Source organism: Hoplias malabaricus, chromosome Y, assembly GCF_029633855.1.
Source record: "Hoplias malabaricus isolate fHopMal1 chromosome Y, fHopMal1.hap1, whole genome shotgun sequence".
Lineage (NCBI taxonomy): Eukaryota > Metazoa > Chordata > Actinopteri > Characiformes > Erythrinidae > Hoplias > Hoplias malabaricus.
In genome coordinates this window covers 22,380,230-22,452,318 of record NC_089820.1, presented here as the reverse complement: position 1 = coordinate 22,452,318, position 72,089 = coordinate 22,380,230, and the positions used below count along the sequence as shown (strand labels likewise).

General features: G+C 38.6%; 1 protein-coding gene across 1 annotated transcript; it reads right to left on the bottom strand.

The window, feature by feature from the left end:
* Window positions 1–25,346: 25,346 nt before the first annotated feature.
* LOC136678732 (neuropeptide FF receptor 2-like) lies at window positions 25,347–52,832 on the bottom strand. Its single transcript, XM_066656849.1, has 4 exons — window positions 52,785–52,832; window positions 50,771–51,107; window positions 40,745–40,844; window positions 25,347–26,843 (listed from the first exon to the last, which is right to left on the bottom strand). Exons 2-4 carry the CDS (start codon window positions 51,099–51,101, stop codon window positions 26,000–26,002), a joined length of 1,275 nt encoding a protein of 424 aa, XP_066512946.1. The 5' UTR covers window positions 51,102–51,107; window positions 52,785–52,832; the 3' UTR covers window positions 25,347–25,999.
* Between the last annotated feature and the right edge of the window lie 19,257 nt (window positions 52,833–72,089).

Here is a 72,089-nt window from a genome sequence, read left to right as displayed (position 1 = left end):
GCTGTTATGTAAGGATTATTCATACTGTGCATGCTCAGTTGAATATAAGATGTCATTTTCATTAGTTACAACGTAATTTAGCTGTAAACAAAAATAATTGGGGGTTTCCTATTACATTTTTGGACATGTATTTTTAAAATTTACACTACAATTACATGTACAGTAAAAGCTTGTAGCTCAATTGTTCGTATATAAAATTTAATTTCTCCATTAAAATGAATTGAAATGTTATTGACCTGTTCCTGCCCCAAGAACCACACCACTTTTTTGTTTTTAAATGAGAAAAATGTCATTTATAAATAACAAGTAATGTATAAATGAGGATGTAAAGAAATAAACTGGTTCTATTAATCTCTACACACATAACGCTACTATACTACAAAAAAAAAAAAAACAGCGATACGACAGAGATGACAGGTGGCATAAGCTCGCTCACTCGTAACTCTCAGCTCACATCTTAAAACAAAAATCAACTGAACGACAGCTCATAGCTCAGAACATTTTTAAGTGGAAGTTAAGGTTTCATTGTATTTTTAATTATTTTTTTTTTTGACTTGTATTGCAGACCAAAACAGGTGCATCTGCCACTACATGAGTCCAGAAAGCATTTATCACACACTAAATTTGTGATAAATGCTAAGACTGTTTCACTGATTGGGTCAAATACACTGTTGTACAACCAGCGCCAGTGTTTCATAATATCAGTGCATTACAACTCCCAAAACCATTGTTTTTTTTTTAGATGCTTGTAAATTAATGCTTTGGAGTGAGGGGAGAGTTTGCCAAAAACCCACAATTAGCTCAGTGCATACTGGGATTACTGTAAATTCCAAAAGAAATTACTGTGATTACTATGATTTCCAAAAGAAAAAACAAATCATATTAAAATCAGTGTCAAACTAACACCATGGGATACTGAGGATGTGTTCTCTTCAGAAAGACCACCATAGCAGCATTTATTAACAAGAGGAAAGATCAGTATGTGATGAACTGAACTGCATTTAGAGAATATAAAGTATTTATTTACTTTTAATAATTTTTGAAAAAAAAACATTGTTAAAATTTCAAGTCAGTATAAATGAATGTCAAAAATCAGAACATTTGTGTTACACTATTCTGAAGCATTATGCTATAAAGAGAAGAATATAAAAGCTATAAAAGAAGCCTTAACCAAAGGCTTTTCATCACTTTATCAACTTCATGAGAGAATTTTAAAACAGTTGGATAAGTTGAAAAAAATCATCAGTGCAAAATTACAAACATTTTAGGGCTTTTACTTTCAACTTAATAATGACATGAAAGTTTTGGGGATTCAGGGGAAATCTCAGTGCCTAAAGGCACCGCAGCCAAATGTGCAGGACCACTGATCCTGTGGGGGGTGGTGTTGGAGAAAATTGTCACTGAACATAGTCTGCCGCTGCAATAAGAAACGCAACATGAAACAGTTTTGTGCAATGAGGAGGTCATATTCATTTTTCACAGAAAAGCTGACAAATTCTCTGGGCTTGAAGTCTGACTGAAAGACAGTGGAAATATATTCTGTGGTCAGACAAGACCGTGTTAAAGCTTTTTTTGTTATTTTGAAAATGGATTCTACTTGCTAAAAATAGAAAACAACATCCACAGCATCCAAACTGTTGCCAAAAAATGTCTGTCATAGGGGTGCATCTGTGCCCACGACAGGAGATCTGGGGATATGTGAAGGTATCATTTGATGCAGAGGCTAGTATTGATGTAACTGCATGAGGTAAAAATGTGGTTTAGTAGTCATAGAGTGCACGTGCTTGACTGCTCTCTCTGCAGCCCAGATCTTTCTACTGTTGAAGAATTATGGCACATCATGCAGAGGTGTCTCAGAGAACAGCACCACAGACTTTTGAGCAGCTTGTTGTCTTGTATACCTCAAGAATGGGCAATAGTTCTACTTTCAAAACTCTGACAACTGGTATCTTCAACTGATAAAATAAAAGGTGATATGACCCAGTTGTAAAAATGTCTTTGTCCCAATTTATAAAAATAAAAAAACCTTATTCCATTTTTTCAGGGGAAGCTAGGATCACACTCACTGAGCAGACCAGATTAACTTGTGAGACATATATTTAGATTAAGTAAATTCTTACAGATGCACACGTTTTCTTAAAGCCTCTGGCTATTCCCTATATTAAATGCATGCTGGCTGTTGTGCATTTGTTTTCACCATGGAAACTGTTGTGGAGTAATGCATAAATAATTAGCAGCAGAGTATTTTAAACAACACATTAAAAAGATTTTCTTAGACTAACAGTGCCATTGTTGGCCCTGTGTCAGAGTTCGTAATAAAGCGTTTAATGCCATTGTCATCTCTGTAAAAACATTTTAAAGTGCACTTCAGATTTGTATTATTTTTTTAAATGAATCTTTTCATATCAGTAGATCTGAGCCAAAATTAATTTAATGTGTTTTTTGTTTTCTTCATATCAAGAAACCACAGGGGTTTATTCTGATTATGATTATTAATATTATACTTTTTACAGTTAGTATAATTATTGCTAAAATAACTTCCTCACCCCAGTGGGAATGCGTCAAGTAAATGAGCATCACCAAACCCACCCACACTGGATTTATGATGAGCAGGAATGTCATGGATTGACATATTCCCTGCTAGCTGCCATGCTCTTTTTTATCAAACTTAGACATTCAAATATCAGTTATGATGTTTAAATAAATTAATTTGTTTTTTAATATTTAAGTTTAAAGGCTTAAAAAAGGATACATTTCCACAAATGCAGTTGACTTCAAAATCACTAAACCTAGAATCTTAAAATATGTTTCTCACAGTGCATCCAGGTATTGCAGCTGTTTTTCTGGAGCCCAAGTGGTTAGTGTTATTCTTTTATTGGAATGAAGTCTGGTCAGATTGCATCATGTGTTGTCACTAGCTTTCCTCAGTGCCCTCACAGAAAACTGTCTTTTCCAAATTTGTCGCCTCAGGGGCTCTCCAGTGGAACAGCTCTCTGTGTGCTGACCCTATCACTGGGAGTTCAGTCCTCAGGGGTTCATAATGCATCCGTGTACTGAAGACCAAGTTTTGTCTTTTGAGAGTTTTGAGAATTTGAGGGTGTCCTACTTTGAGCATGTTGAGCTGTACAGATGTATAAGGAAACTGCATTAGTGGACGCTTAAAGACATGTGGAACTTCATAATTTCAAAGGATGAATAAATATCTCACAGTTTTCAGTTTGCAAATATAAAATATGTGAGGAAAAATATATTTTAACTATTTGTCTTACCAGCATTGAGAGTTAAGGAATGTGTGTGGAGGCATAAGACCACAGAGGTTGAATACACAAAGAGGTGGATTTATTGGACAAAGACGAGCAAACACAAACAGTTTGACACAAACAAACCTAAAATCCAATTTGACTAGAGACAAGAATTTAAAAAATACTATTTGAATAAGTAATGTCTGCCAAAAAACAAAGAAAAAGAACACACCTGACGTGAATAACAGTGTTGTGACTAATCAGAAGGAAACGTTCCACAAGGCCAAAGGATTACAAGAACTCAAAAAAAACACATGGCTAATATAAACGTACCAAACATGGAAAAGTAACAAACTGATACTCAGTACAGTATAAAGTACCTAAACAAGACACAACCAGACACAGGAGCAGGACCCTTCTTAACACTGAACTGCATCAAGTGTAGAGCACCATATTTTATCCATCTTTCTGATCACAGTTGTTCCAAATACATTTAGGGTTTCTTCTAGAAATCAAGCCCTCAAACCTGAGAAGAGAAACTACCTGTGAAACCCTGATTGTGTTGGGAGGGTTGGAAACAGTGTATTCAGTTGGTTTAGTCAGAGAGCTGTCATCAAATCTTGCTAGGACAAAGACGAACAACCTGAAGCAGCTTCCACTCTGGGATGTAATCAAGGGAGTCACAGCTGGCTCCTGTGAAATTGAAAGTTTGGGACTCATCCATCACCTCATACATCACATCCTGAGCTCTGATATCTGTCTCCAGCATCTTGCTGCTTTTCTTTATTGACTTCCGTGTGTTGGACTGTGGGTAGAAGCTGCAGCTTGATAACTTAGCAGGCTTTAGGTTTAAAAAAACAAAAACAGCCTCATTTCCTAAAAAAATTGTTTGGTATATGTATTCTGTATATATCTACTTTGAATGTTTCTGAATGTGGCACGGTGGCGCAGCAGGTAGTGTCGCAGTCACACAGCTCCAGGGACCTGGAGGTTGTGGGTTCGATTCCAGCTCCGGGTGACTGTCTGTGAGGAGTTGGTGTGTTCTCCCCGTGTCCGCGTGGGTTTCCTCCGGGTGCTCCGGTTTCCTCCCACAGTCCAAAAACACACGTTGCAGGTGGATTGGCGACTCGAAAGTGTCCGTAGGTGTGAGTGAATGTGTGTGTGTCTGTGTTGCCCTGTGAAGGACTGGCGTCCCCTCCAGGGTGTATTCCCGCCTTGCGCCCGATGATTCCAGGTAGGCTCTGGACCCCCCGCGACCCTAAAATTGGATAAGCGGTTACAGATAATGGATGGATGGATGGATGTTTCTGAATGTCATTCCTCTGTATGTTAGATGGTGTTCAGGGCATTAGTCTAGTATTGATGCTGAGTGACAAACGCCACTCCAACTCACCCCAGATGTGTTGGATGAGGCCACATGTCTGCTGATGCACAGCCCAGTGGTTGGGGGCTTTGCATACCACTAGCTGACATTTGGCATTGAGCATCACAACCTCAAGCTTAACTGAACAGAACACCCAATCCATGTCTTGCTGAATTTAAATTGTCATAAGAGTTATCAGTTCGAACATATAATGTACTACAAGGGTCTTTTTCCTACGAGTGTTTAGTCACGCATTTCCGTTTGAGAGATGACATTTTCTAAATCCTAATAAAAATGGAGATGGAGGTAATGTTTCACCATTCATTTCAGACATTTGCTCACTACCAAAGAGCTTTTTAGTGTTTAAAAGATGTAAGAGTGCTTCAAAAGGAGACATGCATGAATTTGAAATAGGAACTGCAGGTAAACACGCTATGAAAAATGTGGTTCTGGAGGTCTGTGAAGCTGCTTTGTGACATTGTCAGAAAAATGTCGTGCAAATAAGACTGCATTCGTCTGAATGGGCTGAGAGAGAATCATCAGGTTTTTTGCCAGAGTGAATTAGAAAATGTGCTGAAGACTCAATTTGTGAAGGACAGGCATTAAAGCAGGAGTAATTTGGGACTGCCACTGCAGGATACGCTGGAGAGCAGAGACTCACGGTAATGCCATGAGCACCATTAGCATCACTATATCTGTTCACAGAAACCTGTTCATATACATCAGCCAGACAGAGCCTTGATACGGCTCTCTGCAGACGATTAAATGCAATGCATCATGGAGTCCTTATTATCGGATTTGCATGAAATGCAGGAGGTAAAAATATAAAATCAGCCTCATACAGTGATGGGAAACAGATGCCCTAATGTGCCTGGCCTGTGAGGCCTACTGTAAAAACTAAAATTCAATCAGCACTTTCCGGTAACAGCCTGAGCACTGCAAATACACCATGAAATGTGTGAAGTACCACTATGTAATGGCTTTTACATAAATCTGCAAAAAGTGCACATTCTATCTGCCTCATTTATTTAGATATCTATTTCTCCAGCTACCATCTAAATTGTAAGCTTGTTGCCCAGTGTGTGATCTAACCACAAATCTTCATCTCCTGGATTTCCCTTCTCCAGGGGAATCAGGGATGGAGCACATGGTATGGGGCATATTCGTGGCAATGGAACGCTTCCTTTATATATCAGAGAATGGAAGCTTAATCAAGATGAGGATATTTATGAAGTATGTTTTCAGAGTAACAAATGCAGCCTCTTAGACAACATTTGGGACGTCCATCCTAAGCCATCTGTCAGTCAACGTCATTTTAATGTTTGCTAATTTTCTTTTTTGAACAGCAGTATAAAGGTATCCACAAGATGATAAATGTTGCAGACATTTACCTATGTTTCCTTTGAAGAAATTTCAGTTGATTAGAATTCTGAATGTTATCTGATCATATGTTGGTTATAAAAGGACATTGCAAGACAAGTTGCCCCTTGAACAGTTTCTAGGATCCTACAAAATAATGCCTCAGTGACTGTTAAATATGTTTTAAGGTATCTGTTGCAAAATGTGGGTTTACAAAAAGGCAAAGCTTTATTAACAGTATTATTAAAAGCTTTATACAGATTTATAAACATGGATTGTTAACAGTTACTGTACGTGTCCACTGCATGGAAATTTGTCATCCAAAATTTCGTGCCTATTCATTTTCAATGGGTGGCAGTGGAAAAATGCATGAGGGATTGTGGGTGGCGTGACCATACCAAGTGCCATGGTGAACAACGATGAGAAACAATTTTTTTTTTTATTGTAAAGTTGAGTGGTAATGCATATCATTGAATGCAATTGTAAAAAGAACAAAGATAAGCATTATAAATAAAAATTAGCATTTTAACTAAGCTTATACAATAATATTTAAATCAAAAAGGACTTTTAGAACCAAGTTTGAGAGAAATCTATTCTAAGGTAATTGTCACGCCCTTGTCCTGTCGTGTCTGTTTCCCTGCCATGTGCTCTCTTAGCACATAGCTCTGTTTGTAATTGTCCATGTCTCCACCTATGTTCCGCCTTTGTTCCTCCTCCTCGTCTGTGTCTCATTTGTAGTCCTGCACTCTCGTTATCAGTCTCAGATGTCCTTGTGTGTATATAAGTCCCTTTGTCTCTGTATATTTGTTGGTCATTCATTTCATTTCCCAGGTCATGTTGTTTAGCCTTCTAGTCTGTTTGTCCTGTTTTCTTTGGCTCTCCATGTGTAGGATTAGTCTGTCTGTCTCTGCTGTTTCTTGTTTCATGTTGTTGTTTCACTTCCATTGTTGCCATGTCATGTTGCTCAGTCCAGTCTGTCTGTCTGTCTCTGTCGTTTTGTTTCCAAGTCTAGTCTGTCTCAGCTGTTCCTTATTCTGTTTCTCCATCATCGTTTCCTGTTGTTGTTCCTCGTTTAGTTTCCTCTGTCTCTGTTTTCTCTGTTATCTTATTGTTTGGCTCTCTAGTCTGTTTGTACCATTTTCTTTAGCTCTGTGTGTTTAGGTTTTGTCTGTCCAGCTCTCTGTATTTAAGTCATCTGCTTAGCTCCCTTTGTCTGTCTGTTAGCTCCCTGTGTGTAGACTTTCTGTTGAAGTCTCTCTGTTTTGTTATCTTTTGTTTAAATAAATGTTTTTGTGTTAGCAAGTCCGTCCGCCTCGCTCTGTCCACTCTGCGATTCCTGACAATAATTCATTTGATATTTATTTAAAATCCACATGAGATTTTCCTTGAGTCCTGTGTTGTAGACATGGCTTTCGCAATACTGCGCTCGCAAAGGCAGCAGCCAGAGTTTGCTTTATGGCTTTTGCCATTTATTTGTGTGGCTACATAATCCCAGATCCCCGTACATGGGTCCTGTTCAAACTAAATTTCATTCTTGGATGAGGACAAATGGGAGCCTGTGTTAATATAATACAGTTTCTGTCTGATTCTGGTCTGGTGTCATATATTCATGAATCAGAGAATGTCCATGTGTTTGATCCTCTGGCAAACAGGCTGCTTACTGATGGCACTTCTGAATAAAGCCCTGAATAAAAGTGTGACTACGCATTTCCAGATGAAATGTCCTTCAATACAAGGACAGGGAAGATGAACACAGCTTCAAGGTGCTGCAAATATGTTTTATTAATCCAAATTAATTTCCTGCCAGGTTTACTTTAGAGTATCAGAGAAACTCTATTATATTTCAAAGTGTGTAGGCTTTTTATTTTGCGTCTTCTGACCAGCTGGGCCCAGAGTGAACGCAAGTCCCTTGTGAAGTCTGTTCAAGCTCAGAATCATTTAGGAACTTTTATTTTTAAAGAGTCTATTATGATGTTGTTGTCTGTTCGTGCAGAAGTGAAGATGAACTTGCTCATGTTCTCATGAGTTTGGGCACAATGATTTTCCTCAAATCTCCAGAGCTGAGCAGCTGTCACTTGAAGAATTGAAAAAATGACTTACATGTCTTTAATATTCTCTATTTTAAAGGACCTTTTGAGAATCAGGTTTTACCAACAAGCTTTGTTCATTAAAAAGCTGCTGCAGTATGAGGAGTCACCCTGCAAGCTGCACTGATTCCTGGCAGGTCTTAAAACAAAGAGAAATGGCTACAAAGCAGACTTTGACAGCATACAAGGTTTGAGGGCCAGGGGCCGGTTGCACAAAACACCTTTCTCCTTTTAGTATGACACTTAAGACTTAATTTCTCCTTAGCTGAGGGATTTGCATAAAGGTGCTGCTCAGTATCCCTTAAAAGATTTTTTTTTACATAAGGAAATGTGTTAAGGGATTTACTGCACTCACAGATTTTTTAAGGGAGTAAAATTCTATAGTTTCCATGGAAACCATTGTTTGCATGCACTCACGGTGCTACCTGTTATCGCCTCTATTGTACCAGCTCACAAACTTTTCAGAAAAAATGGAAGGAGAGGAAAAAAGAAAACCAAATTGGTCAGGGGAGAAAAATATAATACTTCTGGAGGAATACAGTGAAAGCAGATGGGAGGGCATTTGAAACTCGGTGAATGATGCAGCACACTGTTACCCTGTGGACATGAAATACCTCGCAAATTACTGACTGGAAGGATCCCGTAGCTTAAAATCGGATTGCAATCATTAACTGCTTCGCAGCAGGAAGAGCACAGCTGTGGAAAGTAGCGTGATCCAATTCAAGACGATTAAACAAACCATGGATTGACTGCTGATCAAATCAATAGTTTAAAATCAACAGCTCAGCATTAAGTGTATCCAGTGGGTTTCCCCTGGGCACGGAACACTCTACTTGGGATACCTTCATTTATCAGCATATACTCGGCCATGTTGTGGTTAAGACAGTGTCAGAGGTACCTTCAGTTGTTTTCCTTAGTTTGGTTGCTAAGGTTTAAGGGGTTTCTCAAGGGATGAGACAAACATAAGGAAAAAACATTAAATACACAAGTGAACATTTTAAGGAAACCTTAAGGAAAAGAGTTAGAGTGTTTTGTGGAACCAATTTTTTAAAGAAACCTTAACTTGGACTTTAAGGAAAATCTTAACTGAAGGTGTTTTGTGCAATCAGCCCCGGGTTTAAATTATGGGACCTGATCCTGTCAATTAATACCCCCCACTCTGCCCTGCACATTAACAGCTTTCCCTTCTCTGAACACACCTGATTCAAATAATGTGCTGAATAGCATTATATATGGACATACAGATATTTTTATATTTAAAAATGCATATTTCTAAGGCTCAATTGTGATGGTGGAAGCAGTAGCTTCAAAATGCAAAAGGGTAGAACTCATAAATACAGCAGGTATAACATTAGCATAGTGGGGTGGCATATCTGCCATCGGCTGTCTACGGTTTAATTTAAGAAACACTGAGAATTCTCATTGTTTACTTGCATTGTTTGTTCCCTTGGTGTCATTTTTATCATTTCGCCGCAGTGGTTCTTAGTGTCAGAATGTGAGACAGAGGCTTTGTGGGATAGCTGTTGTGATGCATAGTTATCAAGGGGGCAGCTGTATCAGATTCAGCCCCCCCCCCCCCCCCCCCTCCTCACTGTTCACTCTTCTCTAATGATTTAAAGCTACGGGTAGCTGTCTCAGTCTGTATCAAGGCAGCCATGCAATGTAAATGACTTGCTTATCTGCAAAATGTGTCAAAGGCCCCTCGATCTATATGACCACAGCTCAGATGGTATTGATGAATCTCTAAAGAGAAATGCCCATCGCTTGCCTGGAGATACAACACAGCCAAGCAAATATAACATCATCTCATGTGGGTTTTTAATTCGTCATTTGAGATCCAGGTTCTTAAGGTGTTTGGTAGCACCCAATTGAGTGCCAGTTATGTTAGCATGGTAGGAATACCAGTCAACAATTCTAGTTCAGCAGCTTCAGTATTGGGGTGAGAGACCTCCTAAAGAAACATTGGTGGCTGCTGGATGCAGTGTTTGTGGGACCGATAGGGGACACTGTCCCTTTATTCTGTGTCAATCCCAATGCCTAAGTGCAGTGACTGGGACACTATGGAATAAACTGCTGTCCTATTTAGTGGCTGTGATCCAGAACTAAACATGCAACATCAGTATCTGACTTCACTTAGCTCTCATAGCTGAATGTAATCAGATCCTCACTTCAGTACTTCAACATCTAATGAAAAGATTTTTCAGATACGTAGGTGTCTACAAATACTTAGACATGTTCTGTGTTCAGCCTCAAACACTAGTGTACATTGGAGCCCATGGCTTTTGACTTCCTTTAATCACAATGATGTCCCCAGAACGATGTTTCATCTGTATCTCTGTGAAAAAAAGAGAGATGACTGCAAACATATTGGTCAGTATCTTGAATTATGTATTACATTTTACATTACATTTCTTTTACTTCTCCCCAAGAGGCTGATGTTCCCAGGCGAGAGGGATGATATTGACCTGTGTGTCAGCCAGCAGGGTGGGAGGACTCCAAGAGAGATGCTATGGGATATAATACAGACTAGCCTTCTCTAGGGCTCTGGGCCAGATCTCAGAGTTCTCTGACCTGACAGCTCTCCTGACAGATTATCTGGTGTTTCACAGGCCTAGAACTTCACGTGTATGAGCATGACTACACCTTTGAACTTCTGAAATTTAGAGGCAACGTTGACTGTACAATAAAAAAAAACCCAAACAAAGGTAACCAGCCATTGTTGATGCAATACTGTGCACGGAAATGTCACCTATCACTCTCTATGTATCACAAAAGAAAGAGCAGAGGGCGAGCAACGAGGTAATAATAAACCTGGTGAACTCAACATGCATTATATAAAACACAAAAGCATTATAAAGTGGTATCAAACACGTTTATTTACAAGAAAATTGTGGCAATTATTCACTGATTAATTTGTTCATTCATCATCTGTAACTACTTCATTCTAGTCAGGGTAATGGTGGGTTTGCAGCCTGCATAGAGTCATTGAGTGAAAGGAAGGGTGTATCTGCTTCATTCTGTTTTATTTTCCTGGTTTGTTTGTGTTCTCCTTACCCATTTGCTTGTGATGTCCTTCGTCTCGGGTTCCTCTGGCCCCTTATTTCTCATTTATTTCTCATTCACATTTCTCTCTCATTCACTCAGACTGGTATCAAACAAACTCTGGAGTGGTTTGTTCTGGCGGGAAACTGATCCGACTTCGATCCAAACTAACTACAGCAGATCTGAGCTAAACAGCCCAAGTAGCCAGGTGTGTTATGCTAATTGGATGCAGCAGAGCAGGTAAACAGACAACTGGTTAAAGTTCAGCTGCCGATTCGAGAAACAGAACAGGAACCTGCATTAGATCAGAACACAGGACCTCCTTCCTTTAGATTTATATTCTTGTTCCTGACTCAGTCAGGTCTGGCCAATGAGAGGTGAGTACATTCTCACGTGGTTGTGTTTGGATTAATCCCTTTGTGTAAATAAACCAAACCGAAGGGGGAAAATGCTCCAAGTTTGTGAAAACATCTTAGTGTTTTTTGTTCATTTGTGGTTCTCCTGTTTCTGATCCTGTCTCTGCGCTCAGCACTTCTGTTATTAATTCCTCCATGAGTTTCTTTGTTTCTTTCCCTAGCTCTTTCTGTTTGTAGTTTCTCATTCCTTCCTGTGTCTCTATTGTCAGCCTCTGTTTCTCGGTTTGCTCTCTGTGTCTGTCTCAGCCTTAGGTCCTTGGTGAGTGTCTTGTTTAATTAGCTTCTTTGTTTAGGTCCTGGGTGGCTTTAGTTTTATTTGTCCCCTGTCTCCATCTATGTACGCACACTTAGTCACTCCTAAACTTTTTTTTTGTCCTTGTTTTTGTTACTTTCTCTGTTTAATTAGTCGTTTGGTGGTGTTTGTTTCATATTGACATTTTGATTCTTCTCTTGGCTTTTTTATCTGTTGTATATTTGTTTAAATAAATCTTCACAATTAATTCCTCTCCTTGTCTCCTTTAAGCACGACTTACACCCAGTGACTTAAATATATCTGTGGAAAATTGCCGTGAGGATTTGACTACACAGTATTTTTGTTTTTCACATTGGTCACTGTCAGATTAGAAAATAATACTCTCACAATTTCATGTTGTATTTTGGTCAGGAGACAGGAAACATTACAGGTTTGATGCAGATGTATCATTGTTTTCATTTTGAGAATTCAACCTGTATTCCCGCCTTGCGCCCAATGATTCCAGGTAGGCTCTGGACCCACGGCGACCCTGAATTGGATAAGGGTTACAGATAATGAATGAATGAATGAATGAATGTTCACCCTGGAGGTGACACAAGATGCTTTCCGTCTACAGAAGCACCGTGTGGAGATTTTGTGCTCTGAACAGAAAAAGAAGAATCGATTGTGGGCCTGCACGGTAACACAGAACTGTTTGGGAATTTACCTGAAGGCCCATTTGTCCCAGATATTACACAGACATTATCCTGCTAGCCCCCTAGTAAAGACTCGGGCTAATGTCCAAGCCAGCGCATGTGTGAAAGGAGACACTAATGATCAGGAGTTTCTCCTGCACACGTGGCACATGCGCCAATACAAGCCTCAAGTACGCTGGATATTTCCTGCTTTAAGAGCACTTCTGACAAATCTCCCACTGTGCGCTGCATGTGTTAAAGGATCACTCCAGAGTATAAGGTCCAGATATGTCCCAGAGTTTCTCTAAAAATTCTCTAGAGGTCATGTGTGAAAGAGGCTACTGAGAGGATTGTATGGACAGTCTATACTTCAATGAGAATTTGAGGTAATGTGTGAACATGTCACGTGCGCCAGAGTGGCTTGGTTATGCAAATGTGTGTGAGAGTGACTGGGTGAGCATGTGCAGCCCTGTGATGGACTGGTGCTCTCTCCAGGGTGTGTTCCTGCCTTGTGCCCAGTGATTCACCCAGCAGTGTTCCTTACCCTGAGAAGATGAATGAATTAGCATTACACTTATAGAGCACCTTTCTAGATATCCAAGGACACAGTACACCCAACACTACAGAGAACACCATTCCATTCAACATTCAGTCCACACACACACACTGGCAAGAAGCTGCTGCTAAACATGCACAGTGACCAGGAACGACAGTCCATCTGAAGGACTGCTCTAGGGCTTCACCCAGGATGGAACCAATCCATATCTGGGCACACACACATTAATTCCCACACATAGAGACACTCATTCACATACACGCTCATTCACTCAAACCAGGACAGTTATTAGAGAAGCCAATTCACGTAACCTCCATGTTTTTGGACTGTGGGAAGAAACCCATGCAGACACGGGGGTAATGGAACTTTCACCCAGAAGGGATGGATATAGGGTGGACATGGGAGGATTAATACATGCAGACAAGTCCACCATATATGTGGCGTCATTCCAAATGGCATGATACTTATTTATATAAGAACCACTATTTTATATTATTTCAAGTTCCACCAAAGCTCTTCAATATCTTCACGAAATATATCTCTAATTTGATTCCAAAAGAGTCACCTCTTTATATTATCCTCTTTCATCCCTGGATCCTGAGAGATAACTGACATACACTGAGCTAGAATCAGATTCAGTCTTCATTCCCGGGAATACTCCATTTGATTGTGGTGAGTGGATATTAGAATGAAACAAGGGAGCACTACAAAAGAGCACTTAATGGCGATTAACGTCATGTTGACGAATGCGCACTTCTCATGTCAAATGCAAGGAGAGTTTCTATGGTGCAGCTTTGCTCAAGGGTACAATAACTGTCACAGAATGTCATCAATTGGGATGACCTTGTGACGTTTTGGTGCGTAAACATATTCTGTGACCGCTGGGCTTTCACAAGCTCAGTCTAAGAGGACGATTGTGCCCAGGTTTTTAAACAGCCCCATGTCCTGTCTGTTGGATGTCAACAAAGATAAAATCTCATTATGAATTTACCACGTCAATGTCATCTCCTTATGTTCCTCTGGTGCGATATTTAAGCTGTCAGGGTGAATATAACGAGGACATTCAGTGTCTCACTGAACTGACTTGATCGCTTCCACAAAACACGTTTGTAGACACCCTTTATGGTCGTGGATACAGTTACTGAGCTGGACACACACAGCTTCCATCAGCACCATTGAAATGTGTTGTCAATAGAATTGGATGCTCTGGAGCAGCTTCACATGAGTCTAAGGTTCACTGTCAGATAGATCCCCAGAGCATTGGGCTATTCAGCAATGGCATATTGGAATAAAATTCAGTTTTAAAAATTAAAGTTATAAAATTAAAGTTCCTCTGTCAGGGATCACGGGGCGGACTGACTGAGGTGGACGCACATGCTAAAACACAGATAAACTTTATTAAAAAAAAGGAATAACGGACTGGGACTGGGAAACACACACAACAACACGACGACTTGACTTGGGGAATGAAACGAGTCAGAGAACAAGTACAAGAACATATGACCGACAAGAGGAAGTGAAGGAAGGGGACTTAAATACAAAATACAGACGAGACTCACCTGAGACAGATAACGAAGGGGGCAGGTTAACAAATGAGACAAACGAGGAGGCGGAACAAAGGCGGGACTAGAACAACAACAAAACAGAGCCATGTGCTGAGAGAGCACATGGACAAGAAAACAAACATGACAAGACGAGGGCGTGACATCCTCCCAGCAGAGGTCCAAACTTTAATGTTGATGTTCATAATTCTAATAAAAATAATAAAAATAATTAATAATAACAAAATTCTTGAGATATTTTGTCACCATTTGAAAGCTTTCTGATTAGTTTCAAGCTTTTGTACATATCCCTAACTTTGAAAATGTGAAAACAACAAAGTGACGTGGTCCAATGTTGGAGAGATAGCTGGCTGAGCTTTGAAAATGTTTTTTTTTAATGTTTTTTTCTGAACTTTGAACAGTGTGTAAAGAAATTAGCATGTTGCTCTATTTGTGTTAGCAGTTCAGCCATATACAAACAAACATTTGCCTTTTTCCAATCAAACATGGTGTTCCACATTTAAAAACAAAGCTTCTGACCATAAACTTATGAGAGAACAGCAGTTTCCCACAGTTGTTGATGTTGACTTTGTCTTGAGCTTCACATTGCTGCTTTTTGTTAATACCATGTTTCTGAACCTTTAAGACACACTGGTTTAAAATCAGCTGCAGGAACAATGAACATGAACTGCTGCGTTTCGTATTGTTTCAAAACACAACACGGCTTTAGTGTCCAAATACGGGGGATGATTCAGTATTTTACGGGACAGTCGGCACTCCTAATCATGTCCAGCTCTGAATCCGAATTGTGGGAATGTGCGTTTGTGTGAAACAGTCAGAAACTAAAGTGTCCACACACATGCACTTACATTTGGAATTAGCTCTGGCTGACTGGGTGGGCCTTGGTCCTATTTACACCCCGGAGGCCAAATTAATATTACCAATCTGCTCCTGTGTCACAGACTGTAACAGACAAATAACCAACAAAAAACGAACACTTTCACAAACTCCCCTTTAGAATATGACATGATGTTTTTGTAATCAGTTCACCATACTCTGTCAAACAGTCCCATTTCTCTTTAGGCCACGGGAAAGAAGCTTGCTGTGCAATCAAACATCACTTCAGCACCTTCAATTCCTCGGCTCATACTGTTCCATGTAGAAAGGCCTAAATTGCGTGTGACGTCTGTCTTTCAATATTAGTTTTCTTGAACAGTGTGGGTTTCACCACAAATGGAGCATGTGGGCATTTTTTTTTAAACACACAACATTTGTTATTGACATTCCTTAATTCTGCTATTTTAGGAAACCAAACCAATTCATTCCAGAGGCGCAGCTTTTAGATTAAAGCATACTCATGTCTCCTGCAGCCGATTGGATCATTTGAAAAGTGCTCATGTTACTTGCATAATACCCAATGGCTAATATGTACTATGTTAATTAAAACATCAATATCTGGCAGCCCACATATGGCTGAACACAAGGGACCACACATAGACCATTGACCACAGGTTACTCACATAAAGGCACTGCTCTTATTGCTGCACATCTTTTGTGCTTCAAATCAAGAAAAAAATGTTGAACTTTTCAAGCTCAAGAGGCTTTGAAATGGTGCTCGCTGTCCTTCCATCTCGCATGAGAGTGGCAAAAAGGCACATGAACTTATTCATGCAGCTTTAAAACATAGGGGTTACATAGGTGGTTCACTGTGTGTGTGCGCTGAGCAGTAGCCTTAATGCTTGTGGTGACACGCTGTGCTGTATTTTTAAGCTGAGCTCATTTTATTTGCGTGAGAGCTTTGAAAAATGTGTCTTCTCTGAGAGCTGACTCACGCCATATCCGTTGTGACTTGGCATGTGATTCCTCACATCTTCACAGCAATGTTCCCACTTTTATTCTCTTCCCGGAAGTGTAGAATCAGGATTCAGTTCATAATGTGATCAGGGTTTCTAATTAGATTTTAGTAACAGCTTTTACAAACAACATATATATGACTCTTTACTCTTTAACTTACTCTTTAACCATGTCAAAATGGTTGCGGTTCTTTTCATTCATGTGTCATTTATAGGCTTGAAGCTGTCAAGTTTGCATAATCATTATATGATGCCATGAATGAATTCTGAAAAGAGCACTGTGAAGAAATAGTCAAATGAATGTGCTCAGTTTGCTCAGGATTCTCAGTATGCTGCCTGTTACCACTCCATGAATGTCCTTTCTTTGGAAATATGGACTTGCATGTGAATGTGTTTTTAAACTCATTGTGCAGCTGTGCTAAGCATATATCAGATTACAAGCTACATATCTCCAGAATAGGGCAAAGAATATGCTCCCATGAACAGACAGAATGATAGTAATGACCACCATGCAGCTAACAGGGCTGGGAATTAACAGTAGCTTTGCTTTTTGCTTCAGAGATAGGGAAAATCAATATTTCTGCCGGTTTCTGAAGTCTGTTAAAGCCTTTAGGACCTGAAGATCCGATCTAAAGGAACAAGTCAATCCTTTCTATTGATTTAAACTTCTAACATAGTCACTTGATATAAAATCTTGCATCTCCATTTCCTGACATAACCTAAAAACGCCTCCTGCTCTTTGTTTTATTAAAGTGTTGTGCCAAATAAAAAGTTACAAACAGATTTAGAATAAAACATATATGCATTATTTACACTGAAATTATTATTATTATTATTATTATTGGTTCTGTCAGTTACTTTTTGAGATGGTTTTGACAAGGATTTGTTCTGATGTCATTTTCGAAACCAACAAAAAATAAAAATAAGAGGAAAATCAGACTGATATTCAAGCCCTTTATCATTGTTTTATTACCCTGAACACATGATAATCTGCGTTACATCCACTGAAAATCCCACAAATGGAGTCGAGTTGTTCAAAACCAAAAACAACAGTTGTCAGTTAACACACAATGTTGTGCCATTTATTTTGTCCCATGTGAATTTCTCAGTGCATCAGAGCCCATGTGAATATTTATGATCCAATCTCCATCATGGGGTGAAGAGTTGAATGAGAGAAAAAAAGGTTTATCAATATTCCGCATGATATCCATCAAAACACTCAATAATGGTGCTTTACCAAACATTCTTACACTGGGTTTCAACATTACTTTTCAAAACAGTTAATTTCACAGGCAGCGTCCTTGTTGAAACCCAATCTGAATTCAAGAGGATCATTGGACTGTGATGGAATGAAATCTCCATGGGGCTGTTTGTCCTTACATGGAAAACGCACAGTTAATGGATTAGAACTTCCTTCAGAATGGCCTTTTTCTGCTTAGCATGCCACTTAATCTATTTCTGTGCCAGATATATACATTTACACCATCATTAAAGCGACGGCAGGGCTTTAACAGAGGACTGAATGCCCAGGAACCATTTACAATAGTGTACTGTCACATTGCTGCTGGAAGCATGCCCTGAACGCAGAAAAGCCTACTTACGTTGCTAAGTATAATTCATTCACACATAGCCAAATCTTCAGTGTACAGAGTTTTCAACAGTAAACATGCCTGCAGAGTTCATTAAGCACTGGAGGAAAAACAGGTGAGAAAATGTGTTCTTTGAAGTAAAGCCAGAGAAGAAACAGTTTGCTCTGTTATTAATTAAAAAATCATTATTTTGTTCAATATATGAGAAATATCCAGTGACTTCACAGTTCTATGTAATTCAGTCATAATGGGACATTCAGAGCAGTTAATATGGTTCACTGCCAAAGAAAACTATAAAAAGTGGTAGTGACAGAAGCCAGGGGTCACTGGTCAATATCTACAATGCAAATATAACCGTTTTATTTACTATAAACAACCATCAACCAATAACGTTTCAGTTGAATATTTTAAACCTGCTGGAGTTCTGAGAGGTTAGGGTTGTTGTCACTGAAGATGATCCTCATACACTAATTAGCATCATGTTTGCTAGATTTTTCTGAATGTGTGTATAATGTCCAGCTCTTTGTAGACTAGTTTATATATATATTATGTTTTTGAATAAAGTGTAATGAGCAGATATGTTTCATATCTAGAAAATTCAGAAATGGGAATGAACTAAATTCCTGTGGAATAGTAAGTGACACGAAAACTGTCAAAACTGTCAGTTTAAAATGGTTTAAAATGAAAAAACAAGATAATTGCCATTAATCCCATTACCCCATCATTCTTACAACAGAACTATAATTACATCAGTACACTGTAGCATAATGACAAACTTAACTGGTGATTCAGTTCATTTCTATAGGTAGTTAAATCCCAAGGTTTCTTCTTTCAGCTTCAAGTGAGTTTTTCCTTCCCAATGTCACCTTTGGCATGCTCACCTGGGGCTTTGGGATTCTCATTGTTGGTCTATTGTTCTGATAAAAATTTTCTAAAGCTGCTTTGTGACAACATCAGTTGTAAAAAGCTCTATACAAATGCATTTGATTTGATTTGACAGATTAGTGATTTGTCCTTGTCAACATTGTTTGCTCATTCACATCTTTATCAGTTGCCGTAGAGACAGAATGTGCTGCTCCACCTCTCTGCTTCTTTCTGAACAGTGAAGCAGAGAGAGGTGTGCCTCTTGCTGGCCTGTGCTCTTTTTTAAAGAAAAAAAAAAATATATATATATATATATATAGTGGCTTAAGGGGTCTGAAAAGACACTAAATTTTGTGGTACAGCCCCCAAGTCTGAGGTAGCTTGTAGGACACAAACACTTGTGACAACTGGTTCCTATCATCACCACTGTGAACTGTTCTGACTCAAAACCCTCCAGTACAGAGCACTTCACATTAAACCATTTTGAATGGTTCTATGTCTTAAATAAGCAAGTTTTTAATCATTTCAACAAACGTTTTCATCTAAATCCCCAAGCCATGCGAGGTAACCGGAGCACCCGGAGGAAACCCACACAGACACGGGGAGACAACTTCACAGTTACCCGGAGCGGCGCTCAAACCCACAACCCCAGGACCCTGGAGCTATGTAACAGCGACTAAATGCTGTGCCCTAAATAATAAAATAATATATTTTTTATTTACATTAAATACATTTAATTGATAATACTGAGCATGCACAGTAAGCCCGGTGACAGGCCACAGTCTGTCATTGTCTAATGATTGACTAAGACCTTGTTCAGACAAGAAGCTCAGATTTGATTTTTGGCTCATGATTTGCACAGGAAAGATTGTCAGTGTTCTGAATGGAAAAGAGTTATAGTCTCAGTTTTTTGCAGTTGGACTCAAGCCACATTTGTAGGTGCAACTAAATCTGATTAGAATCTCTTCTCTGAACTCAGTGATTCACGTTTCCTCAGTTTAATCAGTCAGATCGGATGTCGTTTTGTTGTTTTTTTGTCTTTCAAAGACATGGGTCTTTGCCAACCCTTGCTATGTGCACTTATGTAGGGTTTTTCATTCAGATTTAAGATCTGTGCTGCCTGCTTGATGTGGTCTTAAAGTCGAAACAAATTAAAATCACATTGTGTCTGCACATTTTTTTTTTGTGGGGGGAAAAATCATCTGCAAAGTAGACAGTTGCCTTAAACCCATTAAAACAAGACAAAACAAAAACAAGTCATTTTGTCTTGTGTATAAATTAGTGCTTCACTAAAGCCATGGTATTGTAGGAGATATATGGCTTTGTTTAGTCTTTGATGTATCATTTATTATATATTGTGTCTAGGGCTGAGGTTGTATATAAACTGATCATTCATCATTAAATATTAATATAACAAAACTTCAGAGGGCCCTAGGGTTCAACTAAAATGGATGAAAATATATATATTCAACTGTTTTCCACTTTGTCACAAGTCTATCACAGCCCTGCATATTTTGGTAGTGCTTACATGAACGTGTGAATGACTTTATAGCTACTGTCATAAAAATATAACTCAGAATATAGCAAGGGAAAAATAAATCCACCAATCCTCGCTCAGCAATCCACAAATTCACTGACTCTGTATCTCCAGAATAAAAGCACTCATTAAATAGGTCCTAGATGTTGTAAAGGAGTTAATGAACTAAAACTAAGAGTCTGAATTGGGAAAGCTGTGTTGTTTGTGATTCCCACCCCCCACCCCTCATCCACCACCTAGTGGCTAATAAATTCAATTATTTTGAACCATTCAAAATAAGATAACAATTGCAAGACCAGGTGTCTTACCAAAACAGTCCCCATCAGATACAAAGCACTTATCCTCATAAAGACTTAGTCTTTGAGAGACACAAGAAAATCAGATTCTCGCTTCAGATCTGAACAAATCCTTATGTGTTTCTGTTCATTCTTCCTGTGAGAAGACAACTTAACACTAAGGATCTGAAAGGAAACGACTCTGCCAAGAAACTGTCACTGCTATTAGGAATAGATAAAAACTTATTTTGCAAATCTAAACAGAAATCCATAAAATGAAGGATGGTCTCTCACCTTCATACATTATTGGGAACACAATTCATAACTGACCATAGTTTTATGTAATTGCTTTTGTACAGCACAGCAAAACGGACTTCTAATGATTAAAGAGAACTGGCTTCTGTTTGTGCGATATATAACATATAAATTAACGATTATTCTATATTTTTCTGTCCATATCCCTGTAATATTTGGACGCATACATAACACTTGTAAGCCACATTCCACAGGAAGCTCCACATACAATATTTGCATTGACAGCACATCATATGGCAATGAAATGACTGTCATGATGACTTGGACATTTCTGTCACTTATTTGAGAGTGAAAAGGCAAAGGGTGTGATGTATTTTTTCCATTTAGTCACATATCAAAGACCTGTTGACATCTACTTTAAAGCATTCATGGAATTAAGAATGAGTAATACATCAATAATTTGTCATAACTTTTCCACACTTAAGATCACTTTACAATAAATACACAGAGTAATCACATTAGATATTTATGAATTATGATATTTATCCTAACTTCATGAATGTCAAACTGTTCAGATTTGAATGTAAGCTTTTCTGACCATCATCAGAAGTTATGAACTATCACATCACCGCTATCAGAAGACATTGCTGAAATTTGACCTTAACGTCATAAGATTGTGATGCCTTGTACTCCAACATCAATGATGTTTCTTTTAAAAAAAGAGCTTATGTTGGTTTTGCACAGCAGTGTTTGAAACATGTAATAAAAAGTGTGATGTACTTTTTATTTTTTACCTTTTCTCTTTTATTAAACAAAACTAAATATGCGACACGTGTCAGGAAAATGTCTTAAAGGATCGTAATCTGGTATTTTTGCCATGTCACTCACTTCTACTCTGAAGATTGAAGAATAAAGCCAAGTACACGACTGAAACCAGAACGACAAACTTCAGACTCACAGCAGAAGAAAAACACTGTTACTAAGGAGTAGAAACCATTTAACTTTTCCAGTTAAGTGAGCGGAAGCACCCGTCTTCGCACCAGTGTATCACTGAAGGCTCTTTACAGCGTGTTAGAGAGTTTAATTACTGAACTCCTGCAGGGTCTCTTTCAACATCCTCTTGGAAATTTACAGAGTGTCTCAGAATGATCTGCCGGGCAAAACAAAACGTAAGTGCATCATACTTACAAACACTGACAAAGCTGTTTTTCTGCCTGTTTTGCGGATGTTTGCATGCAGCCCAACAATCCAACTATAAAATCAATTTTAATAGGAAAGGTTCATTTTTACACCTCTACTTGCATACATTAATATGAATTAATCCATTCAATTCAACAACGTGGGAAAAACTTTAATTAATCCATTAAATAAAATAAATATTAGTCATATTAACAGCTGTATCAGACATTCTTTATCAATAGCCCTACCAAAGAGTATGTTCAGTGTGTGAATATTAGCATTCAATAAGGACTTGATCATAAATGCATAAACTTCAGCCTGAAAGAATGACAAACTGCTGCTCGTCTCACATTTGAGCTGCATCCCAAATGGCTTCCTATTTCCTTTGTAGTAAATAATGCAATTTATGAAATAAAGGCTTATTCACATAAATAGTGCATTATATATCTAATATGAAACAATACATACTTTATATAAGGCCAAAAGCTGCACAACCCTGTGTAACATGGTTTATTGCAGAAGCCAGTTTCATAACCTGTGCAGTACACTACAGTGGGAGCGATTTGAGATTCAGCCTCGTTGTCATGGTAATGTTTATTCTGAATAGTGCTCTATGAATGCATGTAATTTTGCATCTAATTACTAGTCAGTTGTATGTAAATGGAGATTTTCATCCAAATGTAGAGTGTGCTCATAAACAGTTCAGTTGTAATCATGAATCGCACAATTCACTACATCTGGCCAAACTCTTCACATGTAAATGTCTTCATTAATCAAGCCATCAGTGCAAGGTCAAATACACAGACATCAGAACAGCCTGTATGAACTTTCTGTGGCTAGTTCTAACTTTAAAGTGCTACAAATTTGGAAATATCACCCTGCATGATTTAGATTTTAGCTGTATGCTTTAAGAAAAGTGTACTGTCAGTTCCCAAATGTCATATTTTAGAAAACAACAGTGAATTAAATGATATAAACATTGTGGATGTATGGGTGGCACTACCAAAATCTAAAAAAATATATATATTTTTAGTTCTTTTCTCATTCCCCTGATACAAACAGACATAGCTAGGAAATGTGATTTGGAAATGTGTTTTGTTTTTCAGATTATGTAATACTAATTTCAGAATCATTGCTGTCATACAGTTAAACTCATAGTTACAAGTCAATATGAGGTCTCTCCGTCAACACATCTGGTGTTGTTCTCGTCAGATTTTAATGTTGCACCGATACCGTCACCGTGTCGGTATCGGCACAAATACTGGCACTTAAACACAGTATCGATATCGGCTACAGAGAGCACCAATACCATAGGTGTGTTTAAATTGGCCTACTACTCACTATTCCCTACATGTAGAACATAGGGCACTTTTCGGTACATACCCTATGAAGCAGATGGCAGCTTTGATTTAGGTCGGTGCAGACTGTAAACAGACTGGGTATTTCACACTGCACAACTGTTTTTGTCGATTTTACCACACTATACAACCCCAAACTCCCCAACAAAACTCAAAACTCGTGTGTCCCAGGAGACACATAAATACGGACGTACAAGACTCTGTGGTTATTGTTTGCTGTTTGAATAGATTCACAAAGAAAAACCTGTAAATATGGGTCGTGGATGTGAAAACTCTTTTCAGCGCTGTCTCTACACACTCCAACTGGAGCTGGAGATTAGGAGAATAGCACATTGTTGCGGCTATGTTCCACCTTAAATGGTTCAGAAACTGCACTAGCGGGAGCATGTGCCAATGTTGTATCATTTATGGTGGAATGGAAAATTAGAATACAGTTGGAATAAAGGCTGTAACAGTGTGTTTTGTTGCTCACTATGTTCCCCTACAGGTAATACACCTTATTAAGAGACATGTGCATCCAGCACTATGTAATATATTGTAGTTTTTCATAGTTTTACAGTTTAATCAGTCCTCTGCTGTACAGCTCCACAGCACAAGCCTGTGTTTACTTTCTGTGCTCTGTTCTCATTGTCCGTTGAAAGGACTCGGTCAGCCTTGAGTTGTTTACACTATGCTACAACGTCCAAAGTCAGGTTGAAAAAAATGAAACATTTGATATGCTGCGATTGGTCTGAACCGTGACTTCCAGGCAAAATATTCAGAATCAGGCTAAACATTGTGTAGCGTAGCTCCAGCTTAAGGCGTCCCAATGAACACTGACTTCATTCAAGCAACCGCAAAGAAGCACGCTAACACAGGTCAGCAGCAGTACTTAGAAAATGCATTTCACGTCATGATTCCTCATAACAGTGTAAAATGCTGTTCACTCAGGCTAGACTATGTCTTCCTATTTGTACTTGTTACTGCATTGTGGAAATATTTATTTTTTCATAGCTCTGAGACTTAAAATTTTTTAATGTGCTGTTAAACAGTAAATGTTGTTAATTCAAGCTTATTAGATCTTATTAGCGATACAGAACAGCGCTTTAACAAAATAAAATCTGTAAATATAGCAATATAAATATCTGGATTTATAGGCACCTATCTAGTAATTAAGATAGAGGTGGTATTGGCAGATACTTGAACATGAAATATCAGTATCGGAAGGGAAAATATGGTATTGGTGCATCAGATTTTTGTAACACCATGTCCAAATAAGCTGGAAAATTGTGGGTAAAATATGGATGATTCTGAAAGATAAATATGGGTAATTGTAAATGGTCAGCCAACATCTGTTTGGACCTAATGGACAATAATTGAAAATTTTCAAAGAGCAGAATACAGAGAATATTTAAACTCTGGAAATAGTCTGTGAAAGGTCACAAGGCAGATTTGTGTTTTTAGTGCACTTGCAAATAATTATAATACTGAATAGGAATGACTGTTTATTCTCCATGAACAAATGTAGGCTATATTTATATGCCGTATTACACTCCCCAAAGCCAAAGGTGCTGGGTGATGACTCAACATACATCAGTGTATCTTAGAGGTTCTGTATTATGTTTTTGAAAAGGTGATCTGTAATAGTGGGTTATTTTAATATTCTTGTAAAGCTCATATCGTTCGTTATTAAACAAGGATTTACTACATTCATTACTACATTATTTAGTAAACTTGGGTTGAATGAAACATTAAAAATGCAAGGGCACTTTAATTTTGGATTTTTTTTTTATGTAAAATAAACATTTGATTTGTTCATTATAATGATTTTATTAAGCATTATGAAGTCAAAAACTGCTATTTAACTTGTTGCTCTTTACTACAGTATTAAGCCACACCTATGATGAATCAAGCAAATGGTACAGTATTTATAATATGTCGCTTATAAGACCTTAATGAGTCAAAAGCAAGATTAGATTGGGTTCACCTTAATAACTTAATAATCAAATAATGTAGTAATAAATTATGTAAACTCCAGCCATTGTTTTTAAGGATTTACAAGAGCATCATAATTGTGTTAAAATGCTCTCCTATATAAAAGTTTTACCAGACATTTTAAATTACATTCGTATCTATATGAGATGTCAATGAATGAAAATCAAACTATGGAACGTACACCAGTTCTGGTGTACTCGGCTTCATTAAAAAAAAAGGTTTAACTGAATACCTCTTGCAAGTAGTGAGTTATCACCTGAAACTTAAGACTAGCCGAGATGCGTGTTCACACTTTCCAGCACCTGGAAGGCTAAGATTATACCACAGTTTGATGGTTTGTCCTTTGCTGCAGTTAACCATGACCCAAATACATGGACAACATTGTTCACTAACTCACTTGCAAGGGAGTGAATTCATTCATTATAAACACACTAACTTCCAAACAGGAATACATCTCAAACAGGCACAACACTAAGTACAGCTAAAACACCTGATACTTTACACTTTTTAACAATATGAAGTGAAAACTGGCTGCCAATATCTGGCAACTGGAATGCCTTTTATTCCTTAACCCTTCCCTTCTTAAAGAGACGCTCCATCCACGCTGCTTTCAGACACCTTCTCCAGGTCCTCCATGACCAAGTCTTGTTCATTGACGTGGTTGACCCTCCGGGAGCTGTGGTTTTCCACACTGTTGAGGGAGATGGGCTCAGTAGAGGGCTGAAGGTTTGCAGGTAACACAGCGTTCCCCTGCACTCTGTGGGAGTATGTCTTCCGCCTGTGGCCACCTGCCCAACACAACCTAAACTTAAAAATAGCCTGGAATCCACGGCGAAAGTTCTCATTAAAGAAGCCGTAAATTATAGGATTGACACTGCTGTTGAAGAAGGCTAACCAGTGAGCAAAAGGATAGATATAGATGTTAATAAGCCTGTACTGGTGCTCTGTGAGCCGAGCATAGTCTGTGAGCATCATTAGGGTCCACAAAGGCAACCAGGATAAAATGAAGAGCAAGGCCACAATGAGAAGCATCTTGATGACCCTCTGTTTCTTCTTGGATACAGTGTGGCGGTTCTCATGGCCAGGTTTTCCTCCTGTGGGCACTGCAGTTTTAAACAGAGTTATCCCAATCCTTGCGTACATGATCACTATGAGGGAAAGAGGGGCCAGGTATATGTTGGCAAATAATACAGTTGTGTAAATTTTCCTCATCTCCTGGTTAGGCCAGTTCTCCCGACACCAGTAGAAAGGACTCGTCCTGTTGCCGTCCCCAAGAAACACGCGGATGCTCTGCTCTTTGGTGACTTGAAGCATGACTCCCGAGGGACACATGATTGATATTGCCAGGACCCAGATGATTACAATGATAAGTGTGGCTGTTGATATTGTCAGTTTTTGCTTGAAGGGATACACAATGCATCTGAATCTGCAAAAGAAAAAAAAGAGTCAGTTCACTTGTGATAGATGTGGTTTTTAAAAAAGAAACGAGAGATTTTTATAATAATTCAGTTTAGATCAGAGGTACTGAGGACTGTGTAGAGGAGGTGAGATATGAAATTGAAAAAACACAAATTTAAACAACTAAAACCTAAAACATTTTGCTTGGATATTTTTCACATCTAATTGGCTTATTATCATATACATTTTCATAATAATTATCCAAAATGAGTGTCATGTAAGAAAGTTAGTATCATGGCGTTCAGGCCCTGGATGAGGAAAGCTCCCCAGAGGAGCATGTGGTGTGTTCGTATGTGCAGAAAAGGAGCACTCGATGTCTTGTGCATTTTGATGTATTTTACTTTGTTGTCAGTTTATAAAACATAAGCGGCAGTAGGTTGCATACGGGTGACTTAAAATTGTGTGAATTATAGAAACTGGTTCCTATCACCACCACTGTGAACAATTCTGATTCAAAAATCTTTAGAACAGAGCACTTCACATTAAACCATTTCAAAAACATTAAAGGATATTATGCCTTAAATAAGCAAGTTTTATTAACTTCCACAAATTCTCAAAAACTGGCAATGGAGGCCTCCAGATGAAAAGGCTTTTAATACTTAAGGTTCAGATGGTTAGTCAATGTCCAAGGTTCAGATGGTAAGTCCTACAAAGTCTATTACATCTTGTGTTAGGTTCACTGATGTTTTAAAGTGTTTTTTTAATGTATAATTGTAATTCAAAATTAAAATATCCTCCTGCTATTGTTATTTTATGGTAACTGTTTTGTAGTATTAAAAATGACAACTGCCATTTAATTTAACAAATATAACTACTATTAATTCCTCCCACAGTCCAAAAACACACGTTGGCAGTTTGATTGGCGACTCAAAAGTGTCCGTAGGTGTGAGTGTGTGAGTGAATGTGTGTGTGTCTGTGTTGCCCTGTGAAGGACTGGCGTCCCCTCCAGGGTGTATTCCCGCCTTGCGCCCAATGATTCCAGGTAGGCTCTGGACCCCCCGCGACCCTAAATTGGATAAGCGGTTACAGATAATGGATGGATGGATGGATGAACTACTATTAATTTGTTTGAAAATGGCAAGCGAGAAGGAATTATATGCCACGGCATTAATTATGAATTCTATCAAGGAAAAAGTGTCTTTGGAAAAATACTGATTTGTTCTGATCTTGAGGATATTGTATTCAAAAGTACATGTGAGTTTTGGTTTTGATTATTTAAAAGAGAGATTTTGCTGATAGAGATCATGAATGTATCATATTAATACATTTTTAGGCTAATTTTTAAAAATAAAATAACAATGGTCATTTTTAATTCTACACAACAGTTACCATTAAATGGCAACAGTGCAAGGGAATGTTATAATTTTCATTTACAATTATATATTACACAAAAATGCTTTAAAACTTATTTGAACACCAAATATTTAATGCAACAATAAGTACATGTGTGCATATGCACCTATAAATAGTAATAGAGTCACATTCCAACCACTCATCCATTCATTAGCACACAGTACCTTGTCAAACATCATTATACTTTCACTGCATTGTCGCACCATTATCAGGATAATCTGCACTTTATCTAGAATGTTATGTGTTGACATTTGGGATCGGATACCCCTGTGTTTCCCTAACTTTTTCTGCCGTGCACAGCTTTTTGTGAATTAAGACCTCCCACTCTGTCACACAATGCTAGAAGTGCTCAAACATGCCTCACTGGTTTAACTGGCTGTGCTACCTCTGCAATATCCTCCTACTTTGGGAATCACAGCCTTAAACACAGTTGAGCCAGTGTTAGTTTTAACTGCAGTCATGCAATAACAAAATTTCACAAATATTGATATTAGAATCATATCAGTATTGGCTGTATTTTTTTAAAAACACTATTTAGACAGCTGTATTCCCCCAGTTGGCTAGACAGACTCTCACAGCCACCCAGAGCGATCTCTCCTGCCCATTCGAAATCTCCAATCCTCCAATATCCAATGCTTTCCAGATTTGCTCTGAGAAAATCCACAGGCCTGTAGCACTGGCAGTTGTATGCCCTCCCAGATCTGACGTGATGATGTGTGTTCGAACAATGTCCACTGGACTAAAGACTGAATATTTAAATTGGTCATTGGTATTGCAAAATTTCCAAGCTGGAACTGCCATTGTGTGATGTTCAGTGCTCATCTCTGGAGATTATTTTGTATTTCATGTTGCCATGGTGCAGTTAATGAATTCATGATGGTTTCCATCATGTGTTCTGCTATATCTATCACTTTTGAAGTATTTATATCGATGAGCCCACTTTGCTGCCTTACATATGAATATTATTCATACACTGACATCTGACCTTTAAAAGTAGCGAAGAACAGGAAGGCATGCTCCATTTCTTTCTTTCTTTTTTCTTTTACGTATGACTTGTATCTCTCTTTCAGATCTGGTGTAAGCTCAACGGCTCTTGCTTATCCTGGATTTAATGATATTCTGACACTATAATGTTTCTGTCGCTATAATTAGAACAGCTGGTAATAACTTGGAATCCACCATAGTGGTATTTTGTTTGTTTTTTAAAAACATCTTGGTGATAAATTTAATAAAAATGTGATCATCCTACATTAATACTGCTTTATAAACGCACACATAGCGTGTCTAATGGCTCACTTTATACTAAAAATATGTATGATGCCTGGCTTGATCTTGTATAGTTGCTTATAATTAGTTGTAAGTACATGAATTTAGGTTGCATAAAGCACAAGGTTCTAGCCAACTGAAGGGGCACCAGTCTATCACAGAGCATCACACACTCATACATTTAATCACACACATGGACACTATTGAGTAAGATGGTATATCCTTTAATTAAATATGCATATCATTGTAACATTGACATTTATTTGGTAATTAAGAGCCTTGTGAAAAGCCTTTGAAATGCCTTGTGAATAAAAGATTCTCAGGAAATAGTACAAGGAATGCAAACATCAGAAATACTTATTTTAAACCTAAGAAATTCAGGTAGGGAAATATTCTTCAGAAAGTAACAATAGGGGGATCTCACTTTTCTATGCCTTCCAAGTGTGTCCAGTCACAAGTCTAGACGGCTCTGTGATAAAGCTGAGTCCTTTCACTTTGAGGTGCTTGACAATGTTGTATGGTCAGTATTTTCAGTCCTAGTTTTCATGGACTTCAAAAGATGCCATGGCAGCCTTCACATGCATCAAAGCCTGGGAGAGCTGACTTTAAGCTTAAAGAGCAGTAGTTCTGGTAAATGACTGTCAAAAGACCAAGCAATGCTACACGAGACTAATGCATATTACTTTTACTTATGAAGGACATGCAGAAATGGACTGAGATATTTTTGTGTCCAGCTGAAGGTGCAAATCAACATTATTTAATATAATATTCAGTGTATCTAATGGTGAGAGTTTCAGCGGCCTTACAGACATTTCACAGTTTATAAGGAAGCAAGTTTTCTCATTATTTAAATTTGTTTCCATTAATTCTAATATTAGACTTGGTTTCCAGCTTTTGCGTTTACTTAAGGGACAGTTTTTCTACCTAATGGCAGATTTAACTGGATATGAAATTAATGATTTCCATGTGCCTTTTGCACAGAACTGCAGGGCACCTTTTGCCTACTGAATCTCACCAAAATTATGATAGCCAATTAAATCTCAATTATTTTCCATAGATTAAGGGTCCAGACCTGTTTTTGACCAAGAACATTTAATATTATATCTGAGCACAATACTTCAAATTGCGATTTCAATGTTTTAAAAAAAACATTTAATCTTTCACCCCTTTTCTGACATGACCTCAGCTTTACATGTCCATCTTACTGCAAGCCCATGACTTAAATCTCTGAGAAGTATGTCAGCAAAAATGAAACAAAATTTTGTTTTCTGGCAGAATTTAGTAGACATAAGATTTTCTCCAAGCTGAAATGGCTCAGAGGAAAGCTGAAGGGTGAAAATGCATGGTACAGTGCTGGAAAAGCGCCAACATGGTAGAAAATAAATCCTCCCAGAGAGAGACTTGCTGTGCAAAGCCATGAATGAGTCTAACGCCATGGACATGAACTTCATACAAGAGGAAATGCCTCAGGAGCCATTGCAAAGCCCTGGATTCACCATTTATCTTCTAGCTCCATGATCTCTACTAAAGCAGGAGATTCTCAACCAGCTGAGTGTTACAACAACATGGACACTTTTTCAAACGATGGCATCTGTCAACTTCTGCACCATCTGCTGAGCTCCGGGGAAAGGGGGAAATCCATTCAGTGTTTGGAAGAAGCCAAGTTCTCACTCAGAGAACCCTGAAGCAGCTGTTCAGAACCAAAGGAAATGAAAAGAACATCCAGACGTTGTTTGTGTTTTCTTCTCTGGCTGAAGCCCCTGTATTCCCAGGCTTAATTCTGCTTGTCTGAGATCTGGAGAGACTATATAACACTCAAGAGATGCAAAGACAGGGAACTCCACTGATAAAAACCAAAAGCAAAACAAAACAACCTTGTGCAGTAAACTGACTCAAGAACTCCACAATTGCATGAATCCTGTATTTTCACCTGTATGTTTCAGGTATTTCCACTCAATGGCAACTTCAGCTGCAGCCCTACTTGATCCTCTATTAAAGTCTGAATGAAGTAGTCTTGATTCTTCTCAATATCTCACTGAAGAACTATCATCAAAACAACCATCGCTCACAGCCAGGCTCTAAAGGGGTTGTTATCAACCTTCAAACAAATATCACCCATCAGCATCCTCTGAATCTTGTATTAGTACATTTAAAACATCACTCGGTGCTACCCCCTAAAGGCATTATTAACAAACATGTTTGATGTTGTTAAATATTAAACTAATACTGCTTTCTGAAGGTGTTATTAGCAAACTTCATAGAAACATTAAAATCACATATTTATCTCAAACCAACAAATAAAAAACACACCTATTCTATTCATACAGCTGTGAAAAAGAACTGATCAGCTTATATAATATATTATCTGTGTCTAAACTGATATTGTCAGGATCGCAGGTACTGACGGAGGTGGACACACTTGCTAAAACAGTGACTAATTTTATTTACAACACAAGATAACAATACACAGACAGACTAAGATAACTAGACAAATACTTAAAGAAAGACTGACACAGAGACTTGGACAGGACAACCTAGACAGATAGAGGGGGAACAGGACTGATAGGGAACTGGACAGATAGACCTAGACAGATAGAGCTAAACAGAGACCTAAACAGAGAGAGGTTAAACAGACTAAACCTAGACTTAGAGATAGAAGACAAACCTAGACAGAGTGAACTGAACAGAGATCTAATACAGAGAAAGAGCTAAAGCAGACTAAACCTGAACACAGAAATAAACAGATTAAAGACATAGACATGAGACAAGCAAGATAAAAAGACTGACTTGGAGGGCATGAGAAACAGACAAGACAGACAGACCAGAGCGCACAAAACGAAGGTGGAAGGTCCAACAAACAGGAAGTGACACAAAGGAACTTGAAGACACAACACAGACAAGGGACACCTGGAACAGACAACGAGGAAGCAGGATTACAAATGAGACAACGAGGACACTGACGAGGAGGTGGAACAAAGGCAGGACATAGGCGGAGACATGGACAATAACAAACAGAGGAAAAACAGACGCAAGAGGACAAGGGCGTGATAGATTTAAAACCTCCCTGGCAGTGTATTAGCCAACCTGAAGATAAGACAGTACATTACCTAGAAATAGCCATGAGGGGAAATCAAAATGAATGCATTAACTTTACAGCTCCAAACTGTGAGGCTCCACTGACATTTAATAGGGAGAACAGAGCCCCCCTTTAAATCCCTCTCTCCTGTGAAAGTGCTTAATAATGAGTTAATGGAAAACACCTTTAAAGCGGGTTGATATATGTAGAGTTAGATATATATACTCTATATCAGCACTCATGGCATGTCTTTAGTTCAATCAAATGTCTAGGCTGGAACAAAGTGTTGTATAATGTTGATTAACTTGTTTAAAGTGTGACTGATGTTCGTTTACTTGTTCAAAATCTGGTAAAAATAAAATACAGTAATACATGCAGAAAATACCATAATGATACATTCGTCCAATATCCCAGCACAACAGTGCAGTGACTTCTATATATTATCATTGTTATTCAGTGAAAAATATCTGCATGAATACGCTGGAGTTTGAGGAGTCTTTCTGAAAGTGAAGGAGCCATATTTCTTGCACCCCGGTGGATAATTGACAGTCGCTTGACTATTAATATATTTTGGATCAATATAATGTATTGTTAAGGACACGCCTACTGACAGCAACACTGATTCACTGTGCTTGCTGACAGCCAATTACTAAATGGTCATGGTTTGTGTTGCCCAGGGTAGAAACAAACAGAAAATACACTGTATGGGGAAAACGTTGTGAACACCTGCTCAGTGCTCTTTGTTTTCTGAAATGAATGCTGTTAATAGGAAGTATGCCCCCACCTGCTGCAGTAAAAAACTCTTCAAGGAAGGTTTAGCTTAGATAATAGAAGGTTGCTGTGAGGATTTGATGTCTTTTAGGCACAAGAATATGAGAGCTCAGGCTGTGATTTTTCATTACTTCAAGATCACAAAAATCTCTCCAAAGTATCAAGAAGGTATTGGATGAAAGTCCATCACTCCAGAGAACACAGTTCCATTTCTGCACAGGCCTAGCTGAGGGGCTTTGTACTCCTCTGGCAGACTTATGGCATTAGGCAAAGGTGATGCTAGACTCATACTGTCTAAGGATCCAGAGCATCTTATTCTATGCGTATGGTTTTCTGCGGATGTTTTCCATTATATAAACTGTTGGTGTTTGCAGTATGTCAACCGTGTCAACACGTGGGTAAACTTTCAAGCAGCTGAAGTTTTGGGTATTATACAGTGAAAACAGGCTGTGTGGACTTTTAGGATGCCCAAGTCTGAAAATGGAGGAGCCAAATGATTGGTGCACTGGTGGATAATTGGCACTCACTCAAATAGTAATATGGTTTAGATCGATATGACGTATGGTTAAGGACAAGCCTACTGACAGCAACCCTGAACCCTAATTTACTGTGCTTGTTGACAGGCAATTTACCAAATGGTCATTGTTTGTGTTGCCTGGGGTGGAAACTAACCTAAACTACTTGCAGCCACATTTAAAATCTGAGTTAGTATAATGGATCTTTGTGAAGCAGATAAGCTCAGTTTTGATTGATTCAGTGACAAATTTAAAGAAAACACAGTTTAATCATGTAAACGCCTCGATCAAGAGCACAATTCGAGGCACTGATTTTTTAAGACAATTGAAAGCTTTACTAGGATACATGAATATTTTTAAAGGAAGATAAGAAGGGTTTAAGATTTTGGGATTTAATCTTGTGATTACTTTATATTGGTTACTAATATGATTTATGACATGTTTAAACAAACTAAAACATTCTCACTCTTTTGTCATTTAATGGTAACAGTTGCATAGTATTAAAATGACAGTTTTGTCATTTGGTTCAACTAAAAATGACCTAAAAATAGTTTGAAAATGGAAAGTGACAAGAATTTATATAATATATAAATAATAAAGTTTAATGCATCATTCATTTTGAGTTCCATTAAGAGAAACGCATTTTATATATTTTATCCAAAATTATGTGGATGAATTTGAATGATATAAAGATGGTGATTTCGATGTTAGCAACTGTGAACTTTGCATATTTATACATTATTTTTAAGTTATTGCTGTTGCTGAATAGGGCGGCACGGTGGCGCAGCAGGTAGTGTCGCAGTCACACAGCTCCAGGGACCTGGAGGTTCTGGGTTCGTTTCCCGCTCCGGGTGACTGTCTGTGAGGAGTCTGGTGTGTTCTCTCTGTGTCTGCGTGGGTTTCCTCCGAGGGACTGTCTGTGTGGTGTGTTCTACCTGTGTCTGTGTGGGTTTCCTCCGGGTGCTCCGGTTTCTTCTCACAGTCCAAAAACACACGTTGGTAGGTGGATTGGCGACTCAAATGTGTCCGTAGGTGTGAGTGAACATGTGTGTGTGTCTGTGTTGCCCTGTGAAGGACTGGCGCCCCCTCCAGGGTGTATTCCCTCCTTGTGCCCAATGATTCCAGGTAGGCTCTGGACCCACTGCGACCCTAAACTGGATAAGCTGTTAGAGATTATGAATGAATGAATGTTGCTGAATATCTGTATTTTCAGTTACAAAAAACTATTTTTTATTTGTACAAATACTACATAATGCAACACCCGTCTTTCTGGAAAGGCATGATTAGAGATGAATATCAGCTTTCCTGACTGACAGCATGGTGCAACAAACCAGGACAACCGCACTGAAACAGTAACTCACACAGACACTAAGAGCCTTCTTTTGATTGCTGCTCCCAGAGATAGAGACAGTGATAGTGACATAACAGTGGAGTGGGCCTGGCCTGGAGGTCAGACTTTCCACACTGGAGTCAGCAGAGGAAAGCCCTGCGACAGAAAAGCTGCAGACAACAACTCTTCTGTGGTCTTCTTTGGCTACTGTTGTTTTATATTACACATGCTCAGCACCGCAGTGGTGGTCTAGAGATTGGTCAATCCAGTCATATCCACCGTCTAGAGAGGGCTGTTGTCATAATCTTTTCTCCAGTGTATCCACACACACACACACACACACACACAAATAGACTCTTAGACAAACTCAGAGGGACTTAGCTCAGACAAAGAGAACAAAACAATGCTGCAGCACCAGGGGTAATAAAAATATAATATAGCCTGTATTTCCTTTTAGTAATATTTTTATTATTATGCCTGTTCCCTTTGATTACACAACATACACTGGTCTACAGATATGTGCACAGTACATTCCTACATTATTATTTACAGTGCAATTTATGTATGTAATATATACAGCTTATGTATATTCAAATGACCTCTGAAAATGCCCAAATAGATATTTGGAGAGGGTATAAAATCATGTTTTAAAATCTTAAATGCTCACATGTTGCATAATCTATATAAGGGCTTTAACAGCTACTAATCTTGTGCACAGATGTAACACTTTTGCCTACATTCTGTCCTCACTCTGATGCTCACAGCTCACTGACCACTGCCCAGGCATGCATTATTCCACTGTCAACTCCTCCACAGTAATATCTGATAAACACAGAACAAATCCCACAACAAAGCTGTGCCAATATCTCTACATCTGGAAATGACTGCATGATGTTTATTTCTATTTCTAAAGTAGCACCAACGGTGGCAGTGGGGGCAAAACATAGGGTGGACCAAACCTCTGACGTATTCTATAAAAGACTGGCTAATACAGTTCTCAAAACCTGGTACTAAGATATAAAATGGATTTTGTCCACACTCCCAGACTGCTGGGATTAGTATTTGTAATTTGTGGGATTTGTGATAAAATGCTTAGCTTTACCACATCATATTTACTGTACATAATGCAAAATTGATAATGTACAAAGTCCGTATGGACTGTTTGGTTTTAAGTGACAACCAAAATTTAAACTTACAATCCAAACCAGTGCTGAAAGCTTTATTATTCAAGGCTACTGTTGAATAGGTCTGTCGCTGTGAAAGAATTGTAACTGGTCTCAACACTTCAATATGCGCTATTACTGCCCCAAATTACTTAATTTATCCTGATTCTGGTGCACACTCTTAACTGTCACATGGAACCGGCCTGAAATGTTCATTTAGAGGCTGCTCCATTACTCTGTGCTGGTGGCAGCAGTTCAGTCGCAGCAGTTCAGATGCCAAAATTTGGTGGAAAAAAATCTTTAATCTCACTCACCACGAACCTGAAATGAATTAAGCGAAAAAGATGATGATGATGATGATGATGATACACTGACACTAAAGTGTAAAACAAAGACCATGCAAAAAAAGGGAAAACAAAAGTTGCTTGCTGGTTGGCAGTTCAGCAGCACACTATTACCATAATGCGGTTACTTTTGAGGATGCATAAAATATAGTTAGCTTGAATGGAGATCTGTAATGATAGTGTAGAGCTTGGGTTAGGTTAAGTGTATTGTGACAGTTCCATTTGGGATTTTAAGCTGCAAATGTGAAGGAAAGCTTATCAGAATAGTAAAATTGGGTGGCAAAATGGAGGTTTATGATAAATATATGTGTATTTAAAAAAGGCATTGCAGCTTTCATCAGGCAGACAGTATTGGATGCCCAGAGCCACCAGGAATATTTACAGGAGGTCATTTTTACCAAATGCGGTGGAAACTATCAGTTCTTTGTCATTTTATATGGTCTTGTGGCCCTTTTTGTCAACAAAAGGGGATCAAACACCTTAATGATACTCTTCATTCAGGAAGCATGTTGGAAGACATATACTTGCTGACTCTCATGTTAAAACTTATAAACCAGTCTAGCAATGCTTCAACATTCTGTGGGAAGTGTTGCATCCATCATAGGAAAGAGTGCATGATGGGATGGTGGGTGTTAGAGTTTTGGCGAAAGCTGTTCATCAATTAATGAGTGGAGTTTAACTGCATGCAAATTACTTCAGCCAACGCACTGCTTCTGCCCAGTCAGAAGACAGCTGGTGTTTACATTATTTGAATCTATAGTTCAAAGTATGAAACATTTGCTCATTTCCTGTGACAGGAGCATTAAATATCACCGCTGTCCAAAGAAAATAGAAATGCTCCATAATTACTTGAAATAAAACAATAAAAGGATTTTTCTGTTCACCTTTAAACTTACTATTTGGGGATACGTGTTTTTCTTTGGACAGAAACAATATGTAAACATAACTGATTTAGGTTCATATCTAATCAACGCCCTGAAAGCACTGACCGGCTAGGGTGGTCACTTTCATTAACCCAAAATGGAGGACGCCAGACTCCAAAAGGAGGACATTATACTAGAAACAATGAGGCTTGACACAACAACACAACAAATGAAAAACAACCTATATAACAGTTCACAAGTAATCTATTATCTAAAATGTTTTCGCTTTCTTGTGATATACAAGTCATTTCCTTACTGCCTCTAAAAGTCTGCTAATGTTCAGGATCTTGTGAGAAATATCTGCACACCCTTCTGTAAAGTTCACACTGATCTGCAGTTCTGCCTGGACACTCCACGTCTAGACGATTCCTGTTATTTCTCTATGGTATGCTCAATACTAAAAATAACCTATATATGATTGAACAAAGAAATGGACTGGCATTAGCACAGGCAAAAATGAGCTCTCTTGAAATCTGACTTCCACCCCTGAGTGTCTGCTATATTCATTCATTTTATGCCCACTACTGCAAAACTGCTCCGCCCCTGCTTCCAAGATTTATGAAATGTCATGAAGTCCCAATTAAAAAAATCTGCAGAGGGCTTTTAATTTGAAACCACAGATACAGGAGAGGGGAGAAGAGAGAAATTAGATTAAAGGAGCAAACATTAAATTTGGTTTTACAGTTGAAAATTCACAAAAACACATTCACAAAATGACGTAAAGCCTGTGCACACCAACTGAGAACACCACACTGCTGCACAGCACCTCAACACATGCAGGGGCTGCCTGATTCTGAGCTCTGTTAAGTTCCTTAGTGCGCCACAAGGAGCCATGCAGCGTTTCAAATGTTCTACATTAAAATACAACCATATCAAGACCACAGCCACAGCAGATCACGTGACAGGAAATGTACACAGAGGAAGGAAGCCAGTCTTTTACTAAACTTATACGAAGTTTCACAGACCTGTAAAGCTCATATCTCTTAGCCAGTTTATGAATGGTAGTAAAGTGTTGCAAAGTAAGTGATACTGAATGCTTCATTTAATTTATGCAAGTAGTGTAAAAATAAACATGGTGTTTATTAGCTCTCCCTGTCTTTTCACTCTCTCCTGCTAAAAATAATTCCTAAAGGAAGCACTGTGTCTACTAGGTTCTATGCTTGATGCCTTCTTCAAACTCAGAAGCCATTAAGTGTGCACTGAAAAGTTAATTATAAGACACATATTTATACTTCTACCCACAAAAACAGGATTAGCCTATAATCATAAACAAGACACAGAGAGAGGTATTTGAATATATCAGATGCATTTGCTATGTAACCCTCTGTGGTGGAAGAACGCACCGGGTTAGGGTTAGGGTTACGAGCCTATGTATAAGCTTGAGACACGCCTCCTCTGATTTGCGCCGTGTCTAACTGGTGGATTCGCTTGGTTTTAATACTGATAAAACTATTTCAATCACCAAAACAATATATCCACATCAGTAAAGGGATGTTTTCATAAGAAATATAAACATTTTCTAAAATTGGATTTAAGTTTTTCAGGGTTAGAGACAGATTATCTCTTCATAAAATGCTCTAGGTCACCTAGGTGTTTTTTTTTTGTTTTTTTTTTATATAGTTTCTTTCCTTGTTATTTATGTATGTATAATGTATGTACAGGGTTGGCCATTTATATTGATACACCTTTATAAAATGGGAATGGCTGGTAATATTAATTTCCTGTTTGTGGCACATTAGTATATGGGAGGGAGGAAACTTTTCAAGATGGGTGGTGACCATGGTGGCCATTTTGAAGTCAGCCATTTTGGATCCAACTTTTGTTTTTTCAATGGTAAGAGGGTCATGTGACACTTCAAACTTATTGGGAAAAACCATGATGTGTTTGGTTTTAACTGCATTCTTTTACGAGTTATTTACAAGTTTCTGACCACTTATTAAACATGTTCAAAGTGCTGCCCATTGTGTTGGATTGTCAAAGCAACCTTCTTCTAACACTCTTCATCTTGCTGGAAAAATGTGCGAGCTTCAGTGCATAAAGAGGAAAACACATCATCATGTAGCAATTTCGCATATCCAGAGGCCTTGAGGTTTTCATTGAATGGCCCCACTATCTTTGTACAGCATATACCACACCATACCATCAAGATGTGCAGCACCTGAAACTACAGATACTGGAAGCCTTGTAAATAACTCATGAAAGAATAACGTTATGTTAAAACCACACCATTCTTTTTCTTGTGAAATTTCCAACAAGTTTGAAGTGTCACATGACCCTCTTCCAATTGAAAGAACAAAAGTTGGATCCAAAATTGCTGACTTCAAAATGGCCTCCATGGTCACCACCCATCTTGAAAAGTTTCCTCCCTCCAATATACTAATGTGCCACAAACAGGAAGTTAATATCACCAACCATTCCCATTTTATTAAGGTGTATCCATATAAGTTGCCCACCCTGTATATCAAAATTAGACTGCAGAAATAATGCTTCATTCCTTAACGGATTATTATCTATTGTGAGGTGACAATATGTCTTAACTTTAGGAGAATCCAAATAATTTTCCATGCTGGCTAGGGAACATACTCTCAGTTCTATCAATTACTGAGAATAAATTGTAATCAATTTGTAAAATACTGCTTCCCGTGGTGGTGTAGAAAAATGTTAGACACCAACTGCACCTCTTTTTAAAGCAGACATTTTTGTGAATGTTTGAATACAAAGCAGTTTTGAGCAGCGTAAATCACTCCCCATTCACTGACAGGAGGTAAACAAAAAGTTCATTTTAAAACGATGGTTATCAGATGATGTTTTCTGTGCTCTTGTACACCGCTCATCGCTGTCATGTTCAGAGTGCGCCAAAAGCCTGCTCAGTGTTGACAGCTTGGGCTGGATTCCCAGATCCTTTTTGTGCAATTTTCTATGACAAAGTTTGTCAGTGCTATTTTTCCCATTACTTTTTGTAAGAGAACACAGTCATTTGAATTGGAACTGTACTCTTTGCACCACAATCGGATTTGGGCACATGAGATTTACTTATTAAAAGTTTTAAAGCTGAAAGAAGTACTTTTATGAGCCACATTTATTGCAAAGTCCAATTAAGCTGCTTTAGAAAAAAAAAAATCCATTACCTGTCGACTGCAATAGCAACCAGAGTAAACACAGAGGCTGAGACGGAAATGCCCTGCACCATACCACTCATCTTGCACACCATACTTCCAAACGGCCAGCCTGTAAAAAGAAAGAAAAAATTCACACTGAAAACATGGTAAAGAACAAAATGTATGGCACACATTAAAATGGTACAATAACATCAAAACAGTTCAGGAACTTCTCAAAGCCTGAGAAAGAGAATAATTATAAATATCAGTAATCATTAAAGATATCATCAAGATTTGAACATTATTCATTAGTCATTTTACAAAAGAAAGAAATCCCCCACAATGAATCAAGGTTTTAAATGAAGTAAAGCTTTTAGCTTCTGTCCATTGAGCCTTGAAATCTGACTGTAATTTAAGGCACAGTGAATATTTTTTAATTAAAAACTTATTTTAGTTCATGAAACCAAAGTTCAGGGGTGTTCAAAGGTAGGTGGAATGTCAAAAATAAAACCATTTTGGTTTTGTAGATGGGGGGTCTTAAATGCCTTTGGGAGCAGTGAGGCTAAATACATCTGCCATGGAGGAAAAGCCAGAAAATGCCTTCTGAATTTTAATTGAGGTAATACACATCCCTCAGTAATAATCTTTATTTTAGTCCATTCAACTGTGACTGGAACATATGCTATCTTTTGGTCGTAGAGTCTATTTGCATATTATCTTAATAGTACAAGTTGGGGATAAGAGGAAGACCAGTGTTATCTGTCTATGAATGTACGAACCAGCAGCATGATGCTCATTTTTCACTGGTGCAAGGTCAGAATAGCACTGGTGAGAAAATTAATTTTGATTAAACAGGTTAACGGCAATGAATACCAAGCAAGTCACAGCCTCACTGCTTTTGCTCTTAATCTTTCAACAGAAAATTAGCTGAAGAGCTATTTAAATGCAAGTGGATCAGAGCTCTGGGATGCAGTTGTGCGGAGATTTGCTTCAGCACTGTGCACAGTGGTTCACCCTCATCTGCCTCAATCAGCAGGGTCTGGCATGTGTTGTTTATGACATGGGAGACGGTATTGCTTGAGGGGAAAAGCAGCTTAAACGGGTGTAGGTAAATTATATTAGAAGCATATTTACAGTTTTTTTTTTTTTACATCCCATTAGTAATTAATAATTCAAATGTTCTGAAAGTGAAAAGAAATCATATCATTATTGGTGGCAACTGCTGGACTGTAAAAGCTCCATACAATCATTTCAGTCAGATCAGATGAATGGTCTGGTTGGCCTCTCTGCCTGTATTTCAGCCCACCTCATGATCTGCCCACAATCCAGGGCACTGCAGGCTGTACATGAACATATTTAAAAATATGCAGAGTACATTACACAGCTCTATATATACACATTGCTGAAAGGTAGTGGGCAAGATGTACAAGAATGGCAAAAATCTTCCACTGCTCTCTACAACAGCTCACACTGCTAAGCAAAGAAATGTTAAAAATGATACAGTCCAGTGCTCTAACTCTCAGTTTTGTGGGCTCCTCAAGCTGTAGTCAGACAGTATGCATTCACGTGGGTTTTGGTAAAGGCTTTTTTTTGGTTAGATATATTTACAAACTAGCTTACATTGCTTTCTACAGAATGAAATACTCCAGCTTTAAGGACAAATAGCATTTATCATAAAGGGAGCGTCTACAATTGTGGGGAAATGCTGTTCTCACTGCTTTGTTTATGTTCAGAAGCTTTGCATCTTTTAAGGTTGAATGGTATGTCTGAGGTAAAAAAAGTTTGTACGTGGCTGAAGTTTAATTTATATATCAGTTCATATTCATTATTTGTATTTGCACATAAAACTCATTTTGTAACTCTGTTTGTTTAGTTTCAGACCGCGTTTACGTTCATGCAGTTAGCCCTAGCCATCTCCCACATTTCAAACAAAAGAAATCCAAAACAACTATGTTCAGGCTTTTCAACATTTGAAGTGCTCTCTATTGTCTAAAGACATAGAGCTTCGTAAACACATAAGCATAAACAGAATGAAGAGCAACAAATGGTGAGGAAACATCCTCAGAAATGTATTTTTAAACAATTCATTTTTTAAATTAAAATTGTGTTTTGCCTATAACTTGTGTGAAAATCTTTTCTTTAAATAAAATATTTTTACTGTATCTTTTTCTTAGTAAGGAATATGGAGAATTAAGAACAAGATTTTTATTTTCTACAGTATTTCAACCGAACAGCTGTATTATAAAATTTGTTAGAACCTATTCTGGTCACAGATTACACCTTTAAATAAGTCTCTGTTCAGATTGGTGCCCCCTCTGTGGTGTGTTCCTGCCTTGCGCCCAGTGATTCCGAATGGGATCCGAATGAGACCCTGAACTGGATTAGGGGACTTTATTTTGGCAACAATCTCTAAACATGTGACTTGGATGAGCAGAGATGAGTATTTAAGGTTTTACGGACAACTGGAGGGGAACTTTCAATAGTATTAATTTGGTATTCATGGTTCCTTGATGGAATCACCCATTGTGCTGTGTGCTAATCATTACTAGCAGCACACAGCAGATAAAACCAGACAATTAAATAAAGAGAACAAGTGGAGTGAATTCTTTTTCAGTAAGTGCAAGAGTAACAAAGTACAATTCAAAGCCGGTTATTTAACCAAAGAAAGCAAAACAATTAACAATTAATTAATGCTCTGACAATTTTATTCCTGCAGGTGAGGTGCTAGGTGTGTTGATATAATTTTTTAATTCCTGATCCACAGAAAAGTAGAATTGTTTTCATAATTGCTTTTTTCATGTTCTTTCTGTATTCTAGTTATTTTGATGTGTGACACAGAAACACAGCCTGAGAAGCAGAGACAACTGGTTTGCTGCACTGAAAAAAGGCTTGAAAAATGTGTTTGTGTCTTGCTGGCAAATTCATTCATTCATTATCTGTAACCGCTTATCCAATTCAGGGTCACGGTGGGTCCAGAGCCTACCTGGAATCATTGGGCGCAAGGCAGGAATACACCCTGGAGGGGGCGCCAGTCTTTCACAGGGCAACACAGACACACACACATTCACTCACAAACACGGACACGGACACTTTAGAGTCGCCAATCCACCTACTAACGTGTGTTTTTGGACTGTGGGAGGAAACCGGAGCACTCAGAGGAAACCCATTATTTCATTTGCCTTTTGCATGTGTGTACTTTCTTTTATGGCATGCTGTAGCACATCTTCTTAGTTAATTTACGAAACCATCTTATAGTGGTAAAAATAAAATAACATGGCTTTTTGTGGAGGAGTGTGAAGTGTTTTCAAAGCAGATATTTAATGTCTGCCTGCATTGCTCACTAACAGCTCTATATTAATTTACATTTCACACACAAGGTTCCAGCAGTGTCATGGTTAATGTCATAATAGAGTTATACCTATGGACCTATTGGCCTGTATTTAAGTCATGTAACTATGATAGTGACCTGAAGACCCAAATACAGGTCTTGAGAAAACACTGGTTCTATGAAACCTTAGAAAAGCTTTACTTTGTGCTTCTGACATGTAAATAAAGCTTCAACAGCACCAGGTGCAATGCCTTGGTACTTCAGACATGAATATTGAGGGAGGAAAAAGCACTGTTCCTCCACTGCAATTTTTCTGCCAGGCTTGGGTAATGAACAATCAACATTCCAGTCTCAAGCCTACCCCTCTAACCTTAAAGGAACACTAGGTAAGATATTATATTCTTGCTTGTGGGCTCCCCCTACAGGTGTGGAGTGTTAATCACTTTTACAGAACTCTCCTGAAATCAAGGGGGGGAAAAGAGTTTTTCAATCCATCTCTCAAAAGTTACATAGTGAAGTTTCTGCAGTGCTAAGCACAGCGATTATATTCTCCCTGATACAGCTCAGTGAAGAAACAAAATGATTTTGAAACAGTAGTTTTACGGAAAACTAATGTTGCTTTAATGCCACATTAAATGCCACATTGACCATACCTCAATTAGAACAGACTTAAATAAATACAAATTAATAACTCCAAACAAGTGCCAAAATAGCCAATCAAATCAGTCCAAAACAGAAACAGATTGTTGATTTATTTAATATTTAATTTTAAATTTCAAGTGACTCGCCAGTTCTCTAAGAATCTGATCAATGCACAATAGTTGTAGACTCATTGTAACTTCATTCTTCTGTTCCTTGTTATTACTGCCTCACAACCCTTCCTGTTTTTCAGCATTTCATTCTGTCCCAGAAAACACTCAACATGTATTGAACCATGTTCTTCCTGTGTTGAAAAAAGATTAATGGCCAACTTACGGCACTTAGAACAGACACATTCATCCTATAGGGCTGGTCTGCACTTTCTGAGCTCAGAAGGTAACGCTCAAGATTAAGCCCATCAATCAAACCAGGTTCTGTTCAGGTATATCGTCGCCCAATGCTGTGGTTTCATCTTTGCTAATTTTCTATGACTCAGATGTGGAATCAGGCAATCACAGTTAACGCTGACAGCATCAACTACAGCTGTCGGCATTGTGCTTCAAATAGAAACAATGGGACTGTCACAAAACCTAGTGAGATCTCCCTATAGACAGCATATTATGTCATGATGTGCATTCTCTGAAACAAGTAGGCTGTCATTATTTTTAGATACCATAAACAAGCTGCTATTAAGGTGGATTTTAGCTATGTAATTTTAAGGGAGCCCCCTCTAGGATGTGTTCCCGCCTTGCGCCCAGTGATTGCGGGTATGCTTTGGACCAACCGCGACTCTGAACTGTATAAGTGATCATAGACAATGAATGAATGAATACTGCTTTCTCAAATGGCGAGGTAGCAGGTTGCTCATCTTTTCTGAAGTTGTTATAGTTATTTAGAGGAAACTTTACCAGAGAGCAGCACTGATTAAGAACAGCAAGAAATCTTGCAATAAAAATCATTAAAAAAAAAGGAGCAGAATCTATGACACTAAAATCTCAGGTGGCTATGAGAGCTGAAGGGAGTAAACACCAGTCACAAACAGTGGGGGGAAAGAGCAGTGGCATCATCACTGTCATTGCATCTCAGTAGTCTCTCTTAGCAGGCTGAATAGCAGCCTAAGGTTACTGGAAGCAAGGCAGCTCACTAGGAATTGAGAAACACTATGCATGTGACCAACTGGCCTAAACATGGCCCAAATTTTACATCATTATTAAGTCCTGTCAAGCTCAGTCCAGAGGGCCAGTCTCCAATTCAGAATAAATGAGTACATTTTCAGTTAACTGAGAACAGTTAGAAAAATACAGAAAAACTGGTGTATAGGTGGCCAAAAATAAACTAGTTGCCCAAATTATGAAACCAGTCTCCATGATGCATTTATTACATCTCCATATCTCCATGATGCAATTTACATTGAGATATTGCTGTGCATTTTTTACACCACTAACAAAATCATGAAACGTTTCACTCCAGGTTTCTTTGCCAGAATCAGTCTTTATACAGTGATAATCATTTTTCTTATTTCTGTTAAAATGCAATCATAGGAATCTGCTATTCAATATCAGGAACAATGCGATGGAGACTTTGTAAAATCTTAACTCAGAGAGTGATAGATGAAAATCTATACGGAACACATACTTTGTGAAAACTAGCTTTCTTCGTGTGTTAATGTGAATTTCCTCTGAATCTCTGGAAGAGCAAAGCTCTCAACAGAGCTACATTGATTAAGACGGCATTAGTATTCTCAGCTGGCCAAACTGTGGTGAGAAGTCATTAAATTTTCCTTCCACCTTTTATAGCTGTCACACTGTATTGCCTACTGTATAGGCAAATATTGGGAAACACAGCGACTGCAAAATTACATAAGGGAATAGCAGTGTGGGAATAAGGGCGTAAGATGAGATATGGCTCATCTTCTGCCTGGCCATATGAGCTCATTCTAAAAACAATATTATGATAGAACATCTGATGCTATCACACAATATGGAGCTGGGATGTGTGTGTGTGTGTGTGTTGAGTGGGGGAGAATTCCCTATTGTGGACACACAGCCTTGATTGAACAGAACAGAATTTGTGTAAATCTTGTGTCTTTCTCACTTTTGTGTCCTCAGAACATGCAAACGAATTCTACTGGCGAACAGCATCTTTGAATAAAATAATAAAAGCTGACTCCAGACATGAGGGATTACAAGGGAAGTCTATTTTATAGGTAATTAGTCATTTTTGTGTGTCTTTTATTGCTGAAGTCAAATCAGGACATAACACCAGAGTACGTGCGCACACACACACACACACACACACACACAAACCAATTAACTGCTCCTGGACACGTGGAAAATACAAAACAGCAGAAAAAATACTTTATCAAATGAACAGTACACAAGAACGCAGACGTTTATAATCAAACTTGAAGCAGACACTTGACTGCTAAGCCTATCAATCATGAAAAATTAAGCTGGAGTTGAACTATAAAGAAATGATTTGAAGTAATTGGAGTGTCTTTCTATACTTGTACAAGTCTAAAGTCACTAAATGGTTTAAAGGCTAAGCACCAGCTCTATGAAAGTGTCAAACAAATAAATACAGAGGAATTTGAGTTCCTAACTTGTGTTTATTGATAGTCAGAAAACATGTTATTTCTTACTAATTCAAGGAATAAGGTTTAAAAGACCTTGCCTGTGACGTAGATGGTGGACAACAACTCTAGAAGCTGCACTTAATTTAATGCAAAATGAGGAAAAGGTGTGTTGTTTTTGGCTGCAATAATTCAATGTACAGTGGAACATCTGTGCACAAATGGCCCAAAGATCCCACAATATCCAGAAAATGGACTAAATTTGTCAACTTTAAACGGGCACTTTGGAAAGGACCGTAGGACTGTAGCTCATTTCACTGGCGCTTTTCCAACAATATGGGCATGTAAGGACACCAACGAAAGGTGTTCAAGAGCCTCTGTAACATGGAGGTAAACAGGGTAAGGACACTCACTTCGCCTGTTTTAGTTGGTGTTATTTAACGTTAGCTTGACTTGCTAAACTCGGTGGCTCAGATCATACTCGGCTACGTAGCTGCATTACGGAGGTTTATAGTGTCGGATGAATTCGAGTTCGACTTCGATCACATTTACAAGAATAACGGTACCTCTAAATTTGAGTTTAGCTTATTGCTAGGCTATTGTCATGAATAATGTTGGTTATTTAGCTAGCTAGGTACTGTCATAAGAGTCAGTCATAACTGTGTTTTACCGCGGCGTTGTTCAGCTGTTGTCCACCAGTGACGTCACGGTTGCGTTCAAGAAATTCCGTAGCGAGCTCGGGTTTTTCCGTCAATTTAATAAAATTGTCAGTTTTAAAGCAAATTAAGCTGCTATTTTCATTTTAATTCATACTTATATCTGTCAGTAACTACAATAATGTGAAATATTCATTGAGGTCCATTAAGTGGTGCTTAGCCTTTAATTATCTATGATGACTCATACACATTGACACTCATTAGCTCCCAACTGACCACAAACACCCCTGGAGCTCAAATAAAACAACATCTCTCACTTCTGCAGGGAGGCACTGTGGTGCAACAGTCAGTGCTGCTGTCACAGTGCTCCATTAGTAGGTTGATATTAGTAGGTGGACTGGATATTCAAAAGTGTGAAACTGTGGCTGAGTCAAGACAGGACACATCCTGGGAACACCCTCTGACAGACTAACTGCTCCTGTATAAGACAAGAATTGGCAATGACATGGGCACTTTAATAAACTAAACCATGTAAATCTGCAAGATTTTTTATCCAAGCCCCTCTCATTTTCATTCTCTTAAAAGAATATCTGAACCAAGATTCCAGTACTCTTCTGAAGTACATTCCCAAACATACAGTGGCAAAGGGTGCCTTGTATAATACAAAATATTGATATTAAAGTAGTCCATGTACATTTCAGTATTTGGTATTCTGTTTCTAATCCTGCAATAAAATGATGACCCTTTTCCAGAGAATTACTCATTTCCCAGTTTCAAATGATATAAAGAGAGGTTCACAGACATTTCTATGGCTGTGCTCATGTCGCATTCACTTCGCTTCCTCTGTTCACAGAGCTGCTGTGTTTTAAAGAGGACAGCACCAGAGCTGGAATTAAACAGACAAAATGAGAAAAAACTAATCCAAAAAGGTTAATCCAATGTTTTCATTCGGAGGGTCAGATTTTAGTAATACTTTATTCACTCAGAAATATTTTTTTATAGGTTATAGGTTATAAGTGCCCTGCACAGACTGAAACTGAGTCATCTCTAAGTGTTCTGACTCACTGAATCATTGGCCAAGAGTTCCTGACCCCTTCACTGCCAGCTCCCACTGTGCAGTGAAGCATTGGACAGCATGACAAAGTTCAGCATCATCCAAAACTGGGAAATTGCTCGTTTCCATTTTTCTAAAGAAATGGAAAACCAGACAACATTGGGAAATGGCTCCATCTCAATTTTGAGGTGAAAAATTTCCATTGTTTGTATGTGGCTCAAGTTTAACTTTGTTTTTTATTCACTGTTTGATTTACCACTGAAACTCATTTGTAACTAGAGATGTTTAGTTTTGTAGCACTTTCCATTTTTGTTTACTTTTATGCAGTTAGCGCTCTCCCGAATGGTGAAACCGTGAACATCACCTTTAATGAGAAATTTAGATGTGTTGTACTGAAAGGGGTTTTTAATTCCCGGCTACTGAAAAACATTTTTAGAGTGGCTGACTAGTTAGACCACAGAATTTCCAGTTTGACTAAAATACACCTGGAAAAGAAATTAGGATAACTGCATATTGTAGTAGCTGGACATTTGCTGACAAAAACTGCATTTAAAAACAAAATTCTCCATTCCATAAAACCCATTGCTGTGTTCACATTAGCTGCAAAAAATAAAAATCACAGTAAATTTCAACATTTTCCAAATCCTGGTTTAGTAAAATCCCAGTGTGTGCTATTATACTTTACATGTTTTTGGGAGGCAGTTGTGTTCTTAAATATTTCAAACGAATTTAGGACATAGCAGGCAACATCCCTGTTCTACTCACTGTACATTAACAGTCGAATCCAAGTTTGGGCAAGAACACCATGCCACACTAATACGAACCCTTGGGCCATGCTTCTAACACTGAATTTGTTTACTTCTGTATGTTGTTTAAAACTGTGTGTGTGTGTGTAATCACACTTGGTCCGATTGAATTGTTATGTGTTGGAGCATGGTTGTCCCCCTTTCACACTCCACCACTGGCTTGCACTCTCACTGCATTTAATGTTCAGGTATGTTTATGTCATCCGGCTGTGGCTTTTTATTTTGCATAAAGATGCTTTTGCACAGCACTATCTGCTTAAGTGTGATGCCACTTGGCATTTTACATTTTCCGGGTCCATTCACGCCTTTTGTCTGATGTCATGCATTCAAAAGACAGGTTTCCTGTTTGAAAAATGTGTAATATCTCAATCAATTATTTGATCTCTGTTCAGGTGTTCAGGGGGAGAGGTTATGAATTAAACATAAAAATAAGCAACCTGAGCTCATTCTGAGGTGCTGTGTTGACTGACAGTGTGGCTTTGTCTCTGGGAGCAGAGAAGCTGCGGAGAGAACGAGAGCTGTGTCTATTGCTCACGGCCAGTCTCGGGGTTCTGGAAAGTTGTGCTACCGGCAATTCAGACCTATGAGAAGTAGCTACAGTTTGTATAAATAGTTGCTAGATTTGGTGCTAGTCTTTATTTTACACGACTTGCTAGAGGATCTGAAAAGTCACTAAATGCCCTAAGCTGGCAATACTGAGTAGCGGATTGGACCCAGATGTAATGGTTCACATTGTAGATTTTACTGAGGCAAACACTGTCCCTCAGCAGTAGAACAGAGTGACGCCTTTTCTTCAATGTGTGAGTATTGCAGCACAGTTAGAAATAACACCAAATCATGATCCAGTACAGAGCACTCACAATAGTCAAACCACTTTGAGGGTCAAATGTGCCCAGGCATGGTACAGATTGATTAGCTTTAGTTGATCTGGATATGAGCGTCTACAAAAATGCCAGGTCTGTATATATACTCTTCATTAAAAAGCACAGCATTGCACTGACCTGTGATAATGTTATCAAGAAGAGTGGTGGGCATACAAAAAATCCCCACCAGGAGGTCACTGACAGCGAGGTTGAGGATAAAGAGGTTGGTGACCGTGCGCATGTTCTTGCTCCGTAACACAATGAAGCACACAACTCCATTACCCACCATACAGACCAAGAATATGAGGAGGTAAGACACTATGAAGATAGCAGCTACAGAGGGCTGATGCAGGTAAAATCCAACGTATGTGATGTTGCTCCGAGGTATGACATATTCCCTGGACACGTTGGGCAAAGTCCAGTTCTCGTTCTCCACAAAGGTGTAGTTAAATTCCTGTCCTCTGTTCATTTTGATCTGGAAAAGAAGAGGTTAAACTGTTGAACTGAATCCCCTTATGAATGCTCTCTCTCATGCAAGCTCACTCTAATTAGGATGCTTCCATTTAGCTTTGCCTAATTGCACTACATGCACTAGATGTTGGTGCAAATGTGCATTTGATAAGACTGCTTTGTGCTCCAGTGAACTCAAACTCATTAACGGACCATGACTGAGTTAAAAAGGCAATCCAAAGCATACATCAAACATCTCATTCTTCTTCTGCTTTATACTAAAGGAACAATTTCAGCTCTCTAGAATTTCTCAATGTCCATGGTGTATTTCACGGTATGATGCAATTTCATTTTATCTAAACACACCACCACAGGGAAGCACCTAATGAGAGTGTGACATTCAGCAATCATCACCACACACCTAAACATCTGTAGACACCTGCTCATCATGATTTCTCCTGAAATCAAGGGCATTACCAGTGAATGTATTCTGCAGTAAATGTCTCTACTCTTCTGGGAAGACTTTTTTTTTATAACATGCCTGTGAGAATTTGATTGTACTGAGCCACAAATGAATAAGCAAGTTAAGCAGAGATGTTGAATGACAACTTGTATATCACAAACACCACTCAGACTCAAAGTAACAGCTTCATTACTCCAGGGTACACACTAGTTCCACTTCTGAAGCTTGGCATTGAGCGTCGAGACCAATGCTCTTGTTCCACTGCTCCAAGGTGCTCTATTTTTCAGCGATGCTTTTCAATGGAGGAATGAGCTAAACTGTGGAATGATGTCAACAAAGAGTGTAATATGCCCTAGGAACTCAACTCTGAATTTCCAAACAATATACCACTGCTACCTCCACTGTCAGTGTGCACGAGGGAGGACGTAGCCTAACTGCTTCAATAAAATTCAGAAGTACATGCTCAATTTGTGGTGCTTTTCCCTGAGGGAACAACTAATTTCAATCGTACAGGACTGTCTTAGTTCTGCAAACATAGTGTAATTAATAGCAACAAAAATGACAATTTCCTGATTCAAGCTAAACATGCAGAAACAGATTATATCAGTGCCAGATTTGATTCCTATATTTCATGACAGCCAAGTGTAAGAGACATACTTATCTAGATGAATATGAATATGACACTTGTACAATAATCTCAGTGTTTTCAGAAAATGACTAGATATGGTCAACCTGAAAAAACACTCTGAAACATTAGTTAATTTATAATAACTACTTTTTCACACACCAACACAAACCTAAAGTTGAAATGAGATTCTGTTATTAGCCTACCAATATAAACACAAAATGCTGAGGGCATTCATCTTTTATAATATTAGATGTTTACGTTTATTAAAAAAAACTAACCTTAAACAGAAACGACAACCAATAAAAGTAAATATTCTAATTTGAACAAAACATATGATTCAATTTAATATTTAAACATACAATTAGAAGTGAGATTTTCACAGAATGGATTTTGTATGGCTAAACCCCACTGCTATAACATTTAAGAACACCTGTCACAAGTGAATATAACACATATTCACACAGGAATATCATTTCTTCACCCGCTAGTGGAAAAAAAGCACAAACCAATTCCCAGCGGTGAATGAACATGTGCGTACAGTGTTCAGTGTTCAGACGTTATTTCAGCACTGGGAATTTGGTGTTTATTTTTCATGTGGTTTATATCCTTACCTCTTACTCGGGATACAACTTGCTGCTTATAAAAAAAAGAAATAAAAAAAAAACCTCGAACAGCTTTTCTGAAATTCTGGATGAGAATTTTATGAAAAAGCCAAAATAAAAACATTATACAGCCATGTACGATGTGCCTTCAGCGCTACACGTTCGTACAAATGAGTTCCGGAAAGGATTCTCGCCATAATATCCCGCTTTTAAAAGTTTTCCGAGCCAAAAATCTTGTCCGTTCCAGATGATGTTACTCTAAATGAAGTGAAGAGAAACTGAATGGGCAGCGAGGAATGGAGTGCACTTTTCACCGCCACTACGGACACAAGACTTATTAACCACCCGTTTTCGAACAAGCCCCGCCCTACTGCGCTGGAATGGCTAGTAGTTCCCCGAAGCTTTACAGCTGCGGCCAGAGTCATGTAAATTAGAGAACCTAACCAGCCAATCACAGCAAAGGAGGGCAAGGCTTCTCTGAAAACAGGTGTGGACAGTATTAACGCTCGAGGATTTCCAACCGTTACATTTAAAAGACAAGCTTTTAACCGTCAGGGTTTATGATATGAATATGGGAAAATGTGTATGTTAGTCAAATGAACACTTGGAATAAGGCGCAAAATCGAGCTTGTTTGGTCGGCAGTACTTCTACTTTAATATGAAAATCATAAATTACACATAGAAATGCTAACAAAACGTTAGTTTCTCTTGCAATTCAAAAACCGTAAATAAATTAGCTAAACGCAGCAGTCCAGCAACAAATCCAACAAACAAAAAAAAACATCTACCAGTATTTGAAGAAGTTTGAGTCGTTTTCACCAATAGGGGGCACTCTATGTCAATATATAAAATAGAGGAAAGAAAGGATTAAAGTTTTCGTCTAATTTAGGGTTAAGTGTGTGTGTGTGTGGGGGGGTGTAGTTTATTTCTATCTGAGCTGCAACATTTTAAAACGTATAGACTTTTTTCTGCATTTCTTACAGGACTAAACACCTTGCCTCTCCTTTTTGAGAGTCTTGAAATATCTTTTTGGCCAGTCACCTTCTCTGTACCCAACACCCTATATTACTCTACCAAAAATCTGTATTTCCCTGGAGTGCCTAATATTAATATTTACCTGTTTGTTTCAGCAAACTATCAACTTTAGTGAAAATGGCTAATCAGATGTTGCAGCTGCAGTTAAAACCAAACTTTTCCACTGCATGATTTTACAGACTGTATAATAACAGGCTGGTTTTGCAGACCCAGATTAACACTAATCCTAAACTAAATTGTTTTTTTAAGTGGTGAAACACTATTGCTATCCCACTTTATTCCAAGAACAGGCTTAGTCAGTGTCAATGAAATCCATTGTCCATGAGTGAAACACATGCTTCCATAAGAATTTATATGGATTTATATGAAATACGTAATGCATTTCTCAGCACAGTTCCATAAGTCAAAAATAGTACAAGTCAATAGTCTCTAATTATGATATATAGCACAGAGTGAACAAAGGTAGTAAAATTCAGAATTGTTCAAATGCATGTTACAAATTTCTGTTTTCAAAATTACATCAGAGTATTTAAACTTGCATCCACAGGTGGAATATCAGAAAGCAAATACGCTCATATGCTATGATGCTAAAAAATAATGTAACTCAAAGGCATCCAGTTAGCCTTGACAATGACTATATTTCACTGCTATCCTCAGTGATATTTCAGGTGACGTATTCCTTTAAGAGAAACATTAATATAGAAACAAGATCGTGCCTTTGAGACAGACCATGGGATTGAACTCTCCATCAAAATAACCTCAAGTTTAAAAGATAGGGATGAACAATTTACGAGTATTTCTCACAGTAAATGCCCTCACGTATGCACCCATCATGGTTGAAGCCTGGGAACCTTAAACAGTTAAGAGGGTCTGACAGCCTAGTCTATCAATGAGATTTCACAGCCAGCTACTGTTGCTGTTAAGCTTCACAGCTTTAGAGAGACCTGTATTTAAACGTTGCTTCACAAAGACTAGAAATACATTTAAGCACAGCCTGCCAGTAGGTCATTTCTGAACACTTGGAGCTATCATTCTACGTGATACTTGGGCCCACCACCCAGTGCAGTCATATTCTTTTGGGTGCTACAATGAGGGCATAAAGAGTATTTTTGTTTACCAGGGAAAGTATATATACAAAAATATATATGTTTAATTGGGATGCATACATTTCAGTTTAGGGAATGGTTGGTGAACAATTTTCTACATTCCCCAGATGAAATCCATGAGCCAAGACACATTTGGAGTCAGGAAGTTACATCTTTAGAGTATCATTGGAGCTAAGAGTTTACAACAAACAATACAAGTCAGTAGTTATCTAAATCTTTTCCACGAAAACACTGCAAATCTTCTGCCAATCTGCTCAAACCATTTCCATCTCTTCATGAAGGTCTTGTCAGTGTGGTATAAAATATGACTTTCAGTGAACTATAACAATTAACAAAGCAGTTTAGACAGGTATTGTTTAAATTTCCAGTCCTCTTTATGTGCACACTATAACAACGTATAACTTCATGATCTTCTTAACTATGTATAACTTCTGACCTTCAGAATCAGAAGGGATTTCCAGAGGGAAATTGCAACCCTTTATGTAAAAAAGTATAAACACTCTAATAATAATTTACAACAAAAAGTGAAATTGAAGAATTATGTTTAAAAAAAAAAGGGGGGGCGGCATGGTGGTGAAGCAGGTAGTGTCGCAGTCACACAGCTCCAGGGACCTGGAGGTTGTGGGTTCAATTCCCGCTCCGGGTGACTGTCTGTGAGGAGTTGGTGTGTTCTCCCTGTGTCTGCATGGGTTTCCTCTGGGTGCTCCGGTTCCCTCCCACAGTCCAAAAACACACGTTGGTAGGTGGATTGGTGACTCAAAAAAAGTGTCCATAGGTGTGAGTGTGTGAGTGAACGTGTGTGTCTGTGTTGCCCTGTGAAGGACTGGTGCCCCCTCCAGGGTGTATTCCCGCCTTGCGCCCAATGATTCCAGGTAGGCTCTGGACCCACTGCGACCCTGAATTGGATAAGCGGTTACAGATGATGAATGAATGAATGAATGTTTAAAAAAATAAACAAAAGAAATCACAAATGTAATGTCTATGTGTGAATGAGAAGGGAACTGTGATTTTCTTCAGAGTCAGACACCTTTAGTCTTAAAATGGATGACTGTTGTGCTCAGCTACACTATTAACATTATTATAATTATTAAAATTTTTTAAAGATTTTTTTTTAATTTTATATATTCTACCATTCTCCCAAAAGATAAGAAAGTTCCATGGGGTCATAATGAAAATCCTTTGATCTAACTATCACAAAGATCAAATCACACTGTACCATTCTCCCCATCTGAACCACACTATTTCAGTGCCTGTTAGTTTAAATGAGAATGAGTCACTGTTTTCCTCAGCCCCAGCACAGTGACCTGACCCAAGCAGAAACGAGTGAACACTAGCCCTTGATTTTAACCATTTCACTTGTCTCACTTCATTCCGCTTTTTTGTTTTAATGGTTTTTGCTCAGTACTCATTTGTTTTGACATTTGTTATGGAATTTTTACTCAGTTTAACCTTGTTTTTGCCCTCTCACATAAACTACGCTACAGAGCTGAGATAGGAGAGATTCCGATGAGGGGGCTTCAGATCCCTAAATTAATGCACTAATGTGCTGAAAAGGTGATTTATTTTTTCCCTCATAACCTGTTCCCTTTATGACCAGTTTTTCTTAAATCATTCTTCAGGGACTTCCAGACAGTACAAACATTTGTTCCAACATAACTTGAAACTAATTTGTAAGAAATGTGGAGTCATTAGGGGTGGTCCATGAGGACTGGTTTGAGATTCTCAGGACTAATCAGTGTCTTTAACTCTAGATTACATCTAAAGAAACAAAATGCAGGTAGTAACTTCATCTGATCGATACATCTGGGTTATATGGGTTTTTTTTGCAGATTACTTTTCATGATTTAGAAACAAAGTCATTATAATTTAAAATGTTCTGCCAGTAAACATCCTAGCAGCTTGGGATTTCTAAGTGAATACTTCTGCGACTTATAGCTATATACGACCCAGATTGAACCCCTGCTAAATTCAATAATGAAATAAAGAGTTAGTGTTTGTTTAGATGTACTCATATCTCCAACTGGAATTGAATTAAGTTACTCATTTCAGCACATCAAACCTTTAATATCCCTTGGGTATACAGCCTACATCAGCCTTGATTATATGAATTACGTGCAGTTATTATCATCATGCAAAATAGCTGTGGTACTCAAAGCACTCTGTATATTCCATAGCTGAATATTTATTCATATTTCAATGTTTAAAAATTTCATTTTTTTAATACTTTTCTGTTCAATGCCAAACATTAGTGAAGTGTCATATAAGCACAATATATGTTCCTGAGAATTCATTTATGAACAGTACATCGAAAAACATCCCTTAAAAAAACAAGCTCCCTTCTGTCACCAAAAAAAGAAAAAAATAAGAATGGACTCTAATTGACTCAAAATGCTGTCTGCACAAGTTCACAAGACATGCATATCACAGATAAGGAGGTAAATATACAGCAAATCTTATCACAATGAGGTTTGCCAACACAGATTAATTAGCTTATTAGATTTCAAAGAAAGAAAGGCCAGCTCCCCAGGATTTGGCATTTATTACCTCATGGGAATTACATAATTAATGTAGTGGATTTATAATTAAATTCCATCATGTTTGGCTAATTGACATTTAACTGAACACTGTCAGTCACTCTGTAATTGAGGGGTAAAAAGAAAGTACCCCCTCCACCTGGCTGCACACTCTGGTATAAGTAAAGTTCACAGGGACATTTTGGGAGATCTGTACATGTGTTTGTGTGTGTGTGTGAGAGAGAGAGAGATAGTGTGATAATGTGTGTGAGAGAGACAGGGAGATAGGACCTTTTCACTAATCACCTAATCTATCATTTTAAATTAACTGAATAATTAAACAAAACCTCCATTTATGGTTTCTTGGTGTAATGTGTTCCGATTATGAAATCTTATCTGAGGTTTAATTGCCATCGTTTTAACAACTGACTTTTTTAATTTATCATAAATAGCTACTAAAGTCCATGTCTGTAATTGCAGATTAGCCATCTTGCTTCTTAAATGTCAAAACATAGCAATCCCAAATGAAAACAGAGGTAGCTATAGTTCAAGTAAACATTACAGATTTGTCTCCAGCTTAAATAAACCAATTTACAGATGTGGATCCAGCTCAAGTAAACAAACATTACAGACACAGCTCCAACACACATTATGGAATTGGCTCCAGCTTGAGTAGACAAACATTACAGGTGCAAATCCAGCTTAAGGAAACAAACATTACAGATGTGGCTCCAGGTTAAATAAACCAATTTACAGATGTGGCTCCAGCTTTAATAAACCAATTTACAGATGTGGCTCCAGTTCAAGTGAACAAGTTTTAGACACTATTTTAGCTTGGAGGAAGGTGTGCAGATACTGGGTGGTAGGCAGTTCTTTTGGTTGTATATATCAAGCTTTGTCAAAAGGATGTGCTTTTTATGTAATTCATTGCTTGACACAATCCACAAATATTACCACACAGTGTAATACTTCTACAACAGTCCACACAATCAGCAGCGTACTGAAAGACATTTGAGTCTGTGTAGGCATTTTTAATAGACGTAATGTTCCCTGATTAATGGCTTGTGGTCAGTTCCGCTAGCTGTTGAAAGAGTGGCTTGGCTTGCTTCCACAATGAATGGTCAAATATATCAGTTCACACAATATCCATAGGTTTTACATTAACCACATCAATAGCAGAAAGCCACCGGTGTTTTGTCTTCAAGGAATAAAATATTTTGGACAGGTCTGCTAGCATCAAGGTCTGTTGCTTGATGTGCTCATTAGTTACCAATTGATAAACAATGGGCACCTGGTGCCATTTGCCTTTCTCATTGGACCATAGATGACAGTTTATAGACCAAGTTCTTAATTAGTATTGCTCTCTCTGCTAGCTGTAAATTATTTAAGGTACTCACTTGATGAATGGGTACTAATGATTATAAGAGGGAACTCCAAATGGAATAGTAGCATTTGCACACATTTATACATTGTTTACATTGCACACTTGCAATGTAAACATTATATATAGATCACAGGAGCTGAGTAATGCTACTTCCCTTATCCTGCAGGGGCATTGTTACAGGTTTCCTGTTTAAATCCCTGCAGATTTAGGTAACTAATCAATATGAATACGAGGCAGTATGATTTGTTGACATATCTGTATAAGAAAACTATTCCACCTGAGATACTAGCTCCAGTGGGACTGCAGAGGTTGTCTTTATTAGTTTTTGGAACCATTCCCAGGAGCTATGACCAGGGGCACTTAGAAACTACTTGTTGTACTGGGGCTCACAGCATTAGAGGGGCCTAGTAGTACCCCTATGCTTTCCAGTCAGCTGTACAGGCACATCTGTACAGCTTGTAAAAAAGCTTGTTAAACACTGCTCTGCCATGGAGAAATCAAGAACAAAGAGTAAAATTATTTTTGATCACTGTAATCATTTTGTTTATGTGTATATTCTTTAAATAATAGCTGAATTTGACACAATTTGAACTGATGAGTTCACGCCCCTTGCTGCCGTTGTATGCTTAGCTGAACCTATGTGTGCTTTTGGTTTCCTTTACACCTTTATTTGCTACACAAAACATGGGAATTTCTTTTTTAATTCATCCGAGAACTTACATTTACGTTTACGCATAGCTGCTCAAGATGAGGGTGGGTACATAAGCTTTGCCTGACGTAAACAAGGACTACTGACTTGCAGACTGACCAATTAAATGTTTACAGAGAAGGTTATCGACCAATAACAGTAGCTCTACAGTCAGACCGTCCAATCAGAAGATTTTAGGCTACTTCACCACTCCCCCTTCTCACTTCAGTGAACCAATCAGAGTAGATTTTGAACAAAACGCTTTGTGAACAAAACGCTTCTCGAAATTCTATGTAAGTTCTAGAAAAACAAAATCGTTTGTGAAATTCCGCCCGGACATTTTTTAAGTCTAAAAAAGAGGACATGTCTGGGTAAAAGAGGACATCTTGTCACCCTATGTTAATTCATTGACAGTGTATAGTAAACTGGACCAAGTGATCCCACCGTTTTCAATGGGGAGACCCTTGGTCAAACGTGTCACTTCCTTTCTCTTCCTGTGCATTGAATATGGGAAAAGAGAATTCAGTAAATAAATAAAGTTTTGCCCAGAATGGACGTGTTTTTGCTTTGATAAACAGATGTAAGAATAGAGTAAAGTTAGTGAGAGCATGCTATGCTTAGTTTGGCATTAATTATCACCATTACTGGAGAATATTTCTGTTCTAGTCATAAACTGGCTGTATAATAAGCATCCTGAAACTCCATAATTAATCATAAATTATAATTCTCATCATATATTTCTGCCATATTCCAACAATGGCATTTTCTTCATTCTCACTGCATTTAGCACTGTTCTCTTTTAAAAATAAACAGACACACACACACACACACACACACACACACACACACATTTTATTGCTTCATGAACTGCTGATTTATAGGTGTGTAAAACACAATTCACACTTTTATCACAACATTTTACTTTTCACTGACACAAGCCTCTCAAACCATTTTGAGCAGCACTGGGCAAATCTCTGTGCTTCTGGATTATACTGAGATCCTTCTTCAAACATTACAGTGCAGTGTTTTCGGTCCCAACTTTATCACATCATCTTTAGTATTGTGGAAAAGAAACATTAATTTCTAAGCTTTGAAGAGTTTGTTAAGATTGGGCATCAAAAGACAGAAAGTCCATTCTCTGTCGAAGAAAACCTGGGCTGTGTCGTAATTGAATACAACTCAGAAATACTTGTACTATTGTTTCAAAGACACCCTGAAATAAATGGGAGTCAATGGAGAGCTACTCTCGAATGATCCTCTCATAGCGCTGCCGCTTACTTCCCATGTAATGCTTTGGAAAGCTAGGCACCTTACATTCTAAGCTTGGCTCACGTTTTGAAAATACTGTGGCACTGTGAGAAATGTAGTGTCTGTAGTGAATTTGCATGTTGTGTTCTGTAGCTCTGCTCATCAATCCAAGATGAAACAGACTTTTAACCACCGTGATTTTAGTAGAGCACAGTAACATTTAACGGGGTCATGTACCCCAGTAATTTCTGTTTAATTTTGCCAATGTGTGATGAGGTTAATGCCTGCCTCATCACTAAACCTGCATTGGACATTAGACAGTACTTCTCTTAATATTTCAAATGTAAATATATTTGGAATACTTATGGTCTGTCTCTTAGGTTGGGTTTCTAAGGGAAATAAGGCCCATCCAACTCCCCCTTTTATAGAAGCAGAAGGACCATCTGTTAACTAAATGGAGGAGGGGTATGCTGGCCTAAGGTATTCCTGTAGAGAGAAAAAATGATTAATATGAATAAAAAAATGCACTTACTGGTAAGCAAAGGACATACCTGTGAGTGTTTGTTTTTGTTGAGATTTTATGTATTTAGTTTGGGTAAAAATAATTTAATTGATGTACCACATATTTGTGAGAATGATTTGGCACAGGCTATTTGAGGGCGAGGCTAAAGACTATGGCGAGTAGAGGGCAGAGGGGCAAAAGTGAAGGACCTGTTGTAATCACCTGTAATGTAATATGTCTAAAACATAACATATGCAATATCCGAGTGTAGGACTTCCTTAGGCAAATAATTATTATTTTTTAAATGTTTATAATTTTTCTTCTCTATTTTCACGTGTTGATACTAATAAAAACATGCAGTTTTGGGTGAAAATCATCCAGGAGTTTTGAGTGTTCCATAACTGATTAACCCAGTCTCCATGACCTTTCTTAAAAATGTCCATTCCCACATAACACTCTGGTTTTGAGTACTACAGTGGTGACAGTCTTTCAGAATGGTCCTTCTCAGGCATCTGTCTTGTGATTGGGGCAGTCTCTGAGACATGAACTTCAGTCATTTTGTCTCCATCAGTAATTCCTGTAGAGTGCTAGGCTTGGTTTCTTTCTGCTCGGTTTCAAAAGAGATTCTCAGGGTGAGTGTGAGCATGTTAAGAGTGTTGGGCGCCTTGTGGGCATATAATACATTATGCAAGTTGGGAATGTATAGTCGGCGGCATGGTGGCGCAGCAGGTAGTGTCGCAGTCACACAGCTCCAGGAACCTGGAGGTTGTGGGTTCGATTCCCGCTTCGGGTGACTGTCTGTGAGGAGTTGGTGTGTTCTCCCCGTGTCCGCGTGGGTTTCCTCCGGGTGCTCCGGTTTCCTCCCACAGTCCAAAAACACACGTTGCAGGTGGATTGGCGACTCAAAAGTGTCCGTAGGTGTGTGAGTGAATGTGTGTGTCTGTGTTGCCCTGTGAAGGACTGGCGCCCCCTCCAGGGTGTATACCTGCCTTGCGCCCGATGATTCCAGGTAGGCTCTGGACCCCCCGCGACCCTAACTTGGATAAGCGGTTACAGATAATGGATGGATGGATGGAATGTATAGTCTAAATCTCACCACACAATCTGCAGGGAAGGGAATTTCACTTTCCCTCAGTTTTTTGTAAACGTAGAAAAATACTTCAGCCTCCCATTCCAAGCTCTGGACGCACCTCAAATTTAAACAGGACAAAGTGGTTACAGAAGATGAATGAAGGAATTAATAGCCATCACTTTTCTCTTCTTAATTGCTTTCTTAGAAAGCTCTGTGTTTTTTAGTGTACTGTAGAGTACACTGAGACCATTCCACATCTAGGAAGCCATTCAGAAGCTTCCTACTTCTCTTTTAATGTCAATTCACACTCAACAGCTAAACTTAAGTCTTATGTCGACTCACGCTCTTTCCACACCTCCACAGTCCAAGCACTAAGGGTTCTTGAAAATGCATTTCCTTTCTGATCTGCGTTTCCATCTGTTGTTCATTTCTCTTTCACATCTGAGCCATTAGCATCACAGACCACTGTAGTTCTCTCCTTCCCTTTTAGAACATCAGTGCATTTTTCTGAGCTCCCTGTACAGCTATTAAAGGCCAGTCATACCCTCAGACTCAGTAAAGCTATTTTCTGTCTTTGGTTTTATGGCTCTACATTATTTTTTCCCTTTCCAGGTTTTCCATCGCCTGCCCTAACACCTATCACCACCCATTAACAGTGCTGTTGCAGCCATTTGGTTAATAGAAATTGCACCCAAAAACCATTATCACACATATCTGCGATTGCCCACATTTATTATACTCAGTTTTGGTTTTTATTTCTACAAGATTCTCAATTTTTAAATTAGTTTTTCTGCATTGACTCTGTCCTGTATTGAGCACAAATGATTACTTCCTTCACCTTTCAGGTCAGAGACAGGAGGAGGTTCTTTCATCTTAGAAGCATGCATTCATGTGCGATATCATCTTCTTCATCCAGTCAATTTCTCCTGCACTCCATCATGCTGGTTCAGTAGGGGGCCAAAGTACCTCTTAAAGAGAGGCATCAAAATACCATAAAGCATGAAAGAAACACAGATGTTCATCCCAAATTAATTCACACCTCCTATGTAGTGCACTATATATACTAATTCATACATCGGAATCTGAAATCTAGTGCTAGCTGCATGTACATTGTAGTTTAATGACTTATGTACTTCACTGTAGAGAGAGTGTGAATGTATTTGCAGTTCAGCCAGAGACGTGTGATGTCAACGTTTCCAAAAATTCTTTCATCCGCACGAAAATAGTGACAATGGTGTTTTCAAAAACTTCCATTTTCAGTGACCTAATGCTGTTTTCATGTGGACGAGAGGCCAAAATGCACACAAAAACCTTAGTTTTTAAAAGTGAAAGGGTCTGTGTGGATGGGGCCAAAATGTCATGATGAATGAACCAAGAGATATGCTCTAAAAGTACTTGAGTAAGATCTTTTTACATTGACATCCATTGGCAGTTTAGATGTTTTTTCCTTCCTCTTTAATGTTACTATTTTGGAGATACATGGATTCTTGGAACAGCAACAATTTTCTTTAGCCAAAATGCAAATGTGAACAAATGTATGTAAACAAATATGTTGCATTACATAAAATCAGGAAACTTAAAACCTATTATTCCTTAATATTAAATAGGTAACACTTGGGGTGAATCCCATTTCTTAATTTTACCCCTAGCTCTTATTTTTGAGTGTCATCTTGCTCCTTGGAACTGAGCTACAAGTTGTAGTGTTTTACAAGTTGTAGTATCCCCAAGAAAGAGAACAACCCTTCATGAGCCTGATACGTCATCAGAACGCAAATAAAAAAAAAAGTCCCAGTCCACCTCTGCCAGTCTGCAGTGATGTCAGAGTGCATTGAAACAGTATTAAACGATTAGACAATGGTTATCATATCTTTCCAAGCAGAAAATACTGACATTTGTGGCTTTCTTTGGTCAATTACATCACCATCTTTTTGGTGATTCTCAAGGCATTCATATCAAATCAAATCAAATGTATTTGTATAGCGCTTCTTACAAGCAATTTAACAGAAATCCAGTAAAGACACAATTTCTTAAACAAAACACCCATACCCCTATGTTTGAAGTGTACTCCTGAAAAATCTCAGTTTCAAGGGATATACAGCCCTACCCCTCATTCCCAACAAAAACTAAATCATCCTAAACAGGGGCAAAATGGAGAGGTAGGGTTCACGGTTTAAAATCGTCTCTATTATGGGGACAGAATTTTGTAGCTACAAGTTCATTTTCAAATAGGAACTTCATAAAAGAAGGAAAAACCTCAACTTGTAATGAGTTTGATTATTTCTGTTGGTCTGTCCAGTCATCGTGAAATTGATACACTGTAAACATCAAATGTCATAAATATGAAAAACATGGGCTGGCACAGTGGGACTGCAAAGCTCCAGGGTCTAATGGTTCTGGGTTTGATCCTTACCTTGGGTCACCCTCTCTGATCATAGCATGATCTGAGCATAATTTTCCTCTGAGTGCCCCCATTTCCCCCCCACAGTCCAGAACACCTGTTGGAAGGTAGATTGGCTTTGTGCAATTGCCCACAAATGTGAGTGTGTGATGTCCTTCCATGGATTGGCATGGTCTAGGTTGATTAAGATTAATCAGTTAAAGAAAAAAAAGAAAAATAAAGCAATGAAAACAATCATAGTGTTTCATCGCAGCAGCATCGAAAAAAAAAGTTTTGTCATTTAAAAGTTTTTAAACACTTTTCAGGGAAAACAACAGAAAAGTCTTTTCACACAGACAAGCTGGTGACACATTAATTTACTCGTATTGACCACCCTGCCCACCACTTCATGGATGACAGCAATTAAATACTAAAGTCACATTGTCCTCTCAGCGCTGCACTTCAGCTAAAACGCCACTGCATCTTTCTTAAATGAATGATGCATCAGTTATGTTAATATCCCATTGAATCATTTTTTATGTCAATAACCACAAGGACATGTTAATCATCACAGCCCAAAACAGGACCCTGGTAATATATGCTGTTATTTTGATGCATAACTTATGAACTTATCTTAGCCAGTTGTTGGAGCCGGGCCATGGACTTTCATATGCAAAATTTGGGCATTACTGGTAAAATGACAATTTGTTGATATTCAAAGAGAAAATAGGTTCAAACTTACTCTCTACAGATCACATGCATTCATTTTCTATAACCGTTTATATCTATATCTATAACCTTGGGAGGAAACCAGAGCACCCGGAGGAAACCCACAAAGACACAGGGAGAACACAACAAACTCCTCACAGACAGTCACCCGGAGGAAACCCACACAGACACAGGGAGAACACAACAAACTCCTCACAGACAGTCACCCGGAGGAAACCCACGCAGACACGGGGAGAACACACCACACTCCTCACAGACAGTCACCCGGAGGAAACCCACACAGACACAGGGAGAACACACCACACTCCTCACAGACAGTCACCCGGAGGAAACCCACGCAGACACGGGGAGAACACACCACACTCCTCACAGACAGTCACCCGGAGGAAACCCACGCAGACACGGGGAGAACACACCACACTCCTCACAGACAGTCACCCGGAGGAAACCCACACAGACAAAGAGAGAACACACCACACTCCTCACAGACAGTCACCCGGAGGAAACCCACACAGACACAGGAAGAACACAACAAACTCCTCACAGACAGTCACCCGGAGTGGGGCTCGAACCTGCAACCTTCAGGTCCCTTGAGTTGTGTGACTGCGACAACTAACTGCTGCACCACCGTGTCGCCCACACACATTCAGACATAGCCTTTCTGCAAATATTAGTGCTCAGGTTTATTTGAAACTTGGATGAAAAAGGCTTGTACAATGTGTCACATTAGTACTGTGTTCTTTGGCTTGATGGAGTGACTCAGAGTGGTGTTTGTGATCTAGAACTAATAATACAACATCAGGACCTGACCTCGCATCTTCTCACATTAATGATTTATCATTTAGTGTTAAAGCCTTTCCAGAACAGATTGTAGAAGTTGTAATTGCAGCAAAAGGTACAATGTATCTATTTAAATCTTTGATTTAAGAAAAAAATGTTACATAAGCAGGTTTTCACAGACTTTATTGAACACACTGTTTTCATATGTTGCATGCCATTAATCACACTCTCTATGGCCAAATGAAAAGTGCATCTCTGAAGAACACCATTTTCACCAAATGAAAAAATAAAATAAGAATAAGGGTTTATAAAGAAGTTGAATGGACTGCTACCATTATAATTCATACCTTATTTGACAAGCCACAGGAGTAATCTTTCCTGCTGGAGCTTACATTGTTCCTAGATGCCTTTCTTGCTTTCAGTAACAGCTGCATTAGCCAAGTCATCTTCCACCACAACCAAAGCCATCACAGCTACAAATAGCTCACCTTAAAAATGAACAGCAACTTTGAAAAATAAGCCCCTCAACATAGAATATTAACAACCCGCAGATCAGTTTCAGTAAATACATCACGACAAGGATGTAGATTTGATCTCAGAGATACATAGAACAGTGTGTCTTTGTCTGTCTTTGATACCCTGATTGAACAAACATACCTACCTTGTATTTACACTCATTATCCATTTTATAAGCTCCACTGACCACACAGGAGAATTTTGTAGTTCTACAATTACAGACTTTAGTCCACCTGTTGCTTACACTGCTCTTCAATGATCAGGAAACCCAAAGGACCACTGCAGAGCAGGTATGATTTGGGTGGCGGATCATTTTCAGTTTTTTAAAACACTGCTGGACTGAGAATAGTCCAACCAAGTATATCCAGCCGACAGCGTCCTGTGTCCACTGATGAAGAACTAGAGCACAACCAGCACACACTGTGCAGCTACAGATGAGCTACTGTCTATAATTTTACATCTACAAGGTGAACCAAGGCTGTAGGAGTGTCTAACAGATTGGATAGTGAATAGACACAGGGTTTGAAAACTCAAGCAGCACTGCTATCTGATCCACTCGCACCAGCCCAACACACACCTACACACCACCACAACAACGTCAGTGTCGTAGTGCTGAGAATGACCCACGACCCGAATCATACCTGCTGTGTGGTAGACTTGTGGGGGTCCTGACCATTAAAGAGAAGTGTGAAAAGGGGGTAAGAAAGTATGCATAGAAACAGGTGGACTACAGTATCTACAGTTTGTAGAACTACAAAGTGCTCCTCTGTGGTCCATGGAGCTGATAAAATGGACAGTGAGTTTACATACAAGGTAGGAGTTTAGTGCTGTATTTTCTGATACTGAATAATAGTTCAAGGTTTTCCCACACACTGAACGTTACATCACACCCATATCTCATTTACAAGTGAGAGACTTCTCTGAAAATCATTGTTGTATAACCATTTTTATTGTTTTCCATTTGAAAACACCATCTGTTCAATCATTCATTCATTCTTTGTCTGTAACCACTTATCCAGTTCAGGGTCGCGGTGGGACTGAAGCCTACCCAGAATCATTGGGCACACAGAAGGCAGAAACACAAACTGGAGGGGGCACCTGTCCTTCACAGAGCGACACACACACACACACACACACACACACGTGTAAAATGCATTAACCTCTATTGTAAATTGAAGATGTTTCCTTCTCCTGAAAATGCATTTTGAATACACAAGGCTCTTGTCTGATAGTGACACAACGTGTATGGGCTTATTACACCAGACAAAGTGGGGTTTCTGACTCCAGCAGGGTAAAAATAAACAGAACAGTGCATAAAAGGGAGCATTTGGGGGTTAGGTGTTTTGCTCGAAGGCAAATCAGCTCTGGACTAACAGAGGAGACGATACTGTCTGGAGCTGGAGGTGACATTCCTCCCTTCGAAGCTCTAGCAGCTTCCCTGGGTTTCTTCCCTGGGACATGTAACACATTCCTGTCAAAGCAGTCGAGATCTCCTGCTGTCTTCTTCTCCTCAAAGCCTCAGCTGAAATATTTCAGATTGCCTTCAGACAGTTTTATTTTATCTTCAGAATAAAGCCTTCTTTTGAGATGAAAGCATAATTAATCATTCAGAGGATGTTAGCTGCTGGTTTTAAAGAGATAGTACAGGATGAAATGTTGAATTAAGAAGTCAAGTAATAGCTTTAAAATAATTACATGGTCATACAAAGAACATAAGTGTATTTCACTGGCTGTTCAGTCCATTTATTCATACTTTTCAAAGGGCCATTTTTTGTATGTGATATTTAATTTAAAAATAATTTTAAAATATCTTAAATGAATAATATTATGATTTATTATTTTATGATACAGTGCCAACAAAAGTGCATCTTACTTTCTGTGACCTTCCCACTCATTGGCATTGTGTTCAGTGGTGTTAAAGCCTGCGACCGACAGGGAGCCTAAATGTGATGATAACACAAAGTCTTAAAGCCCAGTGTTGCTCAACAATTTATGCCAAATTTCATGTGTCGGCGCAACAGGTGGTGTTGCTGTCACACAGCTCAAGGGTCCTGGAGGTTGTGGGTTCAAGCCCAGTTCGGGTAACTGTTTGTGGGGAGTTTAGTGTGTTGTCTGCGTGAGTTTCCTCTCACAACCCAAAATGCACATTGGTAGGTGGATTGGCGACTCAAAAGTGAATGTGTGTGTGTTGCCCTGTGAAGGACTGGTGTTCCAGGGTGTGTTCCTGTCTTGCGTCTAAAGATTTGGGGTAGGCTCCAGACCCACCACCACCGTTAACTGGATAATGGTTACAGATAATAAATGAACAAATGAATGCATTTAACAATATGAATTAATTCATAATCTGGAGAAATATTTAAACATTTTAATGCTTGACACCATATTTTGAATGATCATGACTTTAGTGCTACAGTTCTAAATATAACCACATTCAAAACAACTGTTATCACTTAACAAGATCTGCCATTAAATAAACTCTATAATGCCTAGATCAGAATGTGCATTATTTCTGTCCTTCACGTTGGTCAATATGTCAGATTAGAACCTAATACTGTCCTAAATTTGTGTTGTATTTTGGTCAGTAGACTGACATTTTTGACACAGACGAATCTTTTTAGATTCTGTTCAAGTTCATAGTTCATCCTGGAGGTAGCATAAGACACTTTCAATCAGGACAACAGAAGCACTGTGTGAGATGCTGGTGGTTTTGTGCTCCGAACAGAAAAAGAAGACGACGACGACACTGTGGACGCGTTCCTGTGTGTCACAAGGCCCTTTTACACATGTGCGGTAATATAGAAATGTTCAGTAGTTTACCTGGAGAAGCTGTGTGTGTAAATGCAAACACCCACAACATTTGTTCCGGACATTACACAGATTTTATCCTGCTAGCCCTCTATTAAAAACATGTGGTGAAGTCCAGGTCAGTGCATGTGTGAACGGCGATGCTAATGCTCTGTAGTGTCTCCTGTGTCCACAGCACACATGCTGCTCCACGCCTCAAGCATGCTTCAAATAAAATCTAATTTTATTTTTATAGTGCTTTTACTGATGTTGCAAAGCTGCTTTACAGAATTAGTATCAGAACAAAAGATAATAATGCGAATCAGAAAGCCCCAGGTGAGCAAGCCAAAGACGACAGTGGGAAGAAAACTTGGGAGGAACCAAGACTCATCTGCGTCCTCCTCTGATCAGGAGGACCACTAATAGAAATGGAATACTGCAGTATTATCCTGCTCATATTACCTGTGCATATGCAACTGTATTCTGATAGAAATTATACAGGGCAAGAGTCTTTCATTTAAGCTATAAACCAGTTCACAGTGAAATGAAACAACATTCCAACAGGACCATGGTGCAACACAGAACACAGATGCAGAAAATATGGTGCAATTGTTATGAACAAATTAAAATACCAGTTTTTACCTGCTTTCCTCTCAGCCCATGTCTGGCATTCTCACTGGCTGTAGATTGTCTCTGTACTCACTGCCAGTCACAACCCCTTTCACACCGCTGGAGCTAAGAGTCACCAACAGGTCCAGATATCAAACCTAGATATCCAGATATCTGTCAGGCATCTGCGAGGCATCTGGGATCACTCAGCAAGGTCTCTGATCACTTCTTTCACATAGCGAAAGAGCAAAGTGCAGAGGGAACACATTTGCCTCCAACCTGAGGGTTTTGTTTGTGATCTCCAAAATGGAAAATAGATGCTAAAATTGTGTAGTGTGAATCTGGCATCAGTGACCACAGCATGGGTGACTTGCGCATGTGAGACAGTTCTATTGATGTGGAACCAAATGTGGAGTTTTTAGAGAGACATGTGCTGCCATCATTTTCCTTGGAAAATGCTTCCCATTTTTCCTGGGAAATCTATGGTTATTTCAACAAGACAATGTCAGGCCCATCTTGTACATGCTACAACAACATATCTTTGTGGACACAGAGTGCCTGTGCTTGACTGACCAGCCAGCAGTTCAGATCCATCTTCTGTGACACATCATGTAAAGAACAGGCAACAGCTTCCACAGACTGCTGAGTAGCTGAAGTCTTATAACAAGTAAGAATGGGTAAAACTTCCACTTGCAAAACTTTAACAATTAGTATCTTAAATTTTCAAATAATTAAAAGGACAAGTGATGTAACCCAGTCATAAACTGTCAAGACTGCGGGCGGAGGCACACACTAAAACACATTGACTTATTTACAAAATATAACAAAAGAGAAAGAGACTAGCCTAACAGACAAAAGTAAGACTGAGACAGAGAGACTTGGACAGAAGGACAATACATGGAGTGAACTAAACCGAAATACAGATACAAACAAACCTTGACAGAGATAACTAAACAGACAGAGAAAGTTAAGCAGACAAACCTTGACATAGAGAGCTAAACAGAGATCTAAACCTGAACACAGAGAGCTAAACAGACTGAACTGTATAGACAGACAATGAGAGACACAACAAAAGGAAACAGACAGAAACAAACATAAGCAAGAGCCAGACAGACTGGACTGAGTAACATGACACAGGAAGTGAAACAAATGACCAAAGACCAGGAAGTGACACAAGGGAACACCTGAGACTCAGGGGGCAGGATTACAAACAAAGAGGCGGAACAAAGGCGGGACATGGGCGGAGACATGGAAAATAACAAACAGAGCCATGTGCTAAGAAAGCACATGGCGGGGAAAACAGACACAGGACAAGGGCATGACATAAACATACCTCTGTTCCAACTTTTATGGAGTGTCTTGAAGATGTAAAATTCTAAACGCTAAAGTTGTTTTGTAAAAATATTGGAAATATTTTGTCACTTAAATAATGCTCAAAAGAATGAACAAAAGCACAGATTCTCATTTCTATTTCATTTTACAACATATCCCAACCTTTTCTGGATATGGGATTTGTAAATGTGCTGTTAAATGAATACCAGAAATTTGTGTAGAAAACTTTGCTCTTTACCATTTCAAATTCTTTGAACTATCTGGATGACATTTCAGCTCAATTATCCAAAAGTTCATGATGACCACTTATATCAAATAATTCACCAGACTCATGTTCATTCTTTTGAAGTCTTTCAGCTATGGTCTGATTTCTTGTAGCTCACTCAGAGAGCACATCACTGAACACACTTCTCCTATTTGGGCGGTTTTAATGAACTAGGCCTTTTACATTTGGCATTATGCATTAACACACAGTGTAATACAATGTCTCACTTGGGGGCCAGCAGCTTTCTTCTGAAAGGCTAGGATTTAATCAGGAAAAATCTAAAGGCTTGATGGAGCAGTGGGAGACTTGGCTTCTCAGCACGAGCACCAGACCATGAATGACTTATCAGGTCCTCTGTGACCTTGATGGTCCAG

Coding starts and splice junctions, on each gene's coding strand:
- LOC136678732 (XM_066656849.1), bottom strand. CDS start 51,101: ATGAACAGAGGACAGGAATTTAACTACACCTTTGTGGAGAACGAGAAC. Junction 40,845..50,770: donor TCTTGATAACATTATCACAG/GTCAGTGCAATG, acceptor TTCTTTTTACAG/GCTGGCCGTTTGGAAGTATG. Junction 26,844..40,744: donor GTTGCTATTGCAGTCGACAG/GTAATGGATTTT, acceptor TTTCTTTTGCAG/ATTCAGATGCATTGTGTATC.